Here is a 72089-nt window from a genome sequence, read left to right as displayed (position 1 = left end):
AACAGTTACTGCTTCGCTTTTCTCCTTCAGCATCATAATTTTAAGGGAAAAAGTTAGTTTTCACCATCATCTTAGTTCCACTTCCTTGTTTCTGGATGACAATGTCCTTTTGCTCTATTCACTATTTACATAGAGAAGATATTAGTGAGAAGTTAAAGCTATAAAAGTAGACATTGTATAGGATCTTGCATGACATTTCCAATACTTAATGCTATGATATTATTTGATTGTAAGATCCTAGCAGTGTTCTGAGAAATTGTAATCTTGAATCCTCTCACCAGTTTTTCCGTTTCTCATACGACCTGACAAATCTTAATCTGAGCATAATTTTTTTAGACAGTTTTGATACTGCAGTTATGAATTTATCTCCTAGTATTTGCAGGTTTCCTGTAGTCAACAAAAGTTTGAATTGATTTCTGCTTGAATTTCAGGTCCTTGTTGGGACTGGATCCAGAATAATGAAAATTATCAGAATTAAATCTCTGAAGGTTTATGCATTTGGCTTCTGTAAGTTCCGGCTCTTCTCTAGACTGCCCTAAGCTCTTACCAAGTTCGAAAGCTCTGTCTACAGAGCTTAACTATCATTTGTTATGTATAGATGTCCATCCTTTTGATGTCTGCCGGAAGTTGGGCTGGAAATATGCCTCAGTTCCTTTTTGTGAACTGAACAAACAGCAAGACTTTTATAGGGATCTTCTCAGGTATTCTTTTATTGTACGCATCCCAATGCTTTTTGAGTTAAATAATAGATCTTCTGGACATCTTTTCCTTAACTTTTTCCATGGTCCTGACATTGTCATTCTGGAATCTCGCATTTAATGATGAGGTGTTATTTTGTCTCCGAATATAATTCTAAAATTGGTTAGGGCTTAAGTTTTAACTTTCTTTCTGATAAGTAATTTGTGTAATCTACATTGCTTTTTGGTTCTTGGATTTTCAGATCTAACTGTAGTAATTGATTGTCCTAATCTCTATGTGATATATTTTCTTCTGCTGACCTGGTAAGATTCAGTTATAACGTGTATTGTACAATAGGACCTCAATTCTGCGCATTAAACTGCTTTCTCTTTGTTTCTTTTGCTGCTTTGATAGTCCATGTTCTCACTCCTTTTCCTAAACCTATTTTCATCCTACACCTTCTATGTAGCATTTCCTCTCTTCTTGTTTTCCTGTTCCTCCTTTTCCTCTAAGCTTCTCCTGTCTCTTTTCTCCCAACACCAGAAACCTTTTACTATCACCAGTATAGACTGTAAAACTGGTGGCTTCATGTGTAATGAGCATATCTCCTCTGCCCATCAATGATTTAGATTGTAAGTTATGTTCTTTTGTTGCTACTCCTGCCAATTATAAAACAGTATCCTTAACAGGTGATCTAACACTATCCTGAATATTTATTTGCTGTTGGAATTTTACTAAAGAAACCTTTCTGCTGTAAATGTACTTAAATATTACTTCCAAATGTATGACTGCAAGTGGTTTTCTGTGATAAAACTACAATATGTTAGTTATCTTTATGGTGACTACCCAATCTTGGATCTTTTAAGTAGCCTAAAAATATACTTGCAATATGACATTCTGTTTATGAAGTGATTAGAGTTTGTGCTTGTTGCTATTGTTTTTTCATGCCAGTGTTCTTTGATGTTCTGCAGGGAAGATATTAGCATGACTGTTAGGCTTGTCGTTAGCTGCAATGGAATCAAAATCAACACAGTCCGAGAGTATGTTGAAATTCCTCTTCAGATATTGAAAAGCTTTACCCCCCATTGTTTCACACTGAACATTCCTTTTCCAAATTTGAGCTGTCTCACATAAAATCTTGTTATTCAAAATCAAATAGTTCACTATTTCTTGAATTCTTTTCAATATTATTTGACTAATTAGTTAAATATGACTTACTTCCCACTTCTTGATGTTGAAAAATTGATAACTTTTAGGTTGTCACTTGCTCTGTTTTAAAAGGCGTTTCTGGGGCGAGCCCCGGGGCGAGGCGTACCAAAAATGCCCCGGGGCGAGGCGTACCAAAAACGACTCGGGGCGATGGTGTGAGGCGTACGCCCGGGCGTTCGGGGCACTTTTTTTTAGTAAGGATTAAGCCCCAGAGACTTTTTCAAATTAAAACAAAATTTGTTGAATTAGTCCTTCATATAATACCCAAATTCTCAAAACTCAGTTTGGTAATTACTCAAAAGGTTGAAAAAGGAACTCAAAAGTATTAAATTTAAAAGTAAAGACCCTTTTTATTGATTTAAGCCCTAATTTATGGTTTTTTTCAAATTTTTATCTTATCCGCTAGTTTGCTAATATCTCCCAAAAGCAACGAATATTTAATTTTTTTTACAAATATAAAGAGAACTACATTTTTCTTCATAGCAGCAAATTCAAAGTTCAAATTGCATGTTAATCATCTTTTTTGTTCCTCCATATAGAAAACTTTATTCTTTTAGACTCAAATTACTTGTGCTTGCAAGTAACGTATAATAGATTGTTTTGATTAGTAATTAAATTGTTTTGATTAGTTTTTTGTGGGGATGGAACACACATATATATAGTTTTCTTCAATTTTTATGCAATTTTACCTGTTAATATTAACTGTCATTATATTATTTTATAAAATATTAAAAATTAAATACCTATGGGGTTTACGCCCAGCGCCTCGGGGCTTACGCCCCGCTGAGGCATATGTAAAACGCCTCGCCTTACGCCCACGCCTTTTAAAACACTGGTCACTTGTGACCTCATCTTGTTGAATCGGTTTCTAGAAGCTTTCTTTTCTCATCGTAATAATAATCTCGATGCAATTAATGATATTGAATTTCACATTGAGAAGCATCCTGAAACTTGCAATTTACTATAATGTTGAAGATAGTGTGATGTTTGTTTTGTCAATTGAAGGCATGACCGTTGCATCTATGTTCGGAAATGTATTTCACATTCATATTTGGATGTGTAGTAAAAATATTCTGTATTTATTGAGACAGAAGCATCCAGGGGCGGATCTAGCCTTCTGACACTGGGTTCAATTGAACCCATAACTTTTGATGTGTAAAAATACACTAAAATTGCAACAAACAGTATATATGAACCCATAATTTTTAAAAGTACAATGAGTTAAATGATAAGAACCTTAAAGGCTGAACCCATAGATTTTAAATCCTGGATCCGTCCCTAGAAGCATCCCAGCTTAATTACAAGCGTCTCATGACTGATATTTCCGAACGCATGGAAGTCTTCATCTTTGCCATTATTATACTCGTTCTCAACTCTGTTTTCAATTGCCACTTTCTGCAGTGTCTTTGAGAAATCTCTTCGAGCTCGGTTGGTGAAGGTTAGTCCAAGAAGCGTCTTCTGCACGAAGTTCTTTGTCCTAAATATTTACCTCCTGCTAGAGAAGAAAAAACGCCTCAATACTGACATTCTTTGTTTCACTGTACAGACAAATCCTGATACCGATTATCGCTGTCTAGAAACATTTCGTTCCATGTTCTCGCAAGATATTCATATACAAGCAGTAAGAACCTTCCCACCTTCCATTTATTCCAGGGTTGCCTTTTCATCTATTATACATGACTTGAAAATTTCAGGGTACAACAATCAATTTTCGACGAACAGCTGATGGACACCTAATTACTGAGAGTAAGTGCACTGATATCTAAGAAGATAAACTCTGTTACTTGCTTATTCTTTTCGATAAGGGAATTAGGCAAAAAGTATTGTGTTTCTCACTACAAGACTACTGTTCTTTGCAGTTGGAGGAAACAATATCGGAGCAGTTCAGAGTAGAGAGTTGTGTAGTAAGTGAACTGTCATCTTAATTTATTTCTTGGCTGTTGTGGATATACTGCACAAAGTGGCAAGATAGTGAATCTTGGAACGATAGAATGAAGAAAATGGGCAGGGAAAAAGCAATGAGATTTACGCTTGTTATTCTTGCTTTTTCAGGGGCATTTTTTGATATGTACATTGGCGATGTTCCTATATGTGAGGAAACAAAAGAAGAGATTGGAAAAAATGTCGCAAGTATCCTAAGGGGGTGTTAAAAAGGCACGGTCTTATCTGTCTTCTTGGCTTAGAGTTCTCGAGATATTCGACTTTATGATGCAGTTATTAGGGAAGCATAGCATTCCAATTATTTGGACATAAATGTCAAAATGAACGAAAATTTATCGAGGAAATGGAGAATAAATGATTGTTAGGTTTATATATGCAGAACCCTTTTATTTTAGGCAGGGTTCTTATATTTAAAATTCGTTGAGAATTAGTTAGAACACAAAGATTATTTGTAACCTTATTGGAGTGCAGCCATAATAGAGCTGTCTCTGCCAACTGTTGTAAATTTATCTTTTAGGGTATATGTCTTTTAAGCTTCTCTCCTATTCTGTATAGTATTGGTTTCCTTGGTTAATGCATCTGTGGGTGCTAATGCAAGAATCTGCTATTTAAAGTTGCCAACCTTATTAATATAGTAATGTAAAAGAAAGTGTTTTCACTATGTTGTAAATCTTGAAATCGTTACATGCTCAGGACACAAGAATCAAGATTGCAGAGCTAATTGTTGTTTAGATATATTTAGAGTGAAAATGGGAACAATAAAATTACAGATAGTTTTGGTTCTGTAATAACCTTTCTATCTACTCCAGCCATCAATTTTCCCCAAGCCATAGTGGTGTGGGGTTGTCCCGATACATCGAGTTTTGAAAAATAATGCAACTAAACATCAATCAAAAGAAATGTTTGTTTGAACTGTTTTCTGTAACTCAAAAAAAAAAAGGCACACTTGTTCTGATAATTTCCAAATATTTGGGGAGTGCTAAATTTTCATCCACAAATGCAGGTAATTTTGAAGGACAAAATGATATATAGAACTTCAAACAACAGGCTGATGGTTTTGTTTTCTTAGTACTGCCTAATATCCAGAGGCGGACCCATGCGTATGGGTGAGGGGTCACCGGACCCCGTAAACTTTGGCCGTATATACCTTGAAAATGATTAATTTAAAGCAGTTGGTACCCTAAACACTAAAAGCATTTAGGGGCACTGGTTGAGCAGAATAATGTGCCCCGTCCCATAAAAATTCTGGGTCCGCTTCTGCTAATATCCACTAAGCTGGATTCATGATATGTCAAGTTTAATTACCAGACGGCATAAAAACTCAATTTTGGTGTTTATAGTGTAAAACACAAGCAAATTAAAGGTCCTCTGTAGCAATAAATCTGTTCAATTCTGCTGATCTTATGGCCTTTGCCAAACTACAGTTTAATCATTTGATCGTGTTTCCTTTTTCTTCTGTCACAACTCACAAGTATGTCTCCAGAAAAAAGTGGTTCCTTTGCCCATAAGCTTTGTTTATGGTACAACAAGAATTCACCAAACCCCGATGAGCTTGTTTTAAGGTGAAAATAGCACGGGCTAGCTAGTTTTCGGATTGATAATTGAAAAATAGCCACTATTTTGCTGCAACATGGAAAGTTCCAGCATAATCTACTGGAGATTGGAACCCAGTATATTATGCTAGAAGTTTACATGTAAAAAATTCGAACTCCAGTATATTATGCTGGAATATTTTTCGGATTTTGAACAGTATTTTCATTCAGATTTATCTTTACATGAAAAGTGGCTAAATTTCGATTACTTTTGAAACTGTGGCTATTTTCCAATTACCACTTGTAAATTTGACTATTTTTTAATTTCACCCGTTTTAAGTGACCCCGAACCGATCTCAATGAAAACTTTGAAGATACCCTTCAAGTTTAGCCATGACTAAGCCTACAACTAAGTAGGATCAGTAACATATGCAGAATTTTGCAAAAATGACCATCGACGTATTATCACAATTAGCTAGACTTGTATAAGGGTTCTTGGGCATGGAAATTCTACGGACTATGGTTTTACTTCTTGTCCCATGTCCGGACGAACCATTACTAGTCTTGACTTTATAATTAATTGAGTAGAAGGTCATTATGGAAGTTTCTTAAAATTTTGCAGATGTTTTTGTAGTTTGTATATAGGGATAATAAGCCTTGTATGGTTGGTTGGTTGTACTATAGCATATTATGTTAATATCCATGAATGAGCTCGATTTAAAATAATCGTCAATGAAATTTTAGGGTTCTGGAATGTTCTTTCAAAGAGACATGAGAGAAGGGAATAAAATGAATCGAGCCACTTAAACATTTGGCCCCCATTTGTATTTATACCTCAGTGTTCTAATTACAAAGATAGCTAACTATATAATTACAAAGAAATTAAAGTGTATCCTAGTATAATAGCTTGCCACAATATAAATAAGTGTGGTGGGCCACTTAGTTTTGTGCTCTTGTTGTGGGCCTAAGTGTGACTGCCCGTCAGATAGCCCAACACCCCCTTCAAGTTGAAGGGGGATAACACCTTCAACTTGGAGAGAAAAGAATGATGAAGAACTCCACACTGTGGCCTGGTGAGAATGTCAGCAAGTTGGTTTGAAGTATATACATGAGACAATTGAATTAAGCCTTCATGCAACTTGGTGCGTATGAAATGACAATCCACCTCGATATGTTTCGTGCGCTCATGAAAAACTGAGTTCTTGGCTATATGAACAACAACTGCATTGTCACAAAAGACAAAAATAGGAGAAACAATAGGAACAGACATATCATGAAGCAACCTGGATAACCAAATTAACTTAGCGACTACTTTACTCAAGGCTCGATATTTAGCCTCAGCTGATGACAGAGAAAACCACTGGTTACTTCTTTGATTTCCACCCAATGAGGCTGTCCCCCAAGAATATACAAAAACCAGTGACTGATCTACGTGTGTCAGGGCAGGCAGTCCAATCACTGTCAAAGTAGGCCTGGATAGAGAAATCAGGAGAGCTAGAGTAGAATACCCAAGATCAAGTGTACCCTTGAGATACCTCAACATATGAAGAGCATCATGCATGTGAGGAACTCTGGAAGCCTTCAAAAATTAATTGAGGTGTTGTACTCCAAAGCAAATGCCAAGCCTAGTGTGGGTTAGAAATAATAGTTTCCCAACAAGGCTTCTAAACTTATCAGGTTGGGGCAGCAATTCACCAACACTGGCTTGCAATTTGTGATTCAATTCTAATGGAGAAATGATAGAAGTAGCATCCAAACAATTGTATTCTTGCAACAAATCATGAACAAATTTCTTTTGATTCAATAGAACACCAGTAGAATGGGAAGTGACTTCAATTCTCAGAAAATAGTGAAGAGACCCCAAGTCTTTTATTTTGAACTCACTATCTAGGAACTGCTTTAATGCATTTATCTAATCTAATGCATCACCTATGAGGATTATGTCATCCACATAGACTGCCAACATTACTAGATGATCAGGACTGCCTTTGATGAACAATGAATAATCATTCATGAAATGAGAGTAACCTTTGGAGTAGAGAGCTTGAGACAGTTTGGCATACCATTGCCTAGAAGCTTGTTTCAACCCATAGAGTGATTTATTGAGCTGACAAACCAAAGAGAAGAAGGAGTAAAAGAAGAAGAAGAAACAACAAGACCAGGAGGCAATTTCATATAAACATCCTCATCCAAATCACCATGCAATAATGCATTATTAACATCAAGTTGAAATAATGGACAATGTCTTTTGACAGCTACAACAATAAGACACTTGACGGTAGACATTTTAACCACAGGGAAGAAGGTTTCATTAAAATTCACACCTTCTACTTGTGTATCACCCCTGATTACCAACCTAGCTTTATATCTTTCAACACTACCATCAGCCTTATACTTGATTTTATACACCCACTTACAACCTATGGGTTTCTTACCTTGAGGTAATTCCACAATGTCCTAGGTATGAGTTGCCTGTAGGACCTCAAACTCTTTCCTCATGGCATCCTGCTATGCTGGAACAGATACAGCCTGAGAGTAGTGATACGGTTCAAATTCTACCTGGTGGGCATTGGAACATGAAGAAGAAAGAGGAGGAAACTGCAGAACATAATCTTTTAGGTGAGGGGGAAGGTTATGAACCCTAGTGGACTTTCTAAAGTTAGGTATAGGTGAAGTAGAGATGACAGAAATAGAGGGCAAGACATCAGGATTGAAAGGAATATGAGATGTAGGGAGAGGAGTAATAGAAGTAGTAGGAGAGTTAGGAGAAACAACCGAAGAATGAGGAGAAGGAGCAGGAGGAACAACAGAAGGAATAGAAGCTTGTGGAAAGTCATCATCCACAATAGTACCAGTGATGGGGATTTGGGTATGAACAGAGCTAGGGAAAGAAAAATCAGAAGCAAAAGGAAACAAGTTCTCATGAAATGTGACATCCCTTGAGATAAAATACTGCTTGGATTGTAAGTTGTATAATTTGTAGCCTTTCTTGGCAAAAGAGGTAACCAAGAAATACACAAGGTAATGCCCTTGGTTTAAGTTTGTCTCTTTGAGGTATTGGGACAGTAGCATAACAAAGACAATCAAAATTTCTTAGATGTGAATAATGTGGGGGGTTGTTATAAAGGATTTCATACAGTGACTTGTTGTGCAGTAATCTGGAAGGGAGTCTGTGTCACGACCCAAAATCAACCGTCGTGATGGCGCATATCGTGGAACTAGGCCAGCCTCAACTCAACAACCCAACACCAACAACAATAATTTTGAAAAATAAATGTTAACGGAAGCATTTAACATTAAAGAAAAACTGTTTGAAACATAAGAAAATCCCAAAGTGATACAATCCAGCCCAAAAATAGGGTGTCACTGAGTACATGAGTGCCTAGATCAGAATTACAGTCTACTACAGTGCCTAGAGATATAAAATTAAAGTACGACAAAGATAAAGAAGGAGAGTCAAGGCCCGCGAATGCAGTGCAGCTACCTTGATAGTCTCCAAAACTCTAAGATCCTCAATCAGCAACCGCCGCTACGACCGGTATCGCCTGGATCTACACACGAGGTGCAGGGAGTAACGTGAGTACACCAACTCAGTAAGAATTCCACTGAACCGAGCCAAAACTCACACTTGGAGAACTTTGCATAAAGTTTCTCCTCCATCAATCTCTGTAACACAATCTGCAGGTGCTGGGCATGCTTCTCCTGGCTACAAGAGTACACCAGGATGTCATAAATGAATACAATAATGAATGAGTCCAAATAGGGCTATAATACACTGTTCATCAAATACATGAACGCTGCTAGGGCATTGGTCAGCCCAAAAGACATCACTAAGAACTCATAATGGCCATATCGGGTCCTGAAGGCTGTCTTAAGAATATCCGAATCCCGAATCTTCAGCTGGTGATACCCAGACCTCAAATCAATCTTGGAGAACACCCCCACTCCCTGAAGCTGGTCAAATAGATCATCAATACGAGGCAAAGAATACTTGTTCTTGACTGTGACCTTGTTTAACTGCCTGTAATCAATGCATATCCTCATAGAACCATCCTTCTTCTTCACAAATAGGACCGGTCCACCCCAAGGTGACACACTAGGCTGAATAAACCCCTTATCAAGGAGTTCCTGAAGTTGTCCTTTCAACTCCTTCAACTCCGCCGGTGCCAAACGATACGGTGGGATAGAAATGGGCTGAGTGCCTGGCACCAAATCAATACCAAAGTCAATATCCCTGTCAGGCGGCATGCCCGGCAGGTCTACAGGAAACACAACCGAAAAATCACATACCACAGGAACAAAATCAATACCAGGGACCTCTGCACTAACATCCCTCACAAAAGCCAAATAAGATAGGCAACCCTTCTCAACCATCCGTTGAGCCTTCAAGTATGAAATCACTCTACTGGGAACATAGTCTATAGAACTGCTCCACTCAACTGTCGGCAATCCCGGCATCGCCAACGTCACGGCCTTAGCATGACAATCTAGAACAACATGACATGGAGACAACCAATCCATACCCAATATCACATCAAAATTGACCATACTGAGCAGCAAAAGATCCACTCTGGTCTCCAGACCCCAATGGTCACCACACATGACCGATATACGTGGTCCACAATAATAGTATCACCCACAGGAGTAGATACATCAACAGATGAAACTAAAGACTCACGGGGCATATCCAGAAAATGAGCGAAATACGAGAAAATATATGAATAAGTGGAACCAGGGTCAAATAATACCGAGGCATCTCAGTGGCAAACCGAAACAATACCTGTAATCACAGCATCTGAAGCAATGGCATCTGGTCTGGCTGGGAGGGCATAGAAACGGGCCTGGCCGCCCCCTGATCGGCCTCCCCCTCTCGGACGGCCCCTAGCTGACCGAGCTCCATCCCTAGCAGACTGGGCGGGTGGTGGAGGAACTGGTGCTGAAGTCGAAGGCTGATTCCTTTACTGAGATGAACCTCCCACCAGGCAGGGACAATACCTCTTGATATGACCCAAATCCCTACACTCAAAGCAACCTCTACGGGCACTGGGGACTGAAGGGAACCCCGAGCACTGGAATAACTGCTAGAAGGTCCTGACACAGATGAACCTTGAGCTGATGGTGCATGAGACAAACTCTGAGCTGGTAGCACACTGAATGATGTCTGGCCCTACTAATAACCATGGGGCCCATGATCGGATGATGCACCTCGGTGCACTGGGCAAGCCACCTGAGCATGCCTGAAAGGACGACCTCTACCGTGCTGTAAATAACCCCCAGAAAGAGCACCACTAAATCCTACTTGTCCATGAGGCCTCTTGGCCTCCCTCTCAACCCTCTCCTGACCGCGAACCATCTCAATATGACGAGCAATGTTGACAGCCTCATCAAAAGTAGCACCAGACACTCTCTCTCTGATCATAAGCAATCACAGCTGATAAGTGAGGCCATCTATAAACCTCCTGATACTCTCCATGTTTGTGTGAACCAACCAGATAGCATGATGGTCCAACTCCGAGAATCGCATCTCATACTGTGTCACAGATAGATCACCCTGATGAAGCTGCTCAAATTGCCTGTGCAACTCCTCTCTGCGGGACTGAGGCATGAATTTCTCCAGAAAGATAAGGGAGAACTGCTGCTAAGTAAGGGGTGTTGCGCCGACCGGCCTACGCCTCTCGTAAGCCTCCCACAAACTGAAGGCAGTTCCAAAGAACTGGAAAGTAGTGAATGAGACCCCACTGGTCTCCAGAATTCCTGTTGTACGGAGTATCCTCTGACACATGTCCAAGATACCCTGTGCATCCTCTCCCTCTACACCACTGAAAGATGGAGGCTGGAGGCTCCCAAACCTCTCCAATCTACGCTGCTCATCCTCAGGCATAGCAGGAACCACATAGTCCTGAGCAATTGTAACCGGATGGGCTGGTGGTGCCCCCGGTGTCTGGAATCCCTATACCACTTCCTCTGGTGTGCGGGCAGCGGGAGTCTGAGCACCTCCCCCGGCTTGAGAAGTGGCTGCTATGGCCGGAACAGAGACCGCCTGAGCAAGACTGGTACACACGTTCAGAATCTAAGCTAAGGCCTCCTGAAGGCCTGGAATCACAATAGGCACAGGTGGTGCCTGAGCTGGTACATCAATAACTGGAATCTGGTCCTGATTTGGGGTAACTGGTGGATCTGCAGGTACTGCCCTAGCTGCTGTACGGGCTGCACCTCTGCCCCTACCACACCCTTAGCCTCTCGCGGCCTTGGCTGGTGGTACTGGTGGCTGTCCATCCTGCCCGGTAGTACGAGTCCTCACAATCTATGAGAGAATGAAACAACATATGTTTAGTTGCTAGAATCAACAGATTCGCACGACAAGAATTCAAGGATGTGGAGTTTCCTAAGGGTTCTATAGCCTCTTGAAGATAAGTACAGACGTCTCCGTACCGATTCTCAAGACTCTACTAAACCCGCTCATGACTCGTGAGACCTATGTAATCTGGCTCTGATACCAATTTGTCATGACCCAAAATCAACCATCGTGATGGCGCCTATCGTGGAACTAGGCCAGCCTCAACTTATCAACCCAACACCAACAACAATAAGTTTGAATAAAAAGTTAACGGAAGCATTTAACATTAAAGAAAAACTGTTTGAAACATAAGAAAATCCCAAAGTGATACAATCCAGCCCAAAACCAGGGTGTCACTGCGTACATGAGCGTCTAGATCAGAATTATAGTCTACTACAGTGTCTAGAGATATAAACTGAAAGTACGACAAAGATAAAGAATGTGAGTCAAGGCCCACGAATGCAGTGCAGCTACCTTGATAGTCTCCAAAACTCTAGGATCCTCAATCAGCAACTGCCGCTACGACCAGTATCGCATGGATCTGCACACGAGGTGCAGGGAGTAACATGAATACACCAACTCAGTAAGTAACAAGTCCAAACTTTGGACTGAAAGGTAGTGACGAACTCAACCTCAACATGTATAATAGAAATAAATGTGCAGAAACGTCGGCATGCTTTCAAGTCAAATATACAGCTTAAACAGTAAAGGAAATACAGATCTGAACACTGTAAGGTATATAACTTAGCTATCTCTACATGCCAATGCACAGACTGTATGAAATGCACCATGTGCTCCACTCTCAAGTATTCAACCACTCGGTACTGTATATGGCCATCCGGCTCAGGAAAATCCACCCCGAAACATATACAACACTAACTATAAGTCGTCACCAATACTGAGGAAAAAGGGAAATCTAACCCTGTGGAGAAATCCATCTCCAGGTATCAAGTACTTCGGACAAATCCATGTCCATGGAAATCCATCCCTCAATAATATCATCCGTACTTACTAGGGGTGTGTTACAGACTCCGAAGGGGCTCCTACAGCCCAATCGCTATCATAATCATCAACATAACCGCTGCGACGTGCATCCCGATCCCATAAATATCACTCATAACAAGGCTCTCGGCCTCACTCAGTCATCAATCTCTCCAGTCTCACCCACGGCTCACAATGTCCTGAAAATAAACCCGAAACAAAGATATGAGGACTCAATAACTAATCGAGATTGAGATATGATATAAAAATACATGAACATGACTGAGTACGGAATATTAATGAAAATAATGAGATGACAGCAAGAAACGACCACTAAGGGTCCCAACAATACCAGCATCAAGCCTAAACATGATATCTAGCATGATTTACAGCTCAATTACTTTATCACATGATGAAAGCATGGATATTAACAGAATAGAGTCACTAAACGGTGCCATGGAATCACCCAGGCCACAATTCTCATGGTGCACGCCTACACGCCCGTTACTTGGCATGTGCGTCACCTCAATACCAATCACATAACACATAATTTGGGGTTTCGAACCCTCAGAACCAAGTTTGGAAGCGTTACTTACCTCAAACCAAGCAAAATCCTACTCCGCGATGCCCTTGCCTCTCAAATCAGCATCAAACATCCCGAATCTAGCCACAAGCAATACAATACAATCAATATAGGCTAAAGGAACCAATTCCATAAGAAAAATACCAAATTATAGCCAAAATCCGAAATCAGCTCAAACCCGCCCCCCGGGCCCACATCTCGGAATCCAACAAAAATTACAAAACCCGAAAGCTCATTCGTTCACGAGTCTAGTCATACCAAATTTATCAAAATCTGACCTCAATTGCCCCTCCAAAACCCCAAAGTTCACTCTCTAATTCCCAAGCCCTAAATCCCTAAATCCCCAAATTTCTAATTCCAATCCCTAATTAAATAATGAACAAAGCCATAGATTCATGGAAATTAGACCAATACGGGTTAGAATTACTTACTCCAATGTCCTCCTTGAAAACCTTCGAAAAATCGCCTCTCTCCCGAGCTCCCCAAGTCCAAAAGTGAAAATGGAAGACAAGCCTCGAGTTAGGGTTTTCTGCCCAGTTAAAACCGCACCTGCGGTCCTAGTTCTGCACCTGCGGAACCGCATCTGCAAACCGGGTACCGCTTCTACGGAAATTCATTAAAAGCCGGACTCCGCTCCTGCGATCACTTGACTGCATCTGCGGTCATCGCAGATGCGGGACCCAAGCCGTACCTGCGATCCATCTGCGCATTTACGCCTCCCAAACCGCTTCTGCGACCACTGCAGATGCGGGATTTCCATCGCACCTGCGGTCTGAGCCCAGGTCTCCCTTAGCCGCACATGCATCTTTTCCTTCGCTCCTGCGGCCTCGCACCTTCAGTTCCCACTCCGCAGGTGCGGAAGAAACAAGAACCAGCAGCTTCAGCTTTACTTCTCCAACTCCAAACCTTCCGTTAACCACCCAGAATCACCTCGAGGCCCTCGGGACCGCAACCAAACATACCAACATATCCTACAACCTCATACAAACTTAATCGAACTTTCGGATCACTCAAATCAACATCAAAATACCAAATTACGCCCGGATTCAAGCCTAAGAACTTTTAAACTTCGGAATTTCACAAACGATGCCGAAACCTACCAAACCACGTCCGGATGACCTCAAATTTTGCACACAAGTTAGAAATGATACCACGAACCTACTCCAACTTCTAAAAATCCAATCCGACCCTGATATCAAAATTTTTACTACCGGCCAAAATCGCCAAAATTTTAATTTTTGCCAATTCAAGCCTAATTCTACTACGGACCTCCAAATCATATTCCAGACATGCTCCTAAGTCCAAAATTACCTAACAAAACTAACGAAACCATCAAAATTCAAATCCGAGTTCATTTACACATAAGTCAATATCCGGTCAACTCTTCCAACTTAAGCTCTCAACTAAGAGACTTTGTGTCTAAATTCACTCCGAAACCACTTCGAACCCGAACCAACTACCTCGGTATATCATAATATAGCCGAAGAACACAAAAAGAAGCAGGAAATGAGGGGAACAAGGCTATAACTCTCGAAATGACCGGTCGGGTCGTTACAATCTGTTAATGATATATGTGGCTGTTAGAAAGCAGTCACCCTAGAACTTAATAGGAAGTTTAGATTGAAAAAGTAGAGCTCTAGATGCTTCAAGTAGGGTCCTATGTTTTCTTTCCACCACACCATTTTGTTGGGGTGTGTGTGGACAAGTAGTTTGATGAGTAATACCATTTTCTGAAAAGAAAGAAATGGAAACATGACTAGATCCTGATTTAAGTGCATTATCAGATCTTATGTTTTGTACAATTAAATGAAATTGAGTCTTAACTATTGCAACAAATGCCTTCAAAAGAGAAAATGCAGTACTCTTAGATCCCATAAGATGAGTCCAAGTAATCCTAGAGAAATCATCAACAATTGTAAGGAAATACCTAGAACCAGAATATGTGGAAGTGTGATAAGTCCCCAAGTATCAACATGAATCAATTGGAAAAGCTTAGAGGTATGAATGGAGCTATCAGGAAAGGCCAGTCTAGTTTGCCTTGCCATGGGACAAATATCACAAGGGAAAGACTGAACAGATGAGATAACATGTGAAATTTCAGAGATATATTTCATTTTAACAAAAGGAACATGTGCAAGCCTGTTATGCCAAACACAATCCATGTCATTTATAGTAGCTTTATTACATGTGGAAGAAACGGTTTGTACAAGAGAGAAAGGAGAACTAGAAGTGCACAAAGATGATAAGCTACTAGTGTAAGCAGAAGATATAATACTCTGAGATTGAGAAGATTTTCCCCAAATGAACTTGTATAGATCACTGTCCAGTTTACTAAGATCCAGAGGCTTCTTAAGAGAAGGGCCTTGTTGAATACATGAAATTCTAGTAAATGGAACTATGCAATCAAATTGTTCAGTAAGTCTGTGCACAGAAATTAGGTTATGTTTGAAAAAAGGAAGATATAACACATTCTGTAAGATAGTAGAATCAATTAGTGCAAAAGACCATGTACAAGTAACTTTGACCTTATAACCATTTGGAAGGGAAACTAGAAAAGGAATTGGTAGTGGTGTGATATTAATGAGTAAATCTTTATTTGATATCATATGGTCAGAAGAACCAGAATAAATTATCCAAGTTAAGGAATCAGATTGAGTCAGCAAGACAGAATTAAAACTATATGCTACATTTTTAGGCAAGTATGTACCATCAAAGTTAGCAGAAGCCATGATGTTGAGTGCGGATCTAGAATCAGACATATGAGCTTGCTGAAGTAAAGAGATGAGCTGACCATACTGTTGCTTGGTCAGACTAGGCACCCCAGATCCCTGATCATGTTGGCTAACACTAGGCTATGTGGGCTGGGTAGCAGGAACACATTCAAAATGAGGAAGATCAGAATTCTCAACCATATTAGATGCTCCCTTTCTTCCTTTGGTGAGCTTGAAATTAGAGGGAAACCCAATAAATTTGTAACAATTTTCAACCATTTGCGCAGGTTTCTTGCAATACTTACAGAAAACAACATTTCTAGGCTGATCAAAATTCACTCTTTGATGAAATTGTTCTTGGGCTTGAGGATTGAACTGCTTTTGCTGAAAGTGAGGTTGAATGGATTTATTAAAAGAGGAATTCACATTGAAGGAGGCTGACTCAGATTGAAAAGAAGGATTTGGGTTCACTTGTCTCTGCTTTTCATCTTGTAGAAGAATATTATACATACTGTCAAGAGATGGCAGGGGTTGCATCATCAACATATTGCTCCTAACCCCTACATACACCTCATTCAGTCCCATGAGAAATTGATGGACATTGTCCTCCTCTTTCTTCCTTTGAAGGCCTTCTTTTGCAGCACAAACACATGGATTTGCATGAGTGATGTACATAACCCCCAGTTCATCCCAAACCTTATTGAGTTTGTTGAAATATGAGGCAATATCAAGAGATCCTTGGTAAGTGGAGGCAAGCTGCCTTTTTAATTCGAAGACCTTTGTCCCATTTATAGCCCCATATCTATTATTAAGTTGTTTCTATATACTTTCATCAATTTCTGAGTACTGTACACTTTCAGCAATATCAGGTGACAAAGAATGAGTCAACCATAAAATGACCATATTATTACAACGATCCCATTGCCTATATTGAGAAGAGTTTTCAGTAGGTTTGATGCATGACCCATCAATGAATCCCATTTTATTTTTAGCAGATAATGAGACTATCATAATACGTTTCCATCCTCCAAATCCAACCCCCGAGAATGGTACAATGAGGAAAATACCAGGAACATTGGAAGATGAGAGGAACAAGGGAGAAGAAGGATCAATAGTGGAAGTATACATAGAAGTAGAAGCACTAGGTCCGGAACTACCCATATCAACGACAAATTCACATAAAGTCACAGATTTACTATATTCTCAAATGGAAATTAGCGAGATAGAAGAAATACCGAACTTTTTCGCAACCTGAAGAAGCAAAGGTCTTGAGAAGACGACAGCTAACAAAATCCCCAAAATCAACTCACAGATAAACCCTAGGTCACGCAGAAACCCTAGGTCTAATACATAATTCTGGATCTTCAACTTCTTTGACAGATAAACACCTCAAACTAGAAGATATCTTCAATTCCAGCGATAAATATTCCAGAAAAAACACGCTCCAACTACTTTCATCAAAAAGACCGAAATTGCAAACATCAAAAATTGGACAAAACTTAATACGGTTAGTATCGCTCGATAGAGGACGAAGAGGATATGCGTTTTCTCTACTCTGATGCCATGTTAACATCCATGAGTGAGCTCGATTTGAAGAAATCATCAATGAAGTTTTAGGGTTCCGGAATGTTCTTTCAGAGAGACATAAGAGAAGAAAGAGAATAAAATGAATCGAGCCACTTAAACATTTGGCCCCCACTTCTATTTATACCTCAGTGTTCTAATTACAAAGATAGCTAACTATACAATTACAAAAGAAATTAAAGTATATCCTAGTGTAATAGCTGGCCACAATATAAATAAGTATGGTAGGCCACTTAAGTTTTGTGCTCTTGTTGTGGGCCTAAGTGTGACTGCCCGTCAGATAGCCCAACATATAATAAACTCAAGTTTTAGTGGAGTAGATCTTTTATATAGTAGAGATTACAGTAATCTTGATTCCGTGAAGAACCTCGCAAGTATATATTCTATTAATTAAATCATTTTTTGCTAATAAAACATTCATGGCTTCAATTATGAACAGATCATAAACCACTATACAACTAATAAGGGATATGTGTACTCACTAACACACTTTAATATGTTTATGTTTAACCCAGTAACAAAGTTTCATGTGGATAGAATATTTACGATTTAATTTTTCTATTTCTTAAAATTTTTAAGTGTGCTTGAAGTAGAGAGAGTAGGCTAAGAGTGACCGAGAGCAAAGTAGGCTTTGTGAAAACAACCTTATTATAGTTCACTCTGATACTACGTGAAAGCATTTGAGCATCCAGTCCAAGATATTAAGATAATGGATAAATTAAAGTAACACATAATACAATTAAGTAATTAAAACTATTCCCTCCAGTCCAAAATAAATTTATGTTTTAGAAAACTATTCCCTCCAGTCCAAAATAAATTTATGTTTTAGCGCTAAAACTTGGTCCAAGATAATTGATGTTTCCCCTTGATACCTAATTCAATGTACAATTTTAATGCATAGGCAATACGTTCTTTTATGTATTTGATATACAACTTTTAATGCTTCTTATTGTTTTAAGGCATTTGAGAAGTACTTTCATTTATGGAATATATTCGGTTATTGTATGTATATCAATATTAAGATCAAATAGTTGCTCACCGCGAAATATTCTCATTTTCATATTTAAAAGGAATTTTTAGATTAATTTGAAGTGATGAAACTTGGTGATTTTCTGTTGTAGCCATGTTAATTTTATCATTTTAAAAAATAAAATAATCTTTTATAGATTAATCTTGGTGATAAACATTAAATATTTTGGCTCCATTTAGGTTTTCATTGATGTTTCTAAATTTAAAGTTGTTAATTTAAAAATTTATACTATATTAAAAGTACGAAGACATTTGACAAAATGCACTCTATAATGGATAAAATTATAAACACAAACAAATGAAGTTAAAAATAAAAAGGAAAAATTAAGAAGAAGAGAAGAAGTAGGAAAGTAAAACCTTGAGGCAAGCTTTTCGTAGGTTAAGAAAAGGAAAAAGAATAAGACAGTAAGTAAGAGACCCATTATTTAATATCACTATTTAATATGCAATTAAAGAGGTCAAAGTTTCTGTAGTTAAAAAGGGGGAAAAGAATTTGAGGTAAGTTTTCTAACTTTTAAATCATTCTCATAGTTTTGTGATAATAAACATCTTTTAAGATTTTTGTAGTGCCAAAAGTTCTTGTGGGTTTTTACGTAGTGATCAAGCTATCAATTCAAGTTTGTAATTACGTTGAATGATGTTGTTGTAGCTTTTTATAAGTACTATATTTATATTATAAATGTATTTAGTATATTACATGAGAAATATCCGTATTTAGCATGTCTATTTTCTATAAACGTGTAATGTTGTATTGAGAAAAATTCTAATGAAAAAAGAATTGCATAAAATTAGACACATGAGACTAGAATATTTACGACTAATCAAATTTAATATAGAAAGATATAACTACAGTTAATAGTGTGCACGGTTAAACTACCGAGAAGATAAAATTGGCCTAATTCTCGAAGATGCTAGGAATATGAATGTCACTAAAAATTTATAATTTTGGAATATAAATTCGATTAATTACTACATATTGTAAATACCTAATTTTTTCTCTTTCTTTTCTCCTACATTACACATTTTTAAGGTTTATTATCTGTGTTGTTTGTAGATTTTAGAATTAAATTTTTAAATAGTTATAAATAATGGGGTTAAACGAATTGGTCTTGTCATTTTAAGGCCAAAATTGGCTAAAAAAAGGACCAAAATCGGCGGCCCAAAGCACCAGACCCGCCCAGCTCAATGCCCCAACTGTACGCATCAAAACGACGTTGTTTTGATTAGTAGGCTGAGATTCCATCTCAACCATTCAATCTCATCTAATCTGACTGCCCCTATCCATCCCCACCCCATGTATTTAAAGCCTTAAAACCCTAAAATTGCCCCTATTTCCCCGATTATTCTTTTCTCCCCCTCTCTCTTCACACTCTCTTTTCTCTCTACCCCACATCTACTACCTCGCATCCTCCACGGCGGCGCCGGCCACCGGAAATTGTCCACCGACGGCAGCCGTTGTCCAAACACCCCCAAATTACACCAATCTTCTCCTATCTTCATCCTCTACTCATACCCAAAACTCAAATCTCTGAAATCACCCTCAATCTCGCTAAATCTACACCTAAATCGAGAAACCATAGCCGCTGCCACCTTAAATTCAGCGAGATCTAACCTTCCACACCCTGTAATACATACATAAGATCTATCCTTTCCTACCCTTTTCACCCCCAAAATCCCCGTCACCGCCGACCCGAACACCTCACTTCCGCCCCACGCCACACTACGACCCCTAAAATACCAAACCATCACTGCTTCTCCGTCTTAGTTTTTTTCGACCTAAAGGCACTTGTTTCTTTTTGGCAAGACGCTGGAATCTATTGGTTTAGCGTCTGCTAAAAAGAAACATGCATCTCGGGGTCGGACAACCATCATTTAGCACCCACAATATTGTCTCGTTGCTCGATTTGGCGTCGAACGTCCCAGAGTTCTTTTCCCCTTTTTCGTTATTTCTGTATTTTCTCATTTGAGTTTAGGATTTAGTTTAATTTTTTGTTTTCAATTAATTGTAAATCCTTGATCATTCGTTCGTATTTATTGTAACGACCCAACCGGTTGTTTTGACTGTTAGAACTGCGTTCCCCTAAATAAAACTCCATGTATGTGCTTTCACTAATTTATGACTTGCGGGGATAGTTGGTTTGGGATTTGGAAGTGTTCGGGTTGAAATCGGAACAGTTGGTTCCTTAGTTTGGCTTTAAAAGCCCAAGTTTGATTTCGGTCAACATTGTGAGAAAATGACCCCAGAATCGGGATTTGACGGTTCCAATAGGTTCGTATGAGTTTTTAGACTTGGGTGTATGTTCGACTCGGGTTTTGGACGATCCGGGAACGTTTCGACGTTTAATAGTGAAAACCAACTATTTAAAAGTTTAATGTTCTTTAAATTTGGTTTGGAGTAGATTTTGGAGTAATTGAAGTCTGTTTGGAATTCCGAGCCTGAAAATAGTTCCGTATGGTGATTTAAGACTTGTACGCAAAATTTGGTTTTTATTCCGAGTAGTATAAGTATATTTCGGCGCGTTCAAAGTAAGTTTGAAGAATTTAAAATTTCTTAGTTGAATCAATCTGGTTTGAAGTATGATTCTTAGTTTTGATGTTATTTTACACATTCCGAGGGTTCAAGCGAGTCCGTTTTATGATTTCAGACTTGTTGGTATGTTCGAGCAGGGCCCCAGGGGCCTCAGGAGTTAACTGGACGAGGCTCGGACCAATTTTGAAAAGTGCAGTAGCAGCTGAAGCTTCCAGCTTCTGCTACAATCGCACCTACGCTTGGCAAGCCGCAGGTGCGAGCTCGCAGAAGCGAGCCACGAGCCGCATAAGCGTCCAAGAAGGGGACTGCCAGGGATCGCAAAAGCGACATTTTGGCGCACCTGGGAGCGCGCAGGTGCGATGCATGAGGGCACAGAAGCGGCTAGGGCCGCTAGTGCGGAGAAATCGGCACAAAAGCGAACGCACAGGAGCGCTCCTTGGGCCGCAGATGCGGAGCTTGGCCAGGATGGAAACTCGCACCTGCGAGGGTTTTTTCTGCAGGTGCGGCTAGCCCTCCGCAGGTGCGAAAAAGGTTGTTGGGTAGAATGTTAAAAAGGGGCGAGGCTCAGTCGTTTTTAGTCCATATTTCCTCCATTTTTAGGCGATTTTGGAGCTTTTTGAGAGGGGATTTCAACTAGCAACTTGAAGGCAAGTTAATTCTACACGCTTTGAGTTAAATACATAGATTATGGGTAGATTATAACCTATAAATCATGGAAATCAAGGGTTTAGATGAAAAACCTTGGTTTTGATAAAAATGAGATTTTAACCACGAAAATGGTTATGGAATTGGATAGAAATTATATATTTGAGTTTTTGAGATTATGAGCAACATTTTCCTCTGAAAAGTTCCGGAATTCGGGCACGTGGGACCGGGGTGAAGTTTAGGAATTTACCATTTTGGATAGGGTAATTTATTTAATAGTCTAATTTCAAATTTTCGAACATGTATTAATTATTTTATATAACATTTGGATAGTTTTGGATTTTTTGGCACCGAATTGGGATTTTTACGCGACGTTGTGATCAGGAAGTGGGTTTTGAGACAAGGTAAGTCTCTTGTCTAACCTTGTAAGAGGGAATTTACCTAATAGGTAATTAAAATTAATAATTATTGCTAATTGTGGGGGATACGTACGCACGAGGTGACGTGAGTCCGTGCGTAGCTATTAATATTACTAAAGTCCGTGTAGTTTAGGACTCAAATTATGAATTACTTGTGATATTTGTATCCTTATTTAATTAAAGTAATAGAATTATATTGCAAATTGTTACGGGAAATAGTAAAAGATTGAAATCTCAAATACTTGAAATTTTGTTCAGAATATTTAACTATTGTAGAAATTTGTACATCCTCCTGCGTTAATCTAAAAATTGTATATATAAATTCTCATTCCAGAGGTTCATAAGAAAATGTCCTCCGTTCTTATGGAGCGGGCCGAATGCCTCGGCAGTATAGATGCATCTATGGATCATGCCGCACGTCCCTCAACAGTGTTCACGATACTCTGGATCGGGTCGTACGATCACGACGGAAATTGTGCTTAATAATAATAATTACAAGATACCTTTATATTTTATTACAGCTTATGAAGCTAATTGATAAATTGAAAATTATTGGAATTGAAAGAATTAATTATCTCTGCTTGTTAAGAATATTATTGTTATTCCTATAAATCATGTCGATTATATATATATTCTATTATAATATTATTGACCCTTAGTGAGTGTCAAAGTCGACCTCTCGTCACTACTTCTTCGAGAGTAGGCTTGATACTTATTGTGTACACGTTATTTTCGTATTCATGCTACACTTGCTGTAAATTTTTGTGCAGGTACATATATGTCTAGCGGCCTTGTGGGCGCAGAGGTATGGTAAAAATGTGGGGATTTAGGTGAGCTGCATTCTATATTACGTTCCGCAGCCAACAGAGTCTCCTTCAGAGTTATTTATATTTTTTCTGTCTAATTTGTATTCCGGACAGATGCTGTATTTTATTTTACTCCCTAGTAAATACTCATGCACTTGTGACATCGGGTTTTGGGAGTGGTTATGGGTTGTTTAGTAATTTAGTTTGCTAAAATATTTATAACTTTATCTATGAGCTCTATCTTTACTATTTAATTGAAGAAGATTTCGATTCAAAAATACTAAAATGAGTAATTAAATTAATTAGTCAAGGTTGGCTGGCTTGACAGCGGTGTTAGGCGCCATCACGACCTTTAATGGATTTTGGGTCGTGAAAACATGGTATCAGAGCACTAGGTTCACTTAGGTCTCACGGGTCATGAGCGAGTCTAGTAGGGTCTTGCGGATCGGTAGAGAGACGTCTGTACTTATCTTCGAAAGACTACATGGCTGTTAGGAGCACTTCCCTTCTTGATTCCTCATCGTGCGATTCGATTCCTTTGAGGTTTATGCCTTCGTTTCCTTCCTATTCAATCTCATGCGACGTGAAGCGTTTGTTATAAATTGGGAATCGAGGAAGTTTAATGGTACTACAGATATGGTGTAGGATGTTTCTCCTTACGTATTTGATGGGGCTATCGTCATCGCCTTGCGGAAGGCCGCTTTGTCGTTTCAGCTCAGTATCAGTATTACTTAAGGTTTTGAGATTGGGCATTGATTGTTATGATGATTCGTGCGTTTCTATCACACAGTATTATGTAATGGTAGGATGCTTGTCTATGCGTCGAGGCAGTGAATGACTTGAAAGGAAGTTTTACTCAATGCATGATTCAGAGATTAAGTATTTTATTTCCGGCGGAGAAAGGACAATCGGACTACGAATGCTCAGGTTTAGGTCGATGGGGTAACGAGACTGGGTATTTTTGAGCGTGGTGAAATTTTTCATCTGTGATGTGGTGACGTCGTCCTTGATGGAATGTGTTAAGTTCGCCGGTGTTAATGGTCTTCTTTAATTTGCCTTTGGGATAGAGTATTGTGAATGGTGCCGGGGAAGCGGCTGTTAGGGGTCGCAGTGTGCTGTGGTTCAGAATCGAATCGGTGATCTTAATGTTGATGGCTCAAAGAAGATGATCTTCAGGGAGGTTTAAAGTTGGTGGTGATCTATTAGTTCAAGTGCTACAGAGATAGATATTAATTTAAGGCACCAACTGGGCAGCAAAGGATGAGGAGGGACATGTGGGAGGTGTCTCGCGGTGGTTAAACTTCTAGAAGGCCAAGCGTGAGAAACATGAGTCGAGTAGTTGCTTAAAGGAGTGAGTTTGACCAAAGTGGGAGAGTGGCAGAGTAGCATATGGGTTGTGTGGTAGAATGACTATACGCCTTGAGAAAATTTTAGAGTGATTTGGGATTTATGGCAGATAGTGACTGGGTCTACGGACTTAATTTGGAATATTGGCTACTATACGGCGAGAGATTGGATGCGACAGAAAGGAGTTGCTTGATATGAAGAAGGATACAACATGACTTTGGATTAGAATGTATTGTCGCACCTTTAGTTAATGTCCGTGAGGAGTGAACGAACTTGTACAGCTGGTGAATAAGCACGAGCTCCGGATGGGTTACTGATTTATAGTAATTGCACCCAGTGCAGCGATGTTGGAAGAATGTCGGCATGTAATTTCCACAAGTGGGTTATCTCATGTTAGATGGTTAGCGGTCGCGTGGTTGACGAAGCTTCTACGAAGAATTTTACTAGCTATCCAGTAAGAGGTCGAATATGTGAATGTGGCTAGTGATTCAGAATGTTCATGAAATATTTAACATAAGAATTTCGAGGAATTTGATGGGTCGATTATGCGAGATCATGTCAATAGGGGGTAAGGAGACTTGGTGGGTTCCAGAGTTATGTAATTGTAGCTTTAAGCTAAGTGGGAGAGCCCCACCGTCTACGATTGGATTGCATGGTTGTCTACTTGTGAGGTTTCTGGTTATCTGCATATTGGTGAGTTATTACGACTAAGGAAAGAAAACGACAGTGATAGTTTGAGCGAAGGATTGGAGGCATGTGTGCTATACTTGGGCTTTATCAGTTCATGTTCAGTTTTGAGAAGACTCAGGGTTTATGCTTCGTATGGAGGTGATGTACAAGGAAAGTGATCCAGCTGAGTGCTTCTTTGAGAAGGTGCTCATGTGCTAGCAGGGCCTTGGAGTTTGATTATAGTCGAGACCAAGTCAGGGTGAGTGAATCTCAATAACGGTCTTAGTGGATTCAAAAAAATTGAAGTGCGGTACCTAAGGATTTCGAGTCTGTGGTATGGTTAAGTATTGAGCTTTTGCAGTGGACTATGAAAGGAGCTTGGAGTGTTCTATGTTATCTTCGGTCTGTGGTGTAGCATTAGAGGAATGAGAGAAAATACCTTCGGATTCGTAAAGGAATTATCAGAATAGGTGTACCAGTTGAAGATGCGAATGTGCGCACAAGGAGGTTATGAGTTAGTTCACGGGTTTTGAGGCAACGTGGTCTCGTGAAATAGGGTCACTCAGGGTGAGTTCGGGTTAGGTTCATTATATTTTGAATGGAGCTATTATTAATTCGAAGGCAAGTCTGGAGTAAATTAGAAGAAGTCGGAATCGGTTAGCATTGGTTGAATTGGCATGATAGTGGCAATGATCAGTTCCTTCAGCGTATTAAGTTATACATGTGATTGGTGGTGGTACGTGCGAGGCTTGACGGCCGCCGTAATTGATTTTATTTGGAGACATTCGAGTATTATGGCCTGCTATGTGTAGATGGATCGTAGAAGAGTTATGGTGGTTTATACCACTACTTGGAGTTGTATTTTCTGCGGCTATGATAATTCGGTCGCGTGTTGCAATAGTTCTCCTGAAATGAGTTAAGTGAAAGGTTGCTATATGATGGAGTGTTTATTCTATTAGTGGATTAGGGGTTATTTTGGACTTCTTGAACTCTCACGTATTGGCATGTTAGGTGCAGAGAGAGGCATGGGAAATTGGAAGCTGAGGATTCAAGGTTTCGATTCAGTGTTGACAAGAATGTCAGGAGCTCGGATGAGCAGAAAAGAATTCAGATGTTTAGAGTAGATTTGTATTGTCTTCAGCGTCACCTGAGATCAGTGTCATGTGTAAGAGGCTTTGTGTACTGAGTTGCGGTCTTTCGATTCCCTTTATAGCATTGTATGACTGGTGGTCTGGATGTGCAGACTTTGTTACCTGGTGCGGAAGGTCGTGGGAGCGTACCCCGCGGGGAGATTGTATAAGCGTGACATGTAGTCACTCGATTGATTAAAGATTTAAAACCAAGTATGGAGATTATGGTACTATCGCTAATGTGAGAATTTATGCCTGAAAGTGCTCGGTTTATTTGGTTTTGGAATGTGGAAGTTCGTTTCGGATTTGACGGTTGTTCTTGTGTGTCATGGGAAAAAGGGTTATTGTGGATCCTTGAAAGGTTATTAGTCCAGTGCGGTACGATCAGAATCGGCTTGAGGTCCGTGGATGGATCTAAATATGAATGTGGGCTCCATATCAGGCTAGATGTGTTTATTTCAGCATAACGTTGTTTTCGGAGAGGTCTTTGGGCCTTGGATGTTATTTCTGTAGTCGTCCCTTCCGTGTGGTCTCTATTGTGCATGTGGGTTGTGAGGCGATTTGATTATTCGCACTCGTATTGAGATCCCGTATAGTTTGCGATGTTATATGAGCAGGATGACTCTCGAGATGCAGGTCATTTATTGCACCTTAGTCGTGCTTGAGTTTTGTAGCGTATGGCGCTATCTGATGGTATTGTGCACTTGGCGTGCTTGTGTTTGACATTCGGGAATTTCGTAGGTATAAGCATTTTGGCTTGGCGGGTACTTCCCTATTTATTGCCATGTGTGGATCGGGTAGCACGCCGCCATGAGTATGTTGTTTGGATCGGGTTGCACGCCGTAACGGTATCATGTGTGGATTGGGGTGCACGCCGCAATAGTATGATGTTGAGTACAGTCCCCATATCTATTCTTGTGTGTCTTGTTTCTCATGTTATGAGGAAGGTTCATAACACCTTTTCAGTTGTTTAATCTATTACGTGGGTTGAGTAGTTCTTTCCAGAGTTCGTTTTTCCTTATGTATCACATTCGAGTTTGTGGCTATTTGGCACATAGTGGCATCATATGAGACTTTTGGCAGTGATTATGGTGGCTAATTACCGGAACGACTTGTACTGGGGTGAGGCGAGATTTTTGGACCTGGGATCAGTGCGAACGGATTTATATGAGGCATGTTGAAGAAAAAATATCGTTATTTGGTTCATAATGAGGTAATGGTTCATGTCAGGAGGAGGGACTAAATGATTTGTTGACTATGCAGTTGGTTATGAATTTCTACACATCTCTTCCGTCATGGCAGTACTGCAAGAGTTAGAACAAGACTTATATGTGTCATGAAGTGTGTTGTGAGCATCAGATTCGTGAAATTTTGGCTATCGTTGTCAGAGGATGTTATTGTGGTCATGTGAATAATGCGGTGCATGGTGTGAATTCAGTGAGAGTATACAATCATGTAGTGGTACATCGTGTAGTGATTGAAACGATGTTCGTATGTTGGAAGCAGGGCTAGTAGAGAATTTCAGATGTTGAAATTTGGATCTAAGGCTTATTTGCCTAAATAAAGGGGAGGATCTTCAGATTTGCTCGGGCTAATGTGCTCAACTGAGTTGTGGTAGCACAGGTAGGTGCACGAGGGGCTAGACAATGATTTCAACAAACTCCAGAGCAGTTCTTAGCACGTTCAAGAACGAACGTATATTTAAGTGGGAGAGAATGTAATGACCCAACCAATAGTTTTGATTGTTAGAACCGTGTTCCCCTAAATAAAACTCCTCGTATGTGCTTTCACTGATTTATGACTTGCGGGGATGGTTGGTTCGGGATTTGGAAGTGTTCGGGTTGAAACCGAAACACTTGGTTCCTTGGTTTGGCTTTAAAAGCCCAAGTTTGACTTCGGTCAACATTTTGAGAAAACGACCCCGAAATCGGGATTTGACGGTTCCAATAGGTTCGTATGAGATTTTGGACTTGGGTGTATGTTCGACTCGGGTTTTGGACGACCCGGGAGCGTTTCTACATTTAATAGTGAAAATTAACTATTTAAAGGTTTAATGTTCTTTAAATTTGGTTTGGAGTAGGTTTTGGAGTAATTGAAGTCTGTTTGAAATTCCGAGCCTGAGAATAGCTCCGTATGGTGATTTAAGACTTGCACGCAAAATTTGGTGTCATTCCGAGCAGTATGAGTATATTTCGGCACGTTCGGAGTAAGTTTGAAAAATTTGAAATTTTTAAGTTGAATCAATCTGGTTTGAGGTATGATTCTTAGTTTTGAGGTTGTTTTACACGTTCCGAGGGTTCGAGCGAGTTCGTTTTATGATTTCAGACTTGTTGGTATGTTCGGGCGGGGCCCCGGGGGGCCTCGGGAGTTAACCGGATGAGGCTCAGGCCAATTTTGGAAATTGGAGCAGCAGCTGAAGCTTCCAGCTTCTGCTACAATCGCACCTATGCTTGGCAAGCCGCAAGTGCGAGCTCGCAGAAGCGAGCCACGAGCCGCAGCCGCCAGGGATCACAGAAGCGACATTTTTAGTGCACCTGCGAGCGCGCATGTGCGATGCATGAGGGTGCAAAAGCGGCGAGGGCCATTGGTGCGGAGAAATTGGCGTAGAAGCGAACGCGCATGAGCGCTGCTTGGGCCGCAGATGCGGAGCTTGGCCACGAGGGAAACTCGCACCTGCGAGGCTTATTTCCAAAGGTGCGGCTAGCCCTCCGCAGGTGCCAAAAAGGCTGTTGGGCAGAATGTTGAAAAGGGGCGAGGCTCAGTCATTTTTAGTCCATATTTCCTCCATTTTTGGGCGATTTTGGAGCTTTTTGAGAGGGCATTTCAACTAGCAACTTGAAAGTAAGTTAATTCTACACGCTTTGAGTTAAATACATAGATTATGGGTAGATTATAACCTATAAATCGTGAAAATCAAGGGTTTAGATGAAAAACCTAAGTTTTGATAAAAATGAGATTTTAACCACGAAAATGGTTATGGAATTGGATGGAAATTGTATATTTGAGTTCTTGAGATTATGAGTAACGTTTTCCTCTAAAAATTTCCGGAATACGAGAACGTGGGCCCGGGGGTGAATTTTAGGGATTTACCATTTTGGATAGGGTAATTTATTTAATAGTCTAATTTTAAATTTCGAACATGTATTAATTATTTTATATAACATTTGGATAGTTTCGGATTTTTTGGCACCGAATTGGAATTTTTACGCGATGTTGTGATCGGGAAGTGGGCTTTGAGACAAGGTAAGTTTCTTATCTAACCTTGTAAGAGAAAATTTATCACATAGGTAATTTAAATTAATAATTATTGCTAATTGTGGGGGCTACGTATGTACGAGGTGACGAGAGTCCGTGTGTAGCTACTAATATTGCTAAAGTCCGGGTAGTTTAGGACTCAAATCATTAATTACTTGTGATAATTATATCTTTAAATAATTAAAGCAATAGAATTATATTGCAAATTGTTAGAGGAAATGGTAAAAGATTGAAATCTCACATACTTGAAATTTTGTTCAGAATATTTAACTGTTGTAGAAATTTGAACATCCTCCTGCGTTAATCTCAAAAATGTATATATATATATATATATATATATATATATATATATATATTCTCATTCCGGAGGTTCATAAGAAAATGTTCTCTTTTCTTGTGGAGCAGGCCAAACGCCTCGGCAGTATAGATGCATCTATGGATCGTGTCGCATGTCCCTCGATAGTGTACACGATACTCTGGATCGGGCCGTACGACCACGACAGAAATCATGCCTAATAATAATAATTACACGATACCTTGATATTTTATTGCAGCTTGTGAAGCTAATTCATAAATTGGAAATTATTGGTATTGGAAGAATTAATTATCTTTGCTTGTTAAGAAAATTATTGTTATTCCTATAAATCATGTCGATTAAATATATTCTATTATAATATTATTGACCCTTAGTGAGTGTCAAAGTCGACCTCTCGTCACTACTTCTTCGAGATTAGGCTTGATACTTACTGCGTACACATTGTTTTCGTACTCATGCTACACTTACTGCATATTTTTGTATAGGTACATATATGTCTAGCGGCCTTGTGGGCGTAGAGGTGTGGTAAAAATGCTGGGATTTAGGTGAGCTGCATTCTATATTATGATCCGCAGCCAACAGAGTCTCCTTTAGAGTTATTTATATTTTTTCTGTCTAATTTGAATTCCGGACAGATGCTGTATTTTATTTTACTCCCTAGTAAATGATGCATGCACTTGTGACACCGGATTTTGGGAGTGGTTATGGGTTGTTTAGTAATTTAATTACTAAAATATTTATCACTTACTCTATGAGTTCTATCTTTAATATTTAATTGAAGAAAATTTCGATTAAAAAAAAAATACTAAAATGGGTAATTAAATTAATTAGTCAAGGTTGGCTGGCCTGGCATCGATGTTAAGCGCCATCACAACCTTTAATGGATTTTGGATCGTGACATTTACTTTCATTAACATTCTTCAACGTTGGTCGTTGCTTAATACTTTCGAATCATGTATTAGTTCGTCGTTTAGTTTGTCATTACGTTTTTGGTTTAATCGATCTGTTTTGTTAATCACCTCACTGTTAATATGTTTTTGCTTTGCGTTAGTTGTTGAGTTTCGATTTTCATGTTTGATTTCTCTCATTTCGTATTTATTAAAGGTTGTGAGTTTCATTAATGCATTCACTGATCAATGCATCATTTTGTTGATTTCAGACATTAGGTTATAAGTTCTCTTGGTTAGTTATTAGTTAAAATGTGTTTAGTCTAGTTACTACTTAGCATGATGTTTCTTTTGTTAATTAAATAGTAAGTTCTAGTTACTTCTTTGTTGTTTGGTTTCAAACGAGGTTTGGTACTGATTTAGTTAAAATCTGAAGTTTAGATGGGTTTGATCATGATTTAGGGTACTAGTAGCCTACTTTTTACTAGTAGGGTGACTGAAAATACATTTTTCTCCAAACTTCTGCCACATCAGGTATTCAGGCTGTCCATTCACCTTTTGGATAGATGTTGAACAATGTTTAGCACACAAAGTCATTTATTTTTTGACAGACTTTTGGTGAATCAAAATCTATCTAAAAAGTGGCTTTCTTTGCCTACTTAAGGGCTGTCATTTCCTCATTTTAGACACCTTCTATCACATATTTGTTGGACAATTGCTTACACACTAAAAAAATACAACTTTGAGAGCAAAAAAATCAGCAGTTGAAGCATCCTTTAATAAAGCTAAAATTGTGAGTTTTGTGAGTGAATCTTAGAGTGCAAACTTTTAAAAAAGTATAGCTTTCTTTAGAGTTGGTTCTGGGTTTCTTGTCTAAGATTTTCGAGCTGTTTAAATACGAATTTGCTGCTTGTTTTCTGCTGATTTTGCTGTTGTTTTCTGTTGTTTTCTGTTGCTTTTGTTGCTGAGCTTATATTCTTCATTGTTGTATTTATTTTTTGCGACCCATGTAAACCTTAAACTTTGTAATGCAGATTTTCATATCAAACAGTTGAAGATATGGACTTGTCTTGGCTCTTTGGATTTGTTTGATATACCTTATCGAATGGAAACATGTTCAGTTGCGTCATTCATCTTAAGCATGTTAAAATTTGTAGAATGTAGTTAAATCTCCAAGCTTCCTTTACATTTGTAGTTAAGATCATATTCTGCAAAATGTAGTTAAACCTCATCTTTGAGCATGTTTCTTTGGTTTGGGATCTTTTTCTGTGAGTTACTTCTAAGGTTCATGTATAATTATCTAGGAAAGACTTCTAGCTTCAAATTTGTTGATGCTTTAAATTATAATCAACATAATGTCATATTATAGTTCTTCTCTTTAGCATTAAAAGTATTACCATTTTGTAGTTTTTATAATTAGTTGTGGTTGTAACTATGAGAGTGGATTCAAATGGTTAAGGTGTTTATGTTGCTAATGGGTTCATAGTCTTAGTGCCATATTGGTGTAGAATAATAGATGAGTAGAAATATTAGTTAGCCCTTAAGAAATACTTAGTTGATTAAGAAGATAAAAGAGCAAAGATAATAATTAGCTTGTAAGTTTCTTTTATGAAAAATAATTTTAGTTTGGACATTAACGTGAGAAGCAATTTGGGCTTAGGAGACTACTTGTCATTGTGTTGTCTTAGTCATTGAGGCTCTTAAGCAACATGGACTAAATAAGCTAAAATCTGTATGCCCAACGCTAGTAGAAAGTAAGTTGGGCCTTTCTTTAAAGCCTATATGTCTTTTGTTAAAGGGATTTTTTCGTTCCTATATAATATTTGAAACTTATTTACCAAAATTGTTCTAATTTTGTATATTACGCGTCCTAAACAAGGATTACTTATAAATTATATATATTACACCTTAAAAGGCTCCCAATCCATTATTAGTGCCTTTAATCAAGGGATTTAGTTACGCCTTTTTCCTTTTTTTCTCTCCTCTATCCCCTCTTCTCTCCAGAATATTCATCGGCTAATGCATGTTGGTCTTTTTATCTCCTCAACCACTATTACCAATACCAATACAAATACTCCATGATTATCATCTTCTGTTTCGGTGCCTCCGCCGCCACGTAGCTTCATCTTTTGGAATTTCAATAGCGTGGAATTGCTGCTCTCTTTCCCTTTTATAGACTTCGATAATGTCGATGAAGCGGCAACCACAAGAGGATTTGTAATGATCCGGCCGGTCATTTTGAGTATTACAGCCCCGTTCTCCCATTTACTGATCAATTTAGACTTTACAGTTGTTATGTGACTTGCCAGGGTAATTGGTTCTGATCCGGTAAGGTTTCAGAATAAATTGAGACACTTAATCTCAAAGATGAAAGCTTAAGTTATAAAGGTTGACCGGATGATTGACTTATGTGTAAACGACCCCAAAATAGAGTTTTGATGATTTCAACAGCTCCGTATGGTGATTTTGGACTTAGGAACGCGTCCGAAAAATTATTTGGAAGTCCGTAGTTAAATTAGGCTTGAAATGGCTAAAAATAGAAATTTAAGTTGGAAGTTTGACCGGGGAGTTCACTTATTGATATCGGGGTCGGAATTCGATTTTGAAAATTGAAATAGGTCTGTTATGTCATTTATGACTTGTGTGCAAAATTTGAGGTCAATCGGACTTGATTTGCTAGGTTTCGACATCGAATGTAGAATGTCCGACGTCGTTTCTTCAAGAATAAGTAGTACCACATTAAGAAAATAAGTTTCAAATTCAGTTTTGATTGAAGCAGTAGATCCGTATTGAAATTTTAGAGCCATAGCAAAAAGAATCGTCGAATTCGGACATTGTATGAGAGAGTTATGCCCATTTTCGTGTCGGAAAATATTTCCCATCATCGTCAATGTCTAGTGTAGCATGGGGCGCTATCCCTAGCGCTGGGACTGCTGGAGGTACTGGAAAGGGCGCCACAGGCAGCGCCATGCCACTTGTGGCGCTACAGATGTAAAAACCCCATAAAACGGGGAGTTTTTCTATTTTTACTTATTTTTGAGTTTGGGGAGCTCGGTTTAGGCGATATTTGGGCGATTTTCACTCGAAAACATTGGGGTAAGTGTTCCTTATCCTATATTGATTATATTTTATAATTCCATACTCATTTACATCATGAATCTGTGAATTTATGGAAGAAAAACAAATCAGACTTTTATAAAATCTTCCAAAAATATAAAATGAAGATTTGAAGGTCAATCCGATGTCGGAATGTAGTAATTTTTATATGGTTGGACTCGTGGTTGAATGGGCGTTCATATTTTGTAACTTTTATCGGATTCCGAGACATGGGTCCCACTATTAATTTTTGAGTTAATTTCGGATTTTATTGTAAAACTTAGCATTTTCATATGGAATTGATTCATATACCTCATGTTGATTGTATCAAATTATTTTGACTAAGACTCTAGGCGTTCGGAGGCCGAATCGCGAGGAAAAGGCTTATTGGAATAAAGAATTGCTCGGATTGAAGTAAGTAACAGTTCTAAATTTGGTCCTGAGTGTATGAAACCCCGGATTCTGCGATATGTGATTGATTTTGAGGTGACGCACATGCTAGGTGACGGGCGTGTGGGCGTGCACCGTAGGAATTATGACTTGGTCAAATTTCATGGAACCGTGTAGTTGAATAATCTGTCGTTATTTGTACATTCCCCATATAGTAGGGAAATTAAACCACAAATCATATTTAGACCATGTGTTGGCACTGTAGGGACCCACAAAGGTCGCATGCATGTTGAATTACTTGCTAAATTGTTGTTTTGTACTCAGTCATAATTTTACTTGTTTATTTTATCTCAGTCTCTATTGTTCATTATTGATGCATCATATTATTTTTGTTTGGGCTGATTTTCATGATTATTGAGATCTCGAGATACTGGAGAGATTTATGACTGAGTGAGGCCGATGGCATGATTGTGAGATATTATACTATAGCACGTGAGTTATCCGTACAGTACGTGAGTTGTCCGTACGGATTCAGATATTATACTATAGTACGTGAGTTGTCCGTGCAGATCCAGATATTATACTATAGCACATGAGTTGTCCGTGCAGCACGTGAGTTGTCCGTGCAGATCCGGATATTGATACTATATCACGTGAGTTATCCGTGCGGATTATAGCGCTTGGGTTGAAGGAGCCCCTACGGAGTCTGTACACACACCCAGTGAGTGCAGGTACCTACTGAGTGCGAGTGCTGAGTATTGATTGAATGAAATAGCTGAGTGATTGTGGTCCTGAGAGGATGCATATGATTTCATTCTTATTGCACTACAGTTGTCATATATTACTGTGTTGGAAATTTCTAAAAGATATTATCTTCTTTTTTTTCAGTCGAACTTGATATGAAGTTACTGTTGAGTATTAAATGTTGAACATGAAAGCATGCCCTAAATCTTATGTTGGAAATTGCTATAATTGCACTCACATCTGAACCTCGTCATTATCTTCAGCTCTTTATTTAGTATTGTTACTTGCTGAGTTGGTTGTACTTATACTATACCCTGCACCTCGTGTGCATATCCAGGTACCTCCGGATACGGCAGTTGCTAGTTTTTTGGAGCTTTATCTTTGGAGACTATCGAGGTAGCTGCTTGGCATCTGCAGACCTTGACTCTCTTCTTTTCAGTTGTTTTATTATTCTACATTTTTCAAACAGTATTTTTTTATCAGTCAGACATTGTTATCATTTAGATGTTCATGTACTCAGTGACACCGGGTTTTGGGAATGTATCTTATGTCAGTAATTTGTGAGATTTTTCTATGGAAATTCAAATGTTACGATTTCAAACTTAAGAGAAAATGTGGCTTATTGAGGTTATTGGCTTGTCTAGTATTGAGATAGGCGCCATCACGACAGATAAGAATTTTCGATCATGACAAGATCCCAAACTTCGACAACAAGATATGCAACCAACTAAAATGGACGATAGTCCAGTACTCATGGTTCTGTTTATAGGACTTTATGTTAATGATACTTGCGTCGATATGAGTGACATGTTGGATTACTTTATGCTTGGCATTTTACAGAACACTTATACTACTAAATCACAACAATTATGTTTCCCAAGGAATCAATAATTATTCATCAACACAGTCTAAAAGAGAACTTCTACTGAATCTAAATTTTATTGCATATTTATATTCAAACTAAACACATAAAATCTCCATCTCTAAGAATAATATATGGTACATCAACATACAAATTTAAAATAAATTTCGAAAATTTTAATGCAAATTTGAATATCTACAACAACATACATAGTAAAAATAAATTTCATACATCTAATTATATATTATACAACTTATTTACAAATTATCTATAACTTTCATACATTATTTCTACCCAGTTAAATACAACTAAAATATCATACAACTTAAATACAAATTTTATACAAATTTTATACAATATATTTTTTGTATATTTTGCATCTAATTTATACATAGTAAAAAAATAAATTTCATACAATTAACTATATATTATACAACTTATCTACAACTTTCATACATTATTTCTACCAAGTTAAATACAACTACAATATCATACAACTTAATTATAATTTTTATACAATATGTCTTTTGTATATATTTTGAATTTGATTTGTATATATTTTGTCTGTGGTGTGTACTTTTTCCTCTCTAAAATTTCAATCAAAACTTACTCTCTTAATAGAATTTTGATACATATCAACAACTTTATGTAAAAAGATAGTATTGATAACTTAAATACAAATTTTATACAACGATTCATACATTATAAAACTATTTTCAACTTTCATAGAACATTCAAATAAAAAATAATATATAACTTCAACATAATATAATTTACATACAATTATAATATAACTTTATTATAATTTCGTAAATATATTGTATGTCATGTGTTCTTGTTCTTTGAGCTTCAATCTATAATTCAGCCAAAATCAAGTCTAATCTTCACCAAAACACCCTCAAAATTGATATATAAACTCCAAACAATATTCTCAATTGTTTGCAACAACACCCAATTCAAACAAATAATGATTTTTGAAAACACAAATTCGATTTCAAGGCTTCAAAGTTTTTTAATGGTTGTGAATGGTGGAGAGTCAAACACCTTCAAAATTTATTGATTGACAATTTCAGTTTGAACATCAATTGTGCAACATGACAGGAAATTGCTAAGTTAAAAAGATTGAAATCCATTGATGAATTTCATTAAAACTCTATACAACAAGAAAGCATAAAAAATAGAGAACATCAAATAAAGAAAAATTGGGGGAAAAACATATGAGAGTAGAGAGACGAAGAGAGAGAGAGAGAGAGAGAGAGAGAGAGAGAGAGAGAGAGAGAGAGAGCAAGTATAAAGGGATAAGGAAATAATTGATATTCTTTATTCAATTCTTAATATAAAGGGATACTCATTTAAAACTTATTTGTATATAATTGGTAAATTGTATATGACCATGTAATTAAATTGAAACTTGAGTAGGGGGTGATAAGGTTTCAAATAGTATATAGGAAGGTAAAAATCCCTTTGTAAAATAAGGGGCCCAATACCATGAATGTTTAGCTTGAGCTTACCTGGGTTTAATGTCTTGCATTAGTTAAACAATAATTATAATAATGTCATATTCTTTTTCGGTTGATTAGGTAATAATAATTTTAAAAAAAATAAGTTTAAGCACCTTTTAATTAATTTAATCGCTAGGCAACTAGTAGGCGTGCTTTGACTTTTTCATTCACGGACTCGCTTGCGTAGCGTGATATTTAACATTCAATAAATTAATTCATTTATTTCATACCATAACCAATAGCTTTAATTAGTTCCTATTTTAGTTAATCCCTTCCTATAAATCGCGAATTCGCTTACATAGCACGTTAGTGGACATTTAATAAATTTCAAAATTATTTTCCTCAAATGTAATAATTTTCCCAAAAGTAATAACGTGCTAATAATCTTTTATCATGACAACGGATTCACTTGCGTAACGCTGACAAAAGTAATAAATTTTGTCTCGATCATGCATTCTCTTCCGTTGTGTGGTCACAACATCTTATTATTCCAAACATCTTTTAATAATTCTAATAATCAAGAAATAAAAGCAGATAGGTAAAATATGGAAATCAAATAAAGCACAGTTTGTCCAAAATTAATTCAAACCAGGTTTAAACCAATAAAGTGACCGTGCTAGAACCACAGAATTTGGGGAGTGCCTTACACCTTTTCCCTGGTCAAAATAATTCCTTACCTGGACTTTATTTTCGTAGACCAATAATAATAGAGTCAAAACTTCCTTTGCTTAGGATTCAAATTCCAAGTGGCACCTCTGAACAATAAAAATAATCCCTACTAAAGTTTATCAGTTTAATTGAAAAAATCCTTTAAACCGCAACAATACCACAACATATATCTTTTGGGGTAAAAATGGGCATGACAGTTTTGGCGACTCTGCTGGAAAAATTCAAGAATTAAGTCATGTACATTTACTTTATTTGACTTTATTAAATTTGTATATACTGTGATTTATTTGGTCCTAATGTGCTACTTGTCCGCTTTTTACCGCTTTGATTGAACTGTACATATAAACTATCTTCTCACGCATCCTGTTTGAGTCTTCTTGAAATTAAAATTGGACATTTGCTTGAAATAGTCCGCTTTCTTTGAGATAGCCGAAGTGCTTTCCATCCGGTAAAAGATTTTTGTCACACATGTTTTAGGCAGGGAGCACCACCAGTTAAGCCTGAAAGTAATGCTACCGGTACGCTGACCCTCCTCGGCTCGAGTTGTCTGCTCGAGTAAGCTAGTCTAGATACTTTCTCCACTAGGATTTAAACCTAGAAGAACAAACCTCATTCCAGATATCCCTAGTAGGTTCGTTTTATTTGCATCATGTGTATTTGACTTAGCGAAACTCGGCACAGGGATCGGGTCCATATAAGATAGGTATCCTCTTTGAAACCATTATGTTCATGATTATGTGCTACCTGTTACATTATTTGGGAGTCTTGCATGATGACCGGCTTTAGGGTGGATCAGTTGAATGAACAAAGAGAAATAAAGAACATGCTCTCGATTTTTTGTACAAATGTCTGCCTTTTTATTTATTAAAAAAAAAGATATGGCCTAGTGGGAGATTAATTTAGTCGGTTTCATCGAACTACGCGGGTATGATTCTCACTACCTGATGAGATACGTAGGCAACCTCCATCATGTTTGGCTCACATTTTTTTAAAAAAGCATAAAAATTACGCATTTGCATGAAAAGTTTCGAAAAAAAGAGAAATAATATAACTATTTTTGGTTACCTTTTATCGTTTTGCCCTCGTAACGTATTGCCGAGACAACCTTAAAATCTTCCTCGGAAGTGCTAAAGGGTCATTTTTGCAAAAATAGTTATTTTTCATTTTTTTAACCATTTTACACTTATGCCAGACTATTTTTGTCGAGACAGCCTTAAACCTTCCACGAAAATGCTCAAAGACTGTTTTTTTAAAATGACAATTTCATCTATTTTTTTGTGCTTTTTACTGTTTTGCCTTTGTATCCGGTCGTTTTTGCCAAGACAACCTTAAAATCTTCCTCAGAAGTGCTAAAGGGTCGTTTTTGTAAAAATAGTTACTTTGTCCATTTTTTTGCTTTTTAACATTTTGCCCTTATGTCTAGCCATTTTTGCTGAGACAACCTTAAACCTTTTGCGAAAGTGCTGAAATGTTGTTTTTATAAAAATAACAATTTCATCTGTTTTTGTCTGCTTTTTATTGTTTTGCCTTTGTATCCGACTCTTTTTGCCGATACAGCCTTAAAATCTTCCTTGGAATTGCTGAAGGGATGTTTTTGTAAGAATAGCTACTTTGTCTATTTTTATTTATTCACTATTAAACATTTTGGCCCTTTTGTACTGCTAATTTGTCAAAGATAGCCTTAAACATTCTATGGATTACCAAAAGGCTGTTCTCGTAAAAATAGCCATCATTTTTAGTTTTGTCTGGTCGTATTTTTCGAGACAACCTATCGACCTCTCTCGGGAATAACAAAGGTTTGTTTTCATAAAAAGAGCCATTTTATTTTATTTTGTCTATCTTTCATCTTTTTTCCCTATGTTTGGCCGTTTTTGCCGAGACGGCCTTTTAAACCTCTATCGGGAGTATCAAAGGGTCATTTTCATAATAATGGCTATTTTTCCTACTTATATCATTTCAACTTTTGCGTCCAGTAATTTCAAAAGATTAATGAAAAATAGATTGAGTCCTAAATTGATATTTTTTAAAAAATCGGAAGTTGCATATAGTTTAGGTATGTCCTGACTCTTTTTTTTATTCTCAGGTTCACCATGAATTTTCAACAAAGAAGCAGTCAAAAAAGGGGTAAGGGACGAGATACCTCCTATGTTCTCGATCAGAGATAAGACCCCGAGTAGTCTCAGTAATTGGTGGGCTAGTTTCATCACATGGGAACATAATCAAGTTTTTAAGCACCTTAAGTTCCTCACAAACATCATGGGAGTTAAGGCCAATAGAGATTTAATCGAGTCCCTAGTGGATTTTTGGGATCCTGTGAATAATGTTTCAAGTTCAAAGATTGTGAAATCACACCTACACTAGAAGAATTAAGGGGGTTTACAGAATTGGGGAGAAACCTTCGTGGGAAAAAGCCTGCAGCTCCGAGAAAAATTGGCGTGAACAATTATTTTGAAGAAGTTATGCCTTCATCGAATTCCAATGGGCTGTTTGAACGAAGGGCGGGTTCCATTGGAATATTTATATGACAGATTTGGGGATGTGAAAAGGTTCGAGAGCTTTTCAGGCTTAGAATTCTTCAACCAATTGAGTTACGATGCATGGAGGGAGTTAAGAATCTTCATTTTGATGATATCATTTCTAGGAATCATGGTCTTTCCAGAGCGTGGTGGGTGAATTAGAATTCGATTGGTTGCGGTCATCTCGTGTCTTCAAAGTAGCGAGGATCACACTATTCTTCCGATGATTATGGGATATATTTTTCGAGCTTTGACCCGCTGCCAAGAGGGCGAAGACTACTTCGAGGGATGCAACATTCTGTTTTAGATGTGGTTCATAGAGAACCTTTATCTTCATCCAATAGTAGTAAATTTCAGTAATAATTGGCTGAATTACATTGGATGTCACCCAGTTAGGGTCGCGAGTTATAATCCTCCAAAGGGGGTAAAGTCCTGTCAGACATTTCTTAGTTCATTGACTGCTGATATAATCACTTGGAACTATTATTTGTTCCTTTCTTCTAGGGTCATGCATATGTTGACGTATCTCCCATTCTTTATACTCATGGGTTTCAGAGGTTTCCGACCCTACGCACCCCTACGTGTCATGCGCCAGCTAGGGAGAGATCAAAAGAGGCCCAGATTGAGGACATGTGCACGTTTGTGTGGGAATTAAAGGGAAAGGAACTTCCAATGGAGTCATATGCACAAAAGGTTCGGTAGTAGGTTTTCTTACTTGGACGAGATGGTAGCCGATCGTGAACGTGGAGAGGTGAGCCTCACGTATCTTGAGTAGTTTCATAATCAGGTGATCCCAGAGCAAAGGCTAGAAAGACCCATAAGGAATGCATTTGATTGGGAGGCTATGATTCAAAATAGAGTTGGGTTAGCTATGGAAGAGATGATATGGGATTATGAGTCAACCTTTGGAGCACTACAAGAAGAGCTCGGCATCATTAAAATGGACAAGGATCTACAGTATGATGCTTTTGAGAACGATAAAGCTCAGTGGGAACGAGAGAAGCAAGCCTAAAGGCATAGATGAGGCAGAAAAACAAAGTCACAACCGTTCAGCAACAAGAAGAGAGAGAAACCCAGTTCAACGTGATCCGTGATCAGAAGCACAAAGGTTTTTCTCCATTAATCCAAGGTCTAAGGAATCGGATAGGGGGAGGTAAGTCAAGTAAGGAGTGCCAGATCGCCGAGTTTGAAATAGAAAGACATCACTGCCAAAAGGTGATCGATTGGTTAGAGGGGGAGTCACTAGAAGCTCGGCGCCAGAGAGATATGGCCTTAGAGCACGAGCATGATGCGTTGGATCTAGCCAAAACCCGTGGTCAACGACATCAAGAGTTGTATTTGGCTTAGGAGCACATTAAGGGAAAGATCCTCGAGGTAGCCACATATACCTTCCGAGCATGCATGAATCACCAGGGAGTGATGGCTGAGCGGTTTGTAGAAGTATCATTGAATGTCAGCCGTCACATATCTACAGACTTAGGGAAGATATACCGCGATATTGGGGGTCAGCCGCAGGAATAAGTGCCTTGACTACAGTGATGCCGGTGGATTCTCTTGCAGAGATCACAGTCTTCTTTTAGTTTGCAATCCACTTTGATTGTTCTTTTGTTGTCTTTGAGTCTATAAAAATCTTTTGGTGTTTTGAGTCTTGTTGTTTTGACATCGGAAAAGGGTCAAATATATCCTTGAACTATTCGAAATAGTTTAAATATACCTTTCGTTTGAATATCTGGTCAGTTATATCCCTACCCTTATACTTTTGCACTAATTTGCCCCTAGTTTTGACGGAGAGACACATGACAACCTAAAAATCAAATAACCCACCCCAATTTTAAAACATCCGATTCACTTTACAAACCCTCCCCTTAACTTGAACCATACCCGACCCATTCCCCTCTAAATTCTCTTTATTTTTCTTTTCATTTTCTTTCCTTTTTTTCTTTACATCTTTCTCTCTCTTCTACAGTCCAAATCAATGTTAAAACCCAACTACTTTCAGTCACAAAATGATTAATCTCCCAAACTAGTTTCTTCCACCAGTTCAAATCTCAGGAGCTATAGTGATAGAGCTCGAAAATTTAAGACCCAAAATTTCTTTTCTCAGTTATCAAATCTAGCTGCTTTCAATTTTATCAGTACAGTAACCAAAGCTCAAGCAGACAATTCCATTTTCAAACCCAAATGAATTTTCAAGTTCAAGTGTAATTTCCATATTGCCAATCATGTCTTCAAATTTTGGATGCAAATCAACAGCCCAAGGGGTTCAATAATCAAGCAATTAAAATTTCTCTATGCGCCACATTTATGTTGCTTGCATACATAAAACCCCTAACTTGAGCTCCCAATCACCCATGGACATGAAAGACAAATTGGACTTGAAGTTGGCTCTAAAGACGCCACTGTTTCCATGAAGCCTACAAACTTTACCCCAAATGCATTATAAATGTTTGCCATTCGCTTCTCGAGGTGACATTTTACTTCTTTCTTAGTGTTCACTTCCCAGATCTTAATCAACGAAGTGTTTGGATACTGGTGTGATTTCGACCTTTTGTATCCAAGAAAAGTTCGCCTGGAGTATAGTCTGATCCGTTCTCCTTGGCATCCTTTCACCATCTTCGATTCAATTGTTTTGGGGCTGTGACGATTTTCGAAAATGCCTGCAAAGAAGAAACCAAATTAAGGGGAATGGGTCGGGTATGGGTCAAGTTAAGGGGTGGATTGTAAAGGGATCCGGGTATTTAAAATTGGGGTGGGTTATTTCTTTTTTAGGTTGCCACGTGCCCTTCCGTCTAAATTAGGGAAAAATCAGTGCAAAAGTATAACGATAGGGATATAACTGACCAGATACTCAAACGAAGGGTATATTTAAACTATTTCGAATAGTACATGGATATATTTGACCCTTTTCTGTTTTGCCTTTTATCTTAAAAAGTCTATTTGAGTCGAAAACAAATATAAAAAATAATGAATATATATATATATATATATATATATATATATATATATATATATATATATAAGTTATATTCGAACAACGTAATGATCTGATTCATGCGGCGACATGATACGCAGGCGACCCCCAAAATGTTCGATCAAAATATTTTTCAACGACTCTAAAATGAGGGATCAAAATGAGGCCAGTGAAAAAAAAAACGAAAAAAAGAGAGAAGAAAATACAAGCATCAATAAGAACCAACCTTATAAACTGGAATGAAACATGAAGCCTTCCAAAAGCATGTTAGAAATGGTGATAATGTTAGGAGCATTGCATATTACGTGTGATTCATATATGTAAAATGTTTAATCCTAACACTTTTGTTATCTCTTATATAGGAAGTTTAAGGTGGTTCGTTTGTGGTGAAACTGGCAACACGTCATTACTTCACTAGATTTAAGGGAAAAGTAGCAATGACTAACAATGATGAAATCGAGTTAGCTAGTGACGACCCCCAGGGTCAGTCAGTTGAGCAAGAGTCAGAGGAAGTAAGAAGATTGAAACAACAACTGTGTTATATGCATCAGGCCTGGGTCTCCAGTCAGCCTCCGCCTCAGGGTCCCTCAGAGGAAACTTCCACCATACCCCTTGGCTACTCAACCACCGCTCCATGTAACGAGCGATCACATTCTACCCCCAGGGTATGTGCCAAATTATAGCTTCCCTGTTGCCCCTGGTACCTCTAATATGCGACCCCCAGCTGTACCGGTTAGGAACACCTCTCTCGTCATGTCTGGCGGGCCGACATATACAATACCGCCACCACCTTTTGTGACGAGACCAAACAATGAGCTACCATCTAATGCTTACGATGAACAATACTACTCTCCAAACATGGCTTTCAGGGTCTCGGCTCCATACAATCAGACTCCTCATTACGAGTCACCTGTAAAAACTGAAAAGGCTGCCAAGACGGGTGAGCCAAATGATATGGCCAAAAAAATGAAAAGTCTCGAACAGAACATAAAGAACATACAAGGACTAGGTGGTCACAAAAGTGTTTCATTCAGTTATCTATGCATGTTCCCTCACATCCATTTTCCACCTGGGTTCAAGACCCCAAAATTTGAGAAATATTATGCACACGGCGACCTTATCGCCAATTTGAAAAGGTACTGCAACCAACTGAGGGGCGCAGGAGGAAAAAAAGAATTGCTGATGGCTTATTTTGGGAAGAGTTTGGTGGGAGTAGGCTCTGAATGGTTCATTGAACAAGATATCTCTCACTGTCATATTTGGGATGACATGGCCCAGGCCTTCGTCAAATAATTTCAGTACAACATCGATATTGCGCCAGAAAGCAATTCCCTGTCCAATATGAAGAAAACGTCGATTAAAAGCTTTAGAGACTATGCCATCAAGTGGAGGGAGCAAGCAGCTAGAGTTAAGCCACCCATGGATATCCACGAGTTGATCACTATTTTTCTGGAGGCTCAAGAGCCTGATTACTTTCATAACATGGTGTCCGTGATGGGCAAACCTTTTGCAGAAGCAATCAAAATAGGAGAGATAGTCAAAAATGGCCTCAAGACTGGCAGAATTGTAAGTCAAACTGCTCTCAAAGCCACCACCCAAGCAATCCAAAATGGGTTGGGAAGTTTGGCAAGTATAAAGAAGAGAGATGAAGGGTTCATGATGACTTCGGGATCCAGGGAAGTTCAAAGATTGGCATCGCACCCTTATGTGCAAGTTCAACAGTGGCAATCCAGCTACCCTCAACATTATTATCCCACGCCAATCCTTCAATACTCTGTGGGCCTACCATAGTATATAATGTTTAAGGCTCAATCATATGCTCGGCCTCCCAATCAACGGGTACGGGCATCAGCTCCAAGGATCCCGCGACCTTAATTACAAAATTTTCCGGCACCCTACAATGCTCATCCCAGGAAGGATTATGGTCGAGAGCAGAGGCCGGTGGAAACATTTACTCAATTGGCTAAATCATACTCTAGTATGTTCCATAGGTTGAAGCAGATGGGCGTGATTGGACCCATCGCTCCCCACCATATGCATCTTGATTCACTTGAATTTCAAGAAAATACTAGATGTGAATATCATTCAGGTGCCCCGGGAATAGTATTGATAATTGTTGAACTCTGAAAAGAACCATAGAAAGATTCATTTCTGAAAAGTTTATTGTGGTAACAAATGGCGAAGACCCTCCTAATGTCACAAATAACTCGTAACCAGCACATAACGATGTTTATTTCGTGGGAATGATTAGCTGAGATCAAGAATACAAGCCAGTTGGTCAAGCAGAAATGACAGTGGGAACGATTCAAGAAGGAACAAGACTGGAAGTAAGTCTAAGCTGATATGTGCCGTTGATTATGAAAGGAGCCTAGAGCTCAGAGAAGGCAAATTTATTTGTTCCAAAAATCTCGAGGTTGGAAGTCCGCTCTAGTGTTCCAACCTAAGGTTGTATGTCCTAGTAGGCCACCCCGTCATGAGGCAGAATCAAGGTGGTACAAAAGGTATAACAGAGCCGATCATAATCAAACCCGCCGTGCAACCCTGTGTGACAAACACAAAAACCATTCCTTGGAAATACAACAAAACTGTGGTAACCTACAAAAACAAGGAAATTATAGAAGAAGTGGGGGAAACTGGAGGTTTGATTTGATCGGGGAAGTGTTACTATCCAGAAGAGTCGAGGAAGGCCAAATGCCAATAAAGAAACCAGTCACTGAAGAAGAGGCAGAAGAGTTTTTGAAAAAGATGAAAGTTCAGGATTACTCAATCATTGATCAGTTGAGAAAGACTCCCGCTCAAATCTCTTTGCTATCTCTGCTCATACATTCTGAAAAGCATGCCCGTGCACTAATCAAGATCTTGAATGAGGCACATATCTCAGAGAAGGCTCAAGTGTAGATGCATGCCCTCTCACTACCTTGCAAAGCATGAAAATCAATGCAGACCGAATTCGACCTAGCAATGTTTGGATTAGGGCTTTTGATGGCTCATAGAGAGATACCATTGGGGAGATCCATCTCACCATGATAATTGGGCCGGTTGATTTTGAAATTGTCTTCCAAGTAGTGGTCATGGAAACTTCTTATAACTTTCTTCTTGGAAGTCCATGGATCCATATGTCTCGAGCTGTGCCATCCACCTTGTATTAGATGCTCAAGTTCAAACATGATAGGCAAACAATTATTGTTCACGGAAAGACGAATCACCCATTTATGAAGACCCCTTAATCTCGTGTATTCAGTCTAATGAAGGGTGTAAGTCCATTGTCTATCAAGCTTCGAAGTGGTTGTTATGGACCATGTTGAGAAAGAAAAGCCTATTATGCATCCTCGTCTTTCTGCCATATCTGTAATGGTGGCAACACTTATGCTGAGACGAGTTTATGAGCCAGGAGAAGGTTTGGGGCCATCATTGCAAGGAATATAGGAACCCATTTCTCCCTTTAGTAACAAGGGTACATTTGGCTTAGGTTTCAGGCCAACACAAGTAGATGAAGACAAAGCCAAGAACCGCAAGAAGCATGGGTGGATCTTGCATAACCTGATCCCTCATATTTTCTACACTTTTGTTAGGCCACGACTCCAAGAGGGTCAAAATTCCTCGACACAGGAAAATATTGACGAAATTTTCCATGGCCTCAGCAAGATGTTTTCTGAAGTGAACTGATCCAGACTAGTGAAGGCATTAGTCGTGCCGATATACATCTTGTAATGACCCGACCAGTCATTTTAAGTCATACCATATTGTTCGGTGGTTTAAGGCCTTGAGTAGCTTCACGTCATGTGTGCTGACTTGTACGTGTGGTCGGAATTGTATTTCGAGAAGTTCAGGGTTGATTCGGATAGAAAATTCTAAATTCGTGCAAGAGTTGATTGGGGTTTAATTTTTGAGTAAATGACTTCAAAATCAGGATTTGAAGGTTTCAATAGATTCGTATGATGATTTTGGACTTGGGCGTGTGTTCAGGTTGAGTATCGGGTGGCCCGGGAGCATTTCGGCACTTGTTATGGAAAGTTGGCATTTTGAAAGTTTAAGAATTTTCTTAAGTTTGGTTTGAAGTGGAATTTGGTGTTGTTGATGTCTATTTGGAGTTTCGAGCCTTGGAATAGATTCATATCATGATTTGTGACTTATGCATAAAGTTTGGCGTCATTCCAGAATGTTTAGGTATAATTTGAACGCATTCGTCAAAGTTTGGAAGTTTGAAAATTTAAAGAAGGTTTCGATCATCGATTCATAATTTAGATGTTGTATGATATTATTTGAGGCCTCAAGCAAGTTCATATTGTGTTTTGGGATGTGTTGGTACATTTTGATAGGGTCCCGGTGGCCTTAAGGTTGAAACGAATTGAAAACGGATTGAAACTTGAAATTTAGGACATGTTGTTGCTGCTGAAGTCTGATATCATCGCACCTACGGAAGGAATGGCCGCAGTTGTAGTCACGCATGTGTGTAGGGGCCATCACAGGTGTGAATTTCATGAAGGAGGTTTGGGAGCGCAGGTGCGAGGAAAATTTTGCACATGCGAAGTCGCAGATGCAGAGAAGAGATCGCAGAAGCAGAATTTGGCCAAGAGGCCTAGGGCCGCAGAAGCGGACTTGGTCACACAGGTGCCTGAGCGCAGAAGCACTTGTTGTCCGTAGAAGCGGAAGCCCATATGCACTATTTAGGGCGCAGAAGCAAACGTTGTTGGCTTGAGCTAGAGCCACACCTGTAATAGATTTTTCGCAGGTGCGGAGCCGCAGAAGCGGCTAGTTGACTGCAGATGCGGAAATCGCTGGGCAATGGGGTGCTTTTAATCCGACACTTAGCCCATTTCTCCCACATTTTCATTTGGTTTGGGCGAGTTTTGGAGCTCTTCAAGTGGGGATTCTCATCATCAACTGCAAGGTAAGTACATCCCACGTATTATAAGTTGATTTCAAGGATTTCATCAGGATTTAACATAGAGATTTGTGAAAAAACTTTGGGATTTTGAAGAAAAACCTAGAATTTATAATTTTTGGATTTTTTCCACGATTTTGGATGAAGAATTAGGAATAAATTACATATTTGAGTTCCTAATATTGTTGGTAATTTTATCTTCAAACATTTTCGGAATCCGAGCACCTATGCCCGAGGTTGACTTTGTTGACCTTTCAAACGAATTTGGGAATTATTATAAATTGATTAATTATGAGTATTAGAGCGTATTTTTACTGGTTTGCACATTGTTTGACTAGTTTCGGATGGTTTTTCTTTGAATTGAAGAGTTAGAGAGTCATTAGAGTCGGTTATGGAACTTCAGAGCAAGGTAAGTCTCATATCTAACCTTGTGAGGGAGAAACTACCCCTAGGTGATGTAATTGTTATGCGCTACTAATTATGGGTGCTATGTACGCACGAGGAGATGAGAGTCCATACGTAGCTAAAGCTTGTTTATGTCCGGGTAGACTTAGGACTTTATCATGTAATATTTGAATTGTTTGGACTCATTTTTACTAGCTTAATTAATTGAAATTACAATTGAAATTGATCTAGAAACATATATATATTAGACCGAGCTTTATCACCTTGAGTTGTTGCCAAGATATTTGATAAACTTAAAGGGGTATATTCACTATTATGCACCTATATTTGTGTTGTAAGTTTCTTCCTTTATTGTGGAGCAGGTTGAACGCCTCGGCAGTATAATAGATGCATCTATGGTTCGTGCCGCTCGACCCTCAATAGTGTATACATTATTCTGGATCAGGCCGTACGATCTCGGCATAATCGTGTGTTATATCGCCAGCAGTCCGAATATTTATGAGATTATCCTTTCACTGATGCCTGGTATTTCATATGGTATTCCTTATTCATTTGATATTGGCACTTGATATTTTTCGAGCTGTTGAGATAGAATACGAGATTGAAAAATTTATATCGTTAAAAGAAATTTTGAAAGACTGTTGGTTACCATTTTATCCCACTATTACTGTTGTGCTTCATATCTATTTAGGATTTAGCATACTGCTTTATCAGACCTCTAGTAAGTGTCGATGTCGACCCCTCGTCACTAGTTCTCCGGGGTAAAGCTAGACACTTACTAGATACGCATTGATTTACGTACTCATGCTATAATTTTGCACTAAATATGTAGGATCTGACAGGTCTATTTGGTGGACATATGGGCGCATAGGCGCAACTGCTAAGGAGACTTTATGGTGAGCTGGATTCCAGGCTACGTGTCACGGCCCATAGAGTCTCCGTTGTACTATTTACTTTATCCTCTCTTATTTACATTTTAGACAGATGTTGTATTATTGTTTTACTCCTTAGTAAATGCTCATGCACTTGTGGCACTAGATTTTGGGGATATTCTAGTTCATGCTTATGGATTTGCATATTATTATCACTTGTTATTTTATACAATACTAATTATGTATGTACCCATGAATTTTAAAGGAGTAAATTTCCTTGCTTAAAAAAAGTTTATGATTTTGAAAGTAATAAAAATGAACAATTCACATGATAGTTCACCGTTGGCTTGCCTAACAGCGACGTTGGGCGCCATCACGGCCTATAGTGAGTTTTGGATCATGACAGCTTAGTATCAGAGCTCTAGGTTTACTTGGGAATCATGAGTCATGAGCGAGTCTAGTAGAGTCTTGCGGATCGGTACAGAGACGTATGTACTTATGCTCAGGAGGTTACATGGCTGTTAGGAGCACTTTCCTTCTTGATTCCTTGTCGTGTGATTTGATTCCATTGAATCTTATGCCTTTATTTCTTTCCTACTCAATATTATGCAACGTGGAGCGCTTGTTATTAATTGGGAATCAAGGAGTTATAATGGTACTGCAGATGTGGTGCAGGATATTTCTACCTGCGTATTTGATTGGGCTATCGTCGTCGCCTCGTGGAGGGATGTTCTATCATTTCAGCATAATGTTAGTGTTGCCTACGGGTTCGCGGCTATGTATGGTGCATTATGATGTTCATGAGTGGTTATCGTGCAGTATTAGTATAAATAGTAAGGTGCTTATTTGTGTGTCGCGGCAATAAATGACTCAAAAGGAAGGCTACTCGGTTCATGGTTTAGAGGTTTGGCATTTAATTCTAGCGGAGGAGAAGTAATTGGACTATGGATGTTTAGGCCTCGATTGACGGAGTAGCGAGATCGGATATTTTCGAACTTAGTAGAAATTCTCATTTGTGATGTGTTGTCGTCATCCTTGTTTGAACGCATTAAGGTTCTACGGTATTATGGTCTCCTTTGAATTTTCCTTCGGGGTAGGGTATTGTGGAATAGCACCTAAGTAGCATTTATCAGAGATGGCGGTGTATAGTGGCTTCAGATTCGAATCGGTGCTTCTAATATTGATGGCTCGGGGGAGATGATCTTTGAGGAGACTTAGAGTTAGTGGCAATTTATCTGTTCTGATGCTATAGATGGATTATGATTTGAGATAGTATTTTGGTAGCAAAGGAGGAGAAAGGACATGGTGGGATGTATCTCATGGTAATTGAATTGCTAGCAGGTCAAGTATGAAAAGCAGAGGTCGAGAAGTTGCTTAAAGAAGATGGTTTAACCAAAGTGGGAGTGGCAGAGTAACATAGGGATTATGTGGTAGGGTAGCCACATGCCTTGAGGAAAGTTTAGAGCGATTTGGGAATCATGGTGGATAATGACTAGGTCTATGGATTATATTTGGGATGGTGGCTACTGTACTGAGGAAGATTGAATATGACAGAGAGGAGTTTTCTTGAAATGAAGAGGGGTGTGAAAACTTGAATATCATTTTTGGATGCAACGTGGCTTCGAGTTTGGAACGTATTTTCAGACTTTCAGTTGATGTCAATAGGGAATGAACAGACTTTTGCAGCTGGTGGACGAGCATGAGCTCAAGAGGGTTTACTGATTTCGTGGTAGTTGTACCTAGTGAAGCGTCATTGGAAGATGTCAGTATAGGATTCCACATGTGGGCTATTCCTGTGAGCATGTTAGCGGTTACGTGATTTTGGTGAAGTTTCTACGAAGTGTTCTACTTACTACCCAGCAATAGGTCGAATATGCGATTGTGGCTGATAATTTGAAATGCTCATAAAAAGTTTAACAAGAGATTACGAGAAATTTGGCGGGTTAACGGTGCGAGATCATGGTGATTGAGAAGGATAAATCTTTGTGGGTTCAAGATTTATGTGCTTGTAGCTTAAAGCTAAGTGGGGGAGCCTACCGTCTACGATTGGATCAAGTTGTTGTCTGCTTGTGCGATGTCAAGTTATTGGTGCATTGGTGGATTATTTATACCTAAGAAAAGAAAACATCAGGGGTAATTCGAGCAAAGAACTTGATGAATGTGTGCTATATTTCGCCTTATCGATTCATGTGCAGGTTTTAGGAAGACTCAGAGTTTATGCTTCTTGTGGATGCGATGTACAAGGAAAAGAATCCATCTGGTTGCTTCTTTGGGAGTGTTCATGTGCTAACAGAGCATTGGAGTTTGATTATATTCGGGACCAGGTCAGAGTGGGTGACTCTCAGTAGTGGTTCTAACGGGTTCAAGGATGTAAGTGCGGTGTCTAAGTATTTTTAGGTTCGTTGTGTGGCTGAAGACCGAGATTTTGGCAGTAGAATGTGAAGATTACTTGGGGGAATTTTCTATGTTATCATTGGGTCTACGAGGTAGTATTGGAGAAATAGCTTTGGATTCGCGAAAAGTCTTTCAGAATGTGTGTACCAGTTGGAGATGTTATTGTGTGCATAAGGAGGGTATGAGATGGTTCATGGGTATTGAGACGATGTGGTCTCATGAATTGGGTCACTCGGAATGAGTGTTGTTGTGTTTGGTTATGTTTGAATGGATCTATTATTATTTCTAAGACAAGTCAAGAGTAAATTGGAAGAAGTGGGGCCGGTTAGTAATGGTTTGAATCAACTTGATTGTGGCGATGATCAGTTCCTTCAGCGTGTTAAGTTATACAGGTGGTTTGTAGTTGTACGTACGGGCTTGACAACCACCATAATTTTCTTGATTTGGGAGGTATTCGATTCTTATGGCCTTGTTGTGTAAATGGATCCCGAAAGAGTTATGGCGGTTTAGACCACGACTTGAGGTTTGTATTTTCAATGGTCGAGGGAATTCAGTTGCGTGTTGCAATGGTTCTTCTGAAATGAGCTGAGTGAAAGGTTTCTAGCGTATGAAGTATTTATTCTACTAGTAATTCAGGGGTTATGATGAATTCTTATACTCTTGCGTAGCGGCATGATAGGTGTAGTGAGCGGCATGGGAATTGGAAGTTGAGGATCAAGGTTGCAGCTCGGTATTGATAATGTCATGGGCTCGGATGGGCAGGGAAGAATTCAGATCTTTAGAGTAAGCTGGCATTATCTTATTGTCGCCTGAGAATGATATTCTGTGTAAGAGGCATTGTGTATTGATTTGCGTATTCGTGATTTGCTTTACAGAATTAGCACGGTTGGTGGTATGGTAGTGCAGACTTTGCTACCTGGTGCGAAAGGTCGTGGGAGCGTATCTCACAGGAAAATTGTATAAGTGTGATATGTTAGTCGCTTGATTGTTAAGGATTGAAACCAAGTATGGAGATTTTGGTACTATCGCAAATGTGAGAGTTTATGCCTGAAAGGCACTCTATTCATTTGGTTGAGGACTGTGGGAGTTTGTTCCGGATTGGACGACTGCTTGTGTGTGTCATGAATAGGGCCATTGCGGATCCTTGAAAGGTTGTTGAACCTGTAAGGTATGAGTAGAATCGGCTTGAGGTCCATTGGTGGGTCTAATGTGAATGAGTGCTCTACGTCAGGTCGAATGTGTTTATTCGTCATAGCACTATTTATGAAGGAATCTTCGTTCATTGGATGTTATTCCTGTCGTCAATTATTCCATGTAATACTCTATTATTCTAGATGGGTTGTGAGATGACTTGATTATTTGCACATGTGATGTGATTCCGTGTAGCTTGTGGTATTATATGAACAAGATGGCTCTCGAGATGCAGGTTATTTATTACACCTTAAAGGTTCTTGGGTTTTGTAGCGTATAGCGCTATCCGTCTCCCTAGGAATTGGGCTATGCACTTGGAGTGCTTGTGGTCGATATTCGAGCATTTCGTAAGTATAAGCATTATGGCTTGATAAGGGTTTACTTATTGATTGTTAAGTGTGGATCAGGTGGCACGCCACCACAGATACGTTGGTTGGGTCTGGTGGCACACCGCTACGAGTATATTGTTTTGATCGGGTGGCACTCTCCCACGGGTATGTTATATGGATCGGGTTGTGCACCGCAATAATGTCATATTCGGATCGGGTTGCATGCTGCAACAGTGTCATAGCTGGATTGGGTTGCACGCCACAATAGTGCAATGTTGAGTACGGTTCCCCATGCTTATTTTTCCGTGTATCTTGTTTCTCGTCTTCGAGAAAGGTTTATAGCATCTGTTGGCCGTTTTATTCGTTATGCAGGCTGGGTAGTTCCTTACCGGAGTTCGTTCTTTATTATGAGTCATATTTGAGTTATAGCTTGTTGGAGCTTTGATGGCATTGTATGATATTTTTGACGGTGTTTGAGGTGGCTTATTGCCCGAACAACTTGTACTTGGTGAGGCGAGGTTATTAGACCTGATATTAGTGCGATCAGATTTATGTAAGCTATATTAAAGAGAAAATATTGTTATTCAGCTCAGAATAAGGTAATGGTTCTTGTCGGGTGGAGAGACCCCATGATTTATTGATTTGGCAGGTGGTTATGAGTTTCTACGCATCTCTTTCATCGTGGCAGTATTACGAGAGTTGGAACAGGGCTTATATGTGTTATGAAGTGTATTGCGGGCATCAGATTCGTGAAAGTTCAGCTATTGTGGTCAGAGGATGTTATTATGGGCAAACGATTTATGTGGTGCATGTTGTGATTTCAGCATAGGTGCATGCTCATGTTTTGGTATAGTGTGTAGTGATTTATGCGGTGTTCGTATGTTAGAATCGGGTCTCATGGAGAATTCTGGATGTTAGAATTTGGTTCTAAGTCTTGTTAGCTAAGGTTATAGGGAGGACTTTTAGTCTGGCTCAAGCTAATGTGCTCACATGGGTTGTGGTGGCACGGGTAGGTGCACGAGGTGTTAAATAGTGATTTTGGACAACTTCGGAACGGTTCTTGGCACGTTCAAGGAAGAACGTATGTTTAAGTGGGGGAGAATGTAATGACCCGACCTGTCATTTTAAGCCCTAGCACATTGTTCGGTTGTTTGAGGCCTTGAGTAGCTTCACTTCATGTGTGATGACTTGTACGTGTGGTCGGAATTGAATTTCGGGAAGTTCGGGGTTGATTCAGATGGAAAATTCTAAATTCGGAAGCTTAAGTTGGAAGAGTTGACTGAGGTTGACTTTTGAGTAAACGACCTCAGAATCAGGATTTGAAGGTTCCAATAGATTCGTATAATGATTTTGGACTTGGGCATGTGTTCGGGTTGAGTATCGGGTGTCCCGGGAGCATTTTGGCGCTTTTTATAGAAAGTTGGCATTTTTAAAGTTTAAGAATTCCTTAAGTTTGGTTTGAAGTGGACTTTGGTGTTATCGATGTCCTTTTGGGATTTCGAGCCTTGGAATAGGTTTGTATCATGATTTGTGACTTGTGCATAAAGTTTGGCGTCATTCCGTATTGTTTAAGCATAATTCAGACGCGTACGTCGAAATTTGGAAGTTTGAAAATTTAAAGAATGTTTCGATTGTCGATTCGTAGTTTGGATGTTTTATAGTATGATTTGCGGCCTCGAACAAGTCTGTATTGTGTTTTGGGATGTGTTGGTACGTTTGAATGGGGTCTCGGGGGACTCGGGGTTGAAACAGATTGAAAGCGAATTGAAACTTTGAATTTAAGACATGCTGTTAGTGCTGAAGTCTGGTGTCATTGCACTTGCAGAAGGAGTGGCAGCAGCTGCGGTCATGCATGTGCATAAGGGCCATCGCAGGTGCGAATATTTTGGAGGAGGTCTGGGAGCGTAGGTGCAACGAAAATTCTGCACCAGTGAAGTCGCAGATGCGGAGAAGAGATCGCAAAAGCAGAATTTGACGAAGAGGCCAAGGGCTGCAGAAGCGGACTTGGTCACGCAGGTGCCTGAGCACAGAAGCACTTGTTGTCCGCAGAAGCGGAAGTGCAGATGCACTATTTAGGGCGCATAAGCAAAGGTTGTTGGCTTGAGCTAGAGCCCTACCGGTAATGGATTTTCCGCATGTGCGGAGCCGCAGAAGCGGCTAGTTGACCGCAGATGCGAAAATCGTTGGGCAGTGGAGTGCTTTTAATCCGAAACTTAGCCCATTTCTCCCACATTTTTATTTGGTTTGAGCGATTTTTGGAGTTCTTCAAGAGGGGATTCTCATCATCAACTACAAGGTAAGTACTTCCCATGTATTGTAAGTTGATTTCAAGGATTTCATAAGGATTTAACTTGGAGATTTGTGGAAAAACTATGGGATTTTGGAAAAAAACCTAGAATTGATAATTTTTGGATTTTTACCACTATTTTGGAAGAACAATTAGGAATAAATTATATATTTGAGTTTGTAATATTGTGGGTAATGTTTATCTTCAAAGATATTCGGATTTCGAGCACGTGGGCCCGACAATTGACTTTGTTGACTTTTCAAACGAAGTTAGGAATTATTATAAATTGATTAATTATGAGTATTAGAGTGTATTTTTATGGGTTTGCACATTATTTGACTAGTTTCGGATGGTTTGGCTTTGAATTGAAGAGTTAGAGAGGCATTGGAGCCGGTTATGGAACTTCAGAGCGAGGTAAGTTTCCTGTCTAACCTTGTGAGGGGTAAACATCCCCTCAGTGATATAATTGTTATGTGCTACTAATTGTGGGTGCTATGTACGCACGAGGAGACGAGAGTTCGTACGTAGCTAAAGCATGTTTATGTCCAGATAGACTTAGGACTTTATCATGTAATATTTGAATTGTTTGGACTCATTTTTGCTAGCTTAATTAATCGAAATTACAATTGAAATTGATCTATATATATTAGGCCGAGCTTTATCACCTTGAGTTGTTGCCAAGATATTTGATAAACGTAAAGGGGTATATTCACTATTATGCACCTATATTTGTGTTATAAGCACGTGCTTCATGATTTAGTAAGTTTCTTCCTTTCTTATGGAGCAGACCGAATGCCTCGGCTGTATAATAGTTGCATCTATGGTTTGTGCCGCTCAACCCTCGGCATTGTACACATTATTCTGGATCGGGTTATACGACCTCGGCATAAGCGTGCATTATATCGCTAGCATTCCGAATATTGACGAGATTATCCTTCCACTGATGCCTGGCATTTCATATGGTATTCCTTATTCATTTGATATTGGCAATTGATATTTTTCGAGTTGTTGAGATAGAATACGAGATTGAGAAATTTATATCGTTAAAAGAAATTTTGAAAGACTATGTTGGTTACCATTTTATCCCACTATTACTGTTGTGCTTCATATTTGTTTAGGATTTAGCATACTGCTTTATTGGACGTCTAGTATTTGTTGATGTCGGCCCTTGTCACTACTTCCCCGGGGTTAGGCTAGATACTTACTAGGTATGCATTGATTTATGTACTCATGCTATACTTATGCACTAAATATGCAGGATCTCACAGGTCCATTTGGTGGATATCTGGGTGCGTATGCACAGCTGCTGAAGAGATTTTATGGTGAGCTGCATTCCAAGCTATGTATCGCAGCCCACAGAGTCTCCGTCATACTATTTAATTTATCCTATCTTATTTACATTCCAGACAGATGTTGTATTATTGTTGTACTCCTTAGTAAATGCTCATGCACTTGTAGCACCGAATTTTGGGGATATTCTAGTTGATGCTTACGGATTTGCATATTATAATCGCCTTTTTATTTTATATAATACTAATTATGTATTTCCTCATGAATTTTAAAGGTGTAAATTTCTTAATAGAAGATTATGATTTTGAAAGTAATAAAAATGAACAATTTACATGATAGTTCACCGTTGGCTTGCCTAACGGCGACGTTGGGTGCCATCACGACCTATAGTGGGTTTTGGGTTGTGACGCAACTAATTGGCCCATACACTATGCTTAACAACTGGGAAGCAACTCCTCTCCCCACAAGGAAGGAATCTTGGTGGTTTACTTTTGCAGCTTCTATTTCTTATTTGGGTTACTTTCAGGGTTGAAATCCAAACATCTCATTATGATTGTTTTGTTTTGATGTTAACCCTTCTATCCTTTCAAGTTCAATGAAATGCAGTTCAGTTTCATATTAAGTTCTGTATCTTTTCCTTTTCCTAATTCATGCCATTTGTTTCCATTTCAGTTTTGTTAATGCCGGCTTTAATAACATGACATGCATGCAAAATTCATGCCCAGATATTAAAAAGTTGTTTCATTTCAAAATAATGCATCAAGAGGTTGAATATGATGAAGATAGGGTTGTTGAGGAAATAAAAAGAGAATTGGAGCAATTTTAAACCAAGCCTAGGCCAACCTCAATGAAACTGAGTCAATTAACATCATAAATCATAAAGAAATCAGAGAAAAAAAGGTAAGCATTCACACTGAACGGAAAACCAGAAATGCCTTGATTCAAATTTTATTTGAATACAGAGATGTGTTTGCTTGGTTTTATGATGATATGCCGGGTTTAAGTGATGATCTAGTGGTTCATAAGCTTCCCACGTATTCTGATTTTCCACCAGTCCAACAAAAGCAACAAAACTTTAAAACAGACATGGATGATAAAATCAAAGAGGAAATAATGAAGCAACTGAGGGCCTATGTGGTCAGATCCGTCCGATACACCACCTGGGTGGAAAATGTTGAGCATGTTCCGAAGAAGGATGGAAAAACCAAAGTCTGTGTTGACTATAGAGACCTGAACAAAGCAAGTCCAAAGGATAATTTTCCTCTACCAAATATCCACATACTTATAGATAATTGCGCTAAGCATGCGATACAAACTTTTGTGAATTGCTATGCCGGATACCACCAGATTCTAATGGTTGAAGATGATGTAGAAAAGACCGCTTTTACCACTCCATGGGGTACCTATTATTACAAGGTCAAGCCATTCGGTTTGAAAAATGCAGGGGAAACTTACATGAGGGTCATGACCACCATTTTTCACGACATGATGCACAAAAAGATTAAAGTATATGTCAATGATATCATCATAAAGTCAAAGACACAAGCTGATCATATGCGCGATTTGAAAATGTTCTTCGAACGGCTGCGAAGGTATGACCTTAAGCTCAATCCAGCCAAGTGTGTTTTTGGGTTCTGTCTGGGAAGTTCCCCGGTTTTGTATTCAGCTGGAGAGGTATCAAATTTGATCCATCTAAGATAATGTCCATTCGAGATTTTCCACCACCGAAGAACAAAACTGAAGTCATGAGTTTGCTCGAGAGATTGAACTACATCAGTAGGTTCATTGCTTAGCTCACAACCACATGCGAGCCCATCTTTAAGTTGCCAAAAAAGGATGTTGCTATCAAGTGGATGGACGATTGCCAAAAAAGTTTTTGATAGGATCAAAGATTAACTGTCAAAAACCCATGTATTGGTCCCACCTAAACCTGGTAGGCCTTTGTTTTTATATCTATTAGTGATGGATAATTCCTTTGGATGCGTTCTTTGGCAACATGATGCGACATGCAAAAAGGAACATGCAATTTATTATTTGAGCAAGAAGTTCACCAATTATGAGGTTAAGCATACCCTTTTAGAAAGGACATGTTGTGCCTTGACTTGGGTCTCTCAGAAGCTGAGGCATTATCTTTTGGCCTACACTACATTCCTCGTATCCAGAATGGATCCTTTGAAGTACATCTTCCAAAATACAATGTCAACTGAAAGGCTCGCAAAATGGGAAATTCTGCTCACAGAGATCAACATCGTCTATGTCACTCACATCGCAATAAAAGCACAGGCTTTGGCAGATCATTTGACAGAGAATCCAGTCGACGATGATTACGAGCCACTGAGCGCATACTTCCCAGATGAAGAGGTCAACTCAATAAAGGAAGTATTCCCGGACGACAACCATATATAGAAAATGTATCTTGATGGGGTTGTCAATATCAAAGGAGTTGGGATCGGGGCAATCCTCATCTTACCTATCGGACAACATTACCCGGCAATTACTCGAATTCAGTTCTTCTATACCAATAATACGGCAGAATATGAGGCTTGTATCATGGGTTTAAAAATGGCCCTCAATATGGACGTGCATGAGCTATTAGTTATGGTAGATTTCGACTTGCTTATCCAGCAAGCCCAAATCGAATGGGGCTCGAGATATCAAGCCTATTCCATACAGACAATGTGTGCAAAACCTAAGCAAAAGATTCAAATCCATTGAGTTTAGGTACATTCCTAGGTTTCACAACGAGCTAGTCGATGCCTTGGCTACCTTAGCCTTGATGCTCCTTTATCCAGGTAACACTCATATTAATCCACTAGAAATCCAAGTTTGGAGTCAACACAGTTATTGCAATACAATTGAGACAGAACCAGATGGTAAACCATGGTATCATGACATAAAACAATTCTTGAAAACAAAGGAATACCCGGAGCATTCCAAGGGGGATAAAAAAAGTACAATAAGGCAGCTTGCCGGTGGTTTCTTCCAGAATGGGGAAATTTTGTACAAAAGGACCCTAGATTTGAACTTGTTGAGATGCATAGATGCCACAGAAGCTGATCAGATCATGAGTGAAATGCATTCGGGGGTATGTGGGCCTCATATGAATGGATATGTTTTGGCGAAGAAGATTCTGCGGGTAGGGTACTATTGGCTTACTATGGAGCGAGATTGCTTCGGCTTTGTTCACAAGTGTTACCAATCCCAGATTCATGGCGACCTGATTCAATCGCCTTCATCAGAATTGCATTCTATGTCCTCTCCTTGGCCTTTCATTGCTTGGGGAATGGATGCTATTTGGACAATCGAGCCAAAGGCTTCAAATGGGCATAGATTCATTTTGGTTGCAATTGATTACTTCACCAAGTGAGTGGAGGTCATCACTTTCAAAGCATTCACCAAGAAAGCAGTGGTAGACTTTGTTCATTCCAATATTATCTATTGCTTTGGTATCCCGAAGACTATTATCATTGATAACGCAGCCAATCTAAATAGTCATTTGATGAAGGAGGTATGTGAGCAATTTAGAATTATGCATCACCATTCTACCTCTTACCGACCAAAAGCCAACGAAGCCGTTGAGGCGGCAAACAAGAACCTCAAGAAGATTCTCAAGAAGATGATCTGGGGGTCAAGGCAATGGCATGAAAAGTTGTCTTTTGCTCTTTTGGGATACCGCACGACTGCTCGCACATCCATTGGTGCAACTCCTTATTTGTTGGTATACGGAACCAAAGCTATAATACCGGTTGAAGTCAAAATTACCTCTCTCCAAATCATTGTGGAATCAGAGATAGAAGACACTAAGTGGGTCAAGACCCGATTAGAGCAGCTAATGTTGATTGATGAAAAATGGTTGGTGGCGTGTGTTTCGGCCACTTATACCAGCAAATAATGGCACATGCCTATAACAAGAAAGTGTGCCCTAAGGCAATTTGAGGTAGGCCAGCTCCTTTTGAATCATATCCTTCCACACCAGGTAGAAACTAAATGAAAGTTTTCCCCGAACTGGTAAGGACCCTACATCATCAAGAACGTATTACCAAGAGGGGCCTTGCACTTGGTAGATGAAAAAGGATGGGTACCAGACATGACTATTAATGCAGATGCAGTCAAAAGATATTATGTTTGATATATACCCACTATGGAACTTTCACGCATGATTTTCTCAGATCAAGATGATAAAGGCTATCATTGCTCACTATCCCAAATAGGTGTCACATATTTGTTAACCCTTTTGAGCCGTATTTGTCTTCTTTGTTTTCCCTCTTTTTGGAGTCTGTGTACTTGTAAAAAGAAAAAAGAAAAAAAAAGAAAAAAAGCGGAAGAAAAAAAGGAAAAAGAAAAAAAATATTTCAACAAATCTTCTGAGTCAGTGAACTACGTTCGACCTGATTCCGAAAGAATATGTAGGAAGCCTTACCCTGGGTTTGGTCCCCTCACAAAAAAAAATCCATATGCCCAATAATCCAAAACTGGGACAGAAGTTTGTTTATTTTTATGGTGATTCTATAAATAGGTTCTAAATGTTATAATTCAGTTCAAGGTTCTTTTCACCTTTTCCCGTTAGACCTTCTGATCGATCTTTGAGAATGTTAAAGTCACCATGCCAAGGGTGTTGGACAACCTACCGCAAGCATTATTTTAGTCAATTGCGAAGAAAAACCAAAAAGAAAAAAGGAAATGAGAGAGTCTTATCGGTGAAAACTCGTATGGGCATCGTAAAGCGAAAGTGAGCAGAGAAATGAGAGTCTTATTGGTGAAAACTCATATGGGCACCATAAGGCGATATTGAGCAGAGAAATGAGCAAGGTCAGTTAGCGAAAACCCACAAAGTGCGGTACTAGCCGAATGAGGGTCTTTGATACTCCGGCATGAGCACAACCAAGACAGTTTCAAGATGAACATTTGGGACAAATTTGGAGAATTAGACATCTCAGACGGATCAGGCATCCAATCTAAAATGCATGTCATGATTCATTGAAGTCAGCACATACCTCCAGATAAGTCTCTCTATTCCTTTCCTCTAAAGGGGTACCTTTTGCTTAAATACAGTTCATTTTCACTTTCAATTGCTCTTCTATTTTTACCCATAAATTTCTTTGAGTCCCTTTCGATCTAATCTTGCATTAAAAGTGAAGCAAAGAAATGGTTGCAAAACTGGCTATAGTTTCCTCGTAATAGCGGGCACAATTTGGGGCACATACGGCATTGACGAAGGCATGAATCCATATGTGATCTCTTTTGATAAGCCGAACAAAGTGTCTCAAAGAAACCGAAAAGATCGCCTAAGCAAGACTTACTTCATGGGAAAAGTTGATAAGCACTATGGACACAATCTGGTACTGGGTGCAAGACAACTAAGTTTGATTTTAAAGGAAAAAATGCCTTGCCTTAGGGACAAGGGTTAGCGATACCATGGACATCCGAGTATGAAACAATTGGGGGCAACGTCGAAAAGCCAAGGTCTCCAAAGAATGATACAGAGTATCCAAGCATCTCGGTACCACCCTGACAAAATCAGTTTTTCCACAGCAGTGGTCGTGAACTCAAGCTACTCAGTGCATCAAGGCCACAAACCGACTACCACTTTGAAAACTCACAACTTTTCTTTGTATGAAGCAAGAATAGAGCAGTGCAAAATGGTGATTCTCAAAGAACGAATGTCACCAAAGGTAAGCTCCTTAAAATCCCCATTTTCTTTTATTTTCAGCATACATCACTGATGTTCATACCTCCCATTTTCGTAGCTTAATTCGGGGAGAACCTTTTCACGAGGGGGATCCAACTCATATTTTCGGGTAGAAGTACTCTTCGCTCAGGCTGTTTTGCATAGCTTGACTCAAGTAGAACCTTTTTGCCTAGAGGGATTTAGCAATTTTTTCAGTAATACGAGGTACCAACCCCTGGTTACGTTTCCTTAGTGATATCCATTTTAGTGATACAGGGCGCCAATCCCTGGTTGTATTTCCTTTCAGTAATATAGGGTATCAACCCCTGGCTACATTACTTTTTAGTAATGTAGGGTACCAACCCCCGGTTGCATTCCTTCCTAGTGATACAGGGCACCAACCCCTAGTTATATTTCCTTTTCAGTAATACAGGGTACCAACCCCTATTACATTCCTTTTTAGTAATATAGGGTACCAACCCCTGGTTGCATTCCTTCCTAGTGATATAGGGCGCCAACCCCTAGTTACATTTTCTTTTTATGATACAGGGCGCCAACCCCTGGTTACATTTTATTTTCAGTAATACAAGTTACCAACCCCTGGTTACATTCCTCTTCAGTAATACAGGGTACCAACCCCTGGTTACATTTTCTTTTGGTAATACAGGGTACTAACCCCCTGGTTGCATATCCTATTCTAGCTAGTTTATACTACTGTCTCTGCTTGCCTTTCAATAAATTAGATAGTTTATAGCGCTCTTTGATAACTTACAAAATTTTCCTAGTCCAAACTGGGTCATGTTCGTTTTATTCGTCTTTGATGGCTTTGCAGGCCTCACCGTAGAGCACATGTGACAATTAAAGCTTGTAGTTTCAATTTCTCATCAGAAGAAAGAAGTCTTTCGATCACCGAATAGTTGGAGTTAACTTTGTGTCAGCAACCTAGCTTCTCAAGTTTTATTTTTCTCAAATTCTGATCGGAAAACAAGCAATTGAGAATGAGTCGTAATATTTTCTTCAAAGAGCATCAAGATCCAATCTAAGATCAACACAAGTGATCGAGTCAAGAATCAAAGATTTAACTCCAGAAGACACATAGATAGGAATTTTGTAACTCTTAATTTACAAACATATGTAGTTCTCCTCTATTTTTCTTTTAATGTAAGCATCAAGTGACAGTAACAACAACAGCATCAGCAGTAGTCTTAACTCCAGTGATCGGTAGTCTCAGCTATCAAATTTTTTCCAGAACTATACTGACTCGATTCCTTTATAGTTAAGGATATGTAGGTAACCTTGGAAGCAAGGTTCGGTCACGTTTTTCAAAAATACTTTCGTTGGAGTGATACACAAGCAAAATTAGCTATAGCATTCACTTTCTTTGCACAAAAACTCTTCATGTTCTCGAGCAAAGAGGGGCGACTATAAATACCTAATTTTTGCTCTTGCTTTTCTCCAACATTACACTCTTTTAAGGTTTATTGTATGTGTTGTTTGTAGATTTTAGAATTATATTTTTAAATATTTAAATAATGGGGTTAAGGGAATTGGTCTTATCATTTTAAGGCCAAAATTGGCCCAAAAATGGACCAAAATCGGCGGCCCAAAGCACCAGATCCGCCCAGCTTAATGCCTCAACTGGACGCCTCAAAATGACATCGTTTTGATTAGTAGGCTGAGATTGATGCCCCAACTAGATGCCTTAAAACGACATTATTTTGATTAGTAGGATTAGATTCATTCTCAGCCATTCAATTTCATCTAATATGACGTCTCCTATCAATCCCCACCCCATGTATTTAGAGCCTTAAAACCCCAAAATTTGCCCCCATTTCACCTATTATTCTTTTCTCCTCCCTATCTCAGCACACTCTCTTTTCTCTCTAACGCACATCTACTGCCTCCCATCTTCCACGTCTGCGCCGCCCGCTGAAAATCGCCCACCGGCGTCGGCCGTCGTCCAAACACACCGAAATTACACCAATCGTCTCCTCTCATCATCCTCTACCCATATCCAAACCCCAAATCCTCGAGATCACCCTTAAACTTGCCAAATCTACCCCGAAACCTAGAAACCCTAGCCGCCACCACCTTAAATTCGATGAGATCTAACCTTCACCCCTAGAATCCCCGTCACCGCCTACCCGACCACCTCACTGTCCCCTCACGCCATACTACTGCCCCTGAAACACCAAACCACCACTGCTTCTCCATCTTAGTTGTTTTTTAAACCAAAGGCACCTGTTTCTTCTTGGCAAGATGTCGAAATCTATTGGTTTAGCGTCTGCCAAAAAGAAACATGCTCCTCTAAGTCGGACAACCACCACTTAGCATCCTCGGCATCGTCTCGTTGCTTGATTCGGCGTCGAATATCCTGGAGTTTGTTATAAACTTGCACCCTAATATTTTTCCCCTTTTCATAATTTCCGTCTCTTTTTCATTTGAGTTTAGGTTTTGGTTTAATTTTCCGTTTTCAATTAATTGTTAATTCGCGATCGTTAGTTCGTGTTTACTTTCATTAACATTCTTCTATGTTGGTTGTTGCTTAATACTTTCGAATCATGTATTAGTTAGTCGTTTAGTTTGTCATTATGTTTTTTGTTTTGTCGATTAGTTTTATTAACCACCTCACTATTAATATATTTTTTCTTTGCGTTAGTTGTTGAATCTCGATTTTCATGTTTGATTTTTCTGATTTCATTTTTGTTTAAGGTAGTGAGCTTCATTAATGTTTTCACTGATCAATGAATCATTTTATTGATTTTAGTCATTAGGTTATAAGTTCTCTTGATTAGTTATTAGTTAAAATGCGTTTAGTCTAGTTACTAGCATGATGTTTCTTTTGTTAATTAAATAGTATGTCCTAGTTACTTCTTTCAAACTAGGTTTAGTACTGATTTAGTCAAAATTTGAAGTTTAGATGGGTTTGATCATGATTTAGGGTACTAGTAGCCTACATTTTACTAGTAGGGTGGCTGAATATATATTTTTTCTCCATACTTCTGCCACAGTAGGTTTTCAGGTTGTCCTTTCACCTTTTGGACAGCCTTTGGACAATGTTTAGTACACAAAGTCAGCCATTTTTGACATATTTTTGGTGAATCAAAATCTATCTAAAAAGTGGATTTCTTTGCCTACTTAAGGGATGTCCTTTCCTCACTTTAGACACCTTCTATCACATATTTGTTCGACAATTTTAACACACTAAAAACACAACTTAGAGAGTAAAAAAATCAGCAGCTGAAGTATCCTTTAGTAAGCTGAAATTGTGAGCTTTGTGCGTGAATCTTAGAGTGCAAACTTTTAGAAAAGTATAAGTCTTCTTTAGAGTTGGTTATGGGTTTCTTCTCTAAGGTTTTCAGTCTGTTTAAACACGAATTTACTACTCGTTTTCTGCTGATTTTGCTGTTGTTTTCTGCTCCTTTTATTGCTAAGCTTCTATTCTTCATTGTTGTATTTATTTTCCATGACCCAAGTAAACCTTGAACTTTATAATGCAGATTTTCATATCAAACGGTTGAAGATATGGACTTGTCTTGGATCTTTGGATTTGTTTGATATACCATATCGAATGGAAGCATGTTCGGTTGCGTTATTCATCTTAAGCATGTTAAATTTGTAGAATGTAGTTACATCTCCAAGTTTCCTTTATATTTGTAGTTAAGATCATATTCTGATAAGTGTACTTAGCTGATGAAAAGATTAAAGACCTCATCTTTGAGCAAGTTTCTTTGGTTTGGGATCTTTTTCTGTGAGTTACTTCTAAGGTTCATGTATAATTATCTAAGAAAGACTTCTAGCTTCAAATGTGTTGGTGCTTTAAATTATAATCAACATAATGTCATATTATAGTTCTTCTCTTTAGCATTAAAAGTATTACCATTTTGTAGTTTTTATAATTAGTTGTGGTTGTAACTATGAGAGTGGATTCAAATGGTTAAGGTGTTTATGTTGCTAATGGGTTCGTAGTCTTAGTGCCATATTGGTGTAGAATAATAGATGAGTAGAAATATTAGTTAGCCCTTAAGAAATACTTAGTTGATTAAGAAGATAAAAGAGCAAAGATAATAATTAGCTTGTAAGTTTCTTTTATGAAAAATAATTTTAGTTTGGACATTAACGTGAGAAGCAATTTGGGCTTAGGAGACTACTTGTCATTGTGTTGTCTTAGTATTACCGGTTTGTAATTTTTATATTTAATTGCATTGAAAGTATTACCGGTTTGTAATTTTTATATTTAATTGCAGTTGTAATTATGAGATTAGATTCAAATGCTTAAGGTGTTTATATTGCTAATGGGTTTATAATCTGATTGGTGACATGTTGGTGTAGACGAATAGAAATATTAATTATCCCTTAAGAAATAGTTGATTAAGAAGATAAAAGAGCAAATATAATAATTAGCATGCAAGTTTCTTTTATGAAAAATAATTTTAGTTTGGACATTAACGTGAGAAGTAATTTGGGCTTAGGAGACTACTTGTCATTTTGTATTGTCTTGGCCATTGAGGCTCTTAAGCAACATGGGCCAAATAAGCTAAAATCTGTAAGCCCAATGCCAATAGAAAGTAAGTTGGGCCTTTCTTTAAAGCCAATTAATTGTCTTTGTCAAATAAACTAAGTGGCCCAATGCCATGAACGTTTAGCATGAGCTGACCCGGGTTTAATGTCTTGCATAAGTTAAAACATAATTATAATAATGTCATATTCTTTTTCGTTTGATTACGTAATAATAATTTTAAAAAAACTAGTTTAAACACCTTTTAATTAATTTAACCGCTAGGCAACAAGTATGTAATGACCTGATCGGTCGCTTTGAGCTCAAGTTCATCGTTTGGCGGTTTGAGGCCTTGAATAATGTTTTATGACTTGTACGTGCAGTCGAAATTGAATTTTGGGAAGTTCAGAGTTGAATTGGATGGAAAATTCATAATTTGGAAGCTTTAAGGTAGAAGAGTTGACCAAGGTTTGACTTTTGAGCAAACGACCTTGAAATCAGGATTTGAAGGTCCCAATAGGTTAGGTTTATGATTTTTGACTTGGGCGTATCTTCGAGTTGAGTATCGGGTAGTCGGGGAGCATTTCGGCGCTTATTGTGGAAAGCTGGCATTTTGAAGGTTTTTAGAATTTTGTATGTTTGGTTTGCAGAGGACTTCAGTGTTATCGACTCCCATTTGGGATTCTGAGGCTTGGAATAGGTTCGTATCGTGATTTGTGACTTGTACGCAAAATTTAGCGTCATTCCGGAATGTTTAAATATGATTCGGACGTGTTCGTCGAAGTTTGAATGTTTGAAAGTTGAAAGAACGATTTTTATCGTTGATTCATGGTTTTGATGTTATTCGTGGCATTTCGAGCATTTGGATATATTTGGTTAAGGTATTGGGACTTGTTGGCGTGATTGGAAGGGGTCACGGGAGGGAGGGGGGTGTGATTCGGGGTGGTTTTAGACCATTTCATCTTGTCTTGAAACTTCTGGTTTTTGGTGTAAGATTTGTTTATCGCAATTGCGTAGTGTTGATTGGGAGCTGGGTGAAGTTGTTCTTCGCGATCGCGTATGGGGGCTCACGATCATGGTGTTTGGTCAGTTGGTTCATCGTGTTCGCGTCGAAGGAGCCGCGAACGCGAAGGGTTAGCTAGGTGGCCTGGGTTCGGAAGGCTGTTCTTAGAGATCGTAGGGATTGATTCGCTATCGCGTAAGGTGTTGCTCTGAGGCATGAAGGTTTGGCCTTCGTGTTCGCGTAGGTTGTTCAGGCGAAGGTTTGAGATCACGTTTCATTGGTCGCATTCGCGTAGAAGGAATCTGGGGCAAGGCTGCCTTGGCCTTCGCGATCGCATAGAGGAAGGACCTGGGCAGCTTTGATTTTTATACATGATTTGGCTCATTTATCTCTCATTTTCACTTGGTTCGGCGATTTTTGGAGCTCTTGGGGGGGAGATTTCATTATCTATTATGAGCTAAGTTATTCCCACTTGTTGTAAGTTAAATACATGCGTTATATATAGATTCAAACATGGAAATTTATAGAAATTGTGGGATTTTAGAAAAAACAAAACCCTATAATTTGATATTTTTGGATTTTGACCACGAAATTGGACATGGAATTGGGAATAAATTAAATATTTGAGTTTATGATGTTATGGGTAATGTTTATCTTTAAACATTTTTAGAATTCGGACACGTGGGCCCGAGGGATGACTTTGTTGACCTTTCGAGTGGAGGTAGAAATTATTATAAATTAATTAATTATGAGTGTTGGGGTATATTTTTATTGGTTTATATGTTGTTTGACTAGTTCTGGATCGTTTGGCTTTGAATTGAGGAGTTAGAGAGGCATTGGAGCCGGTTGTTGGAACTTCGGAGCGATGTAAGTCTCATGTCTACCCTTGTATGGGAGAATTTACCCCACATGTGTTAGACTTATTACATGCTACATATTGTGGGAGCTACACATGTATGAGGTGACGAGTGTCCTTGCGTATGCTAGAATTCCTAATTTTGTCCGGGTAAACTTAGATTCACGCCATGCTTTAATTGTACTATTTGAGTTATTCTTGCCTGCTTAATTACTTTAATTCGCATTACGACCTGAGATTAGACTCGTGTAGAATAATGGACTCACTATTTTAGATACTTGACGAGCTACTTGATTAGTCATAGAAATTGTATTTCCCTTACGGATTTCTCCTGCGTTGTGCGTATTCATCGAAAAGTTTTTCTTGAATCTCATAACTCACATGTATATTCGTGAGTGGGGTTAAAGACCCATTAAAGTTTTATATTCTAATAGGATAGTGTTAAATGCCTCAGCAACATTCTTTTGGGATCGGGTCGTTCGTCTCGGCAGTATCATGTATCACTCTCTTATGGGATCAGACCATTCGCCTCGGGAGTATCATGTATCACACTCTTATGGGATGGGGTTGTTCGCCTCGACAGGATATTGAAACACACTCTTATGGGATCGGGTCGTTCACCTCGGCAATTTTATGAAATACGCTTATGGGATCGGGCCATTCGCCTTAGTAGAATCGTGTGTAATATTTGACATGAAGCCAGTGCATACATGAGTTTTCCTTACTTGAGATGTGATGACCTATCTGGTGGAGACCATATTATATACTCAATTTGAGGAGGTAACTAATATTTGAGGACTTTATGTTTACTGTTCAGATGAGGATCGTATTATGTACCTATATTTGTTTCCACTATTTAATTACCATACTTCATACTTGTTTACTTTCTATTGTACTTGATTTATTGGAGCACTAGTAAGTGTCGATGTCGACCCCTCGTCATTACTTCTCCGGAGTTAGGCTAGATACTTACTGGGTATGCGTTGATTTACGTACTCAAGCTACACTTCTGCACTTATTGTGCATGTATATATTTCTAGTGTTCTTTTGGGCGCAAAGGCACAACTATTGCGAGAACTTTACAGTGAGTTGCATCCCATATTACAATCCACAACACATGGAGTCTCCATCATGTTTGGTTATGTTATCCTGTCTATTTTACATTTCAGACAGATGTTGTATTGGTATTGTATTTCTTAGTAGTCTCTCATGCACTTGTGACACTGGGTTTTGGGATGTTCTAGAATTTGGTTATGGTTTGCTTTACATTGACATACTTTTGCTTTATATTTTATTTAAATTGTACGTATCTACGATTTTTAATGCATGGATTTCTCTATCTAATAAGATTCATGATTTCAAAAATGTAAATGAATAATTAAGTTGATTGATCACAGTTGGCTTTCCTAATGGCGAAGTTGGACGCTATCACGACTTATAGTGGATTTTGGGTCGTGACATAAATTAAGTTGATTGATCACGACTATAGGTCGTGACACTACCTATAGTGGATTTTCATTCACGGACTCGCTTGCATAGCGTGATTTTTAACATTCAATAAATCAATTCATTAATTTCATACCATACCCAATAGCTTTAATTAGTTCCTACTTTAGTTAATCCCTTTCTATAAATCACGGATTCGCTTGCATAGCGCGTTAGTTGACATTTAATAAATTCCAAAATTATTTTCCTCAAATGTAGTAATTTTCTCAAAAGTAATAACTGTTTGACAAAAAAATATAATCTTCGGTTAAACTATTAAATTTACATAATACGGGGTTAAGTCTAACTAAGAATAATAACCCTAGATATTGAGCACAAAAACATATAGTAGATGGGACATATTCTGTATATGGTTGTTGACAATAAATGTAAAATACTCTTGAAGTAAGAACATTAAGGGTGATATAACTAATAATAAATATCAATAAATAGAATTTAAGTAAATAAAGAGAATGATTCACCCAATAATGGATGGGTGGGACGAATATTGTGCCTAACAGTGATGAATGACAGATAAATCCAAAATTTACATGAACAATCATCGGATCTGGTAGAAAGGAGGGGAATAATATATCAACGAGAATATTTATAAAAAGGTAATCTTTGTATTTTTTTGCAAGAGAGAGAGTCTTCTTCTCAAAAGTGTTCTTATCAGAATGAATATTATATACCCCTATAATTGTCTCTTCTTTCTATATATATGGGGCCTTTTTCCTAGGAAACCCTAATAGTACAAATGCAGGGAATATCCACTAGAATATTCCATTTTAGTGCCCTTTCTTGACAAATTAGCCGTTATAAGTCTAATCATAAATAGTCAATCTCGAAATCGATCCTCGCTAATATCTTGACTGCTATCTCTGTCGATATCTCGACCACGACTCATGCCAGCACCTCAGTTATTGACCTCGCTATGTCTTGGGCGAGCTCGACCGATAACTTTCTTTAATGCCATATTACTCTAGATATTCTGAAGACAGATTTTGGCCTATACAGTTAGTCCCCCTGCTTATTAAAGCCGAGCTCAGACGGCCTTGATGAGCAGAGTCTATTTGTCATAGTTGACAAAATTAGGTGAGCAAGTTGGGTAGAGACGCTTTAGGCGAGGAAGCAACATGACTTTTCGTGAGTTGCAAACTTCGGGGATGCATTGTTTCAGAATGACGTCATGACATCATGCGTTATTATGATGCATTTTTTTGACTCTTTGCGTCGTTTCTTGTGCCTCTGCCGTTTCGATACCTGAACTGGGTAATGACGACCTGATTTCTCGGTCTTGGTGTTTGAACTCTTATAAATAGGGATCTGAGGCCAATTGTGTTTGTTTTGCATTCTCCTAATATCGAATCCATGTGTTTCTTTCCTTCATTCTCCATACTGAACCCTAGTCTCCTTTTTTCTTCGTTGTTGCATTTCCACTCTACTGATTCCAGCGATCTTCGTTGCTTTCAACTCCTGTTCTTAAAACATCCTCCTTTAAGAATATGGTTAACCTCTACTTCTGGTATGGCGGCTAATCCTACCCCCTTGGTGGTATGTATGCCTCCTCACGGCAATGATGTTTCG

The 72089-nt window shown here is 38.7% G+C and overlaps 3 protein-coding genes and 1 pseudogene across 3 annotated transcripts in view; 2 read left to right on the top strand and 2 right to left on the bottom strand.

The window, feature by feature from the left end:
- Positions 1–4373, top strand: part of LOC104103870 (fatty-acid-binding protein 2) — a 7048-nt gene extending 2675 nt beyond the window's left edge. The window contains exons 4-11 of the mRNA XM_009611813.4: positions 432–507; positions 599–701; positions 1650–1718; positions 3289–3325; positions 3434–3508; positions 3582–3633; positions 3747–3791; positions 3940–4373. Coding sequence (XP_009610108.1) covers positions 432–507; positions 599–701; positions 1650–1718; positions 3289–3325; positions 3434–3508; positions 3582–3633; positions 3747–3791; positions 3940–4037 — 555 coding nt within the window. The 3' untranslated portion in view covers positions 4038–4373. The remainder of the gene's footprint in view (positions 1–431; positions 508–598; positions 702–1649; positions 1719–3288; positions 3326–3433; positions 3509–3581; positions 3634–3746; positions 3792–3939) is intronic.
- A 12418-nt stretch (positions 4374–16791) lies between these two features.
- Positions 16792–17133, bottom strand: LOC117278625 (uncharacterized). The gene has a single exon (XM_033658111.2). It carries the CDS (start codon positions 17131–17133, stop codon positions 16792–16794), a length of 342 nt encoding a protein of 113 aa, XP_033514002.2.
- A 25347-nt stretch (positions 17134–42480) lies between these two features.
- LOC117276338 (large ribosomal subunit protein eL33y-like) lies at positions 42481–43017 on the bottom strand (annotated as a pseudogene).
- A 15061-nt stretch (positions 43018–58078) lies between these two features.
- On the top strand, positions 58079–60359 carry LOC138897913 (uncharacterized). Its single transcript, XM_070183937.1, has 3 exons — positions 58079–58666; positions 59108–59353; positions 59910–60359. Exons 1-3 carry the CDS (start codon positions 58079–58081, stop codon positions 60357–60359), a joined length of 1284 nt encoding a protein of 427 aa, XP_070040038.1.
- Positions 60360–72089: the final 11730 nt, after the last annotated feature.

This window comes from Nicotiana tomentosiformis, chromosome 8 (assembly GCF_000390325.3).
Source record: "Nicotiana tomentosiformis chromosome 8, ASM39032v3, whole genome shotgun sequence".
In the NCBI taxonomy this organism is placed as follows: Eukaryota; Viridiplantae; Streptophyta; class Magnoliopsida; order Solanales; family Solanaceae; genus Nicotiana; species Nicotiana tomentosiformis.
This window is presented reverse-complemented; position numbering and strand designations above follow the sequence as displayed.

Coding starts and splice junctions, on each gene's coding strand:
- LOC117278625 (XM_033658111.2), bottom strand. CDS start 17,133: ATGGGTAGTTCCGGACCTAGTGCTTCTACTTCTATGTATACTTCCACT.
- LOC138897913 (XM_070183937.1), top strand. CDS start 58,079: ATGGATGATAAAATCAAAGAGGAAATAATGAAGCAACTGAGGGCCTAT. Junction 58,667..59,107: donor TTTTGTATTCAGCTGGAGAG/GTATCAAATTTG, acceptor TGGGTCTCTCAG/AAGCTGAGGCATTATCTTTT. Junction 59,354..59,909: donor CATACTTCCCAGATGAAGAG/GTCAACTCAATA, acceptor TTGAAAACAAAG/GAATACCCGGAGCATTCCAA.